The 72,089-nt window shown below is 37.6% G+C and overlaps 1 protein-coding gene and 1 long non-coding RNA gene across 5 annotated transcripts; one reads left to right on the plus strand and one right to left on the minus strand.

Annotated features, from left to right (window-relative positions):
• Window positions 1-21,634: 21,634 nt before the first annotated feature.
• ZNF800 (zinc finger protein 800) lies at window positions 21,635-44,333 on the minus strand. Of its 4 annotated transcripts, XM_035021046.1 has the most exons (6): window positions 43,761-44,333; window positions 43,166-43,284; window positions 37,768-37,863; window positions 28,629-28,772; window positions 24,830-26,522; window positions 21,635-23,594 (listed from the first exon to the last, which is right to left on the minus strand). In XM_035021046.1, coding segments are annotated over exons 2-6 (1,995 nt in total). In that variant the 5' UTR covers window positions 43,227-43,284; window positions 43,761-44,333; the 3' UTR covers window positions 21,635-23,593. The 4 variants fall into 4 exon arrangements, with proteins under 4 accessions (XP_034876937.1, XP_034876935.1, XP_034876936.1 ...); XM_035021044.1 differs by having other exon boundaries at window positions 21,635-26,522; XM_035021045.1 differs by lacking the exon at window positions 43,761-44,333 and adding an exon at window positions 43,401-43,418 and having other exon boundaries at window positions 21,635-26,522.
• A 174-nt stretch (window positions 44,334-44,507) lies between these two features.
• Window positions 44,508-46,207, plus strand: LOC118021048. Its single transcript, XR_004682087.1, has 2 exons — window positions 44,508-44,845; window positions 44,926-46,207. It is a non-coding gene; the product is annotated as an uncharacterized LOC118021048 (long non-coding RNA).
• The last annotated feature ends 25,882 nt before the right edge of the window (window positions 46,208-72,089 follow it).

Here is a 72,089-nt window from a genome sequence, read left to right on the forward strand (position 1 = left end):
TATCCCTGGGGTGCCTGGGTGGCTCAGTCCTTTAAGCATCTGCCTTTGGCTCAGGTCATGATCCCAGAGTCCTGGGATCGAGCCCCACGTTGGGCTCCCTGCTCAGCAGGAACCTGCTTCTCCCTCTCCTCCCTGCTTGTGCACTCTCTCGCTATCTCTGTCACTATCTGTCACTATCTGTGTTAATTAACTGCTCCTGAACAGAAAGAAGGCTGTCTGAGCTTTTTATAAATCATTCTCTCTCCAAAAACCTTATTTGCCACCAAATGAGTTCTAACATAAACAGGATTAAATACAGATAAAACAGAAGAGCATTTATTTTGGGTGCTGTAGTCCAACTTTCATTATCCACAGTGATACAATTTGATTTGACAGTTTTGAGTACCTACTGTCTCAGGCACTGTGCTTAGACACTAAGACCAAAGAAGATAACAGGGGGCTGCTACATTTGAGAAGCTCTATCTAGAAAATTACCTTCAGAGAATAACCCAGACCCTGGAGCTAATCTGAATCCCTGCATCACCCCTCAGTCCTGCCAAAGCTTTCCTTCTCACATTCTTTACATGAGCTTTCTAGTTTTCTGTCATTCCTTTGCTCAGTTTCATACATAGCATCCCATTGTCTCCACACTAGCTAAATTATTAGTTCTTAACCTTTCGGGGGAGTCAAAGACCAGTTTGAGATTCTGATTAAAGATACGGACTTCTCCCCCAGAAACATGCACACAGATACATACAACACATCTTTATTTCACTGCACTGGAAACTGTTTTCCTGAACATAAGCAATATATAAAAAAAACTATTTATAAAGGATTATGCCTCCCCCACATTGTTATTTTTCATAAAAGAAAAATGATGGCTTCCTGAAGAAACTTAATTTAAAAACTTCTAACTGCCCAGTAGTAAATCTCAACGAGATTTGGCTTATTGAGATGAAATTACAATACGGTCTTTGACATAGCAACACATACATCTTCTTCGATAATCAATTGCAACTTTTTTCTCCATGGTAACAAGTACTGAAATCTTTGACTCACAAAGGTACACAGAACCAAAGCAGAATTCCACAGAATGCTTTGTCAGGTTGAGGCAGCCTCTGTACTGGGACACTAAATTCCTCCAAGCCCTTCAAGCTAGAGTCAAGTAACATTATTTCCTCTGCTTTCACATTCAATTAAGACCTCTTGAAAGGCAGCAGACTTCTGTCTAGTAGAGAAAAACATCCTATTCTGTTCCTCTTTCTTGGTAATACCTCTTGGAAAGGTGGTGACAGCAGCTGATACAGAGGGTAATGAGACACAGTGACGTGTGGCTATCCTTCCCTCATCAAAGCAGGAAAGCCATGATGTGTACCTGACATGACGAGCACACATCTGCCCTGAGTGCTATCATTTTTTTTCTTCCATTTGAATATTAGAGAATTGTTCTGAAAATGTTGACAGCCTTTCCAATTTCCAAAAAGTATCCTAAAATGGAATTCTTCTTTGATGACATCAGGGAGCACATGAAAACGTGAAGCTTGATGCACTGAGAGGCATCAATAATCTCATCCAGTTGCATGCTGAACAACCAAGTTTTTCTAATTCTGAAGTAAGTGATATTTGACAGAAACACTGCCTCAATTCTTTCATGAACCATGGTTTAAGAAACTTTGCACCAAACTACTGGACTCTCCACTCCCCTAACATACACTATTTCTCACCTCTATGCTTTTATTCTTAGCATTTCACCCATCAAAAATGTTTTCTCCCTCATCTATTCAAACACTGCCCATCCCTCAAGGCCCAGACCAAAGCCACTCCTAACAAGCTTTCCCTGAATATCTCAGTCTGAAATGATCTCTCCATTTTCTGAACTCCCACAACAGTAAGTGTTGTTCTGAGACCACCAGCTTCAAAAATGCACCATAATCTGTATTTTTACAAATACCAGAAAGAGCTGTGGCAATGTCTCTACTCTTTTCCTAAATCTGTTTTGCCACTCTTAAAGGAATAACTGATCCCTGGATGGATGAAAAGGGAAAGGCTGACAATGCTCATTGTTGCTGGAGGGACCAACTGACTCATCTCAATTTTTCCTTTCTGTACTCATTTTCATACAAAAAGTTTTGATTTGCCAAATGTGTATTTGTCATAGCTGCAATATCAATGTTGACTGTTGAATTCACCATCATCATACCTATAACCTCTGGGGTTTTCAATCATTGCCTCCCCATTCCATGGCCATCCTGCTATTCTAAGAATCCAGATCCTGCTACCATTTTCAAAATAACTTTACATTCTATGAGAAAGATTTTAAGCAGAGCTTGAAATGAAGGTAAGCATGATTAGATGGAAAGGGCTGTAACTGACATCATCTGTTCAAATAAGATATAAACCTATATATATTCTAGAGCTGAACAGTAACTTAAAGATGATCTCTTTCAATAGATTCACATTGCAGATGGGAAACTGTGGGGAATGCAGTATTTTGGAGCAAAAAACCTGAAATTTGAAAAGAATCAGTCTCAAAAACAAAATGGTAACAAAATCATTCAGAGCCAAAAAGGACTGACCTAATTAGCTCATGGACTCAACATTAAGGATAAATGAAATTAAGGAGTTAAAAGAACTAAAGAATAAGGAATGAAAATAACTCAAAATGTAAAAGATGGAAGAGATCAGTTATCTAAAGAAATGGCCCAAAATACTGTCTGACATTACAGGTATCAAGGTGACCTGAACTCAACACCACTTATACTTATCAATATTAGTTATTTAATTATTGTATGCCAGGCACTGAGCTATTTTACAGATACGAATGCCATTTTATTAAACTCTAATGGAAAAAAATGTGCTAAAGGAGATCATCTATAGTAACTATGTAAGAAAAAAAATCAAGAAATCAAAAGCTGGCCATCTGTCTGCAGCCTAGTCTAGTAAAAAGGATACTCTGAGAATTGAGAACATCTGGTCTGAGTGGCAAATATATTCCTTGGGAAAGATGAATGCATTATACTACCAGAACTTGCTGATTTTGGTCACTGAGAGCTGATTCAATGCTCATCAAGCAACCTTCTGATTATAATTTAGTAGATTGTAGACTTGCCTATTTGGAGAAAATACACTGAGCCATAAAAATGAGAAACTAGTATGCCTGATACCTCTCACTGCAAATTTCAAAACTAGCATTGTGGAATTTACACACCAGTATCTAGGAGGTTGGTTAGTGACCCAGTTCTCTAGCACCCAGTCACCTTGCTAGATCAACCAGTAATCAAGGCCAGCCTTAGAAAGTAATGGCCATGTCAGTTACCTGTGAGGCCTGGCAGGGAGGCTAGCCTGCCTTCCCTGTCTTATTCACCATCTTCAAACTACAATGCCATGTGATTTCAAATACACATAAACACATACACATGCACATGCATGCAGCACACACACACACACACACACAAGAACCAGTTAGGAATGAAAATGATGGAAAAAGGAGGAAGAAAATACAGTGTTTCTCCAGGCTCCAGGGCACCACCTTGTGAATTTATAGCTTAGTTTTTACAGCAGAGAAGGCTCAAGATTGGGTTGTTTTTTTTTTTTTAAATGGCACCAATAAGCATTTGTTTCACTTGTTAAATTAGTCACCTACACCAAAAAAAAAAAAAAAAAAAATTCAAGTAGAAGTAGAATTGGGACATACAAACTTACACCAAAGAATAGATATCAAAACATTTCCTGTGTCTCACATAATACATGGTTACTTTAGGGTTTTGTTTTTGTTTGGGGTGCTTTGTCAGTTTTTGTTTTCTGATAACAACTCCATAGGAGAGAGACCTATAAATAGCAAGGTTCTAACATGACTTATCACAGTTTTTGACAAGACTAGTTCTCAGTCTTAAACCAAGAATCCCAGAGTCAGAATGCAATAAGAACCAGTAGAACCCTGTGTCCAAGGTTGAGGATAACACACATAAAAGCTGCACTAAAGCTATAAGCCTCAAAGATACGATCTTATTTGTTCTACTACTGAATTTTAACTATTGTGAAAGTATTATGAAAATATACTTAGTATGATTAACTTTTTTCCAATCAGTAATGGAGTGATAATTAATACTATTTTCAAACAGAATTACTCAGTAAATACTGCTGTCTTAGGGAGAACACAGGATTACTGTCCATCTAAAGTAAAATTCAAATATAAATACTTAATCTCTATAAATCCTATCGTGGACATTTGGCATGGGACATATTTTTTTAATGGATTTGCCTTTTGTGATATAGTTTGGTCCAAAAGATCTAAAATCGTGCAGTTCTTTAGGCTCCATTAATCTCTGAAAAATAAAGCCATAATTGCATTGATACATATATGTTAGCCAAAATAAACCCAGAATGATCAAAATTAAGGACACATTTTTATACAGATGATCATGAGTCATGCTCCCTTTAATCAAGAAGATTAAAACACATAGTTACAATCTGTTTTGAGAAACAAATGAAAAATTCTATCTGTTATTTGCATATGAGGTTGGAGATTTAAAAATTTAGAAAATAGGGGAGCCTAACTGACTCAGTCAGTAGAGCATGTGACTCTTGATCTTGGAGTTGTGAGTTCAAGCCCCATGTTGTGTGTAGAGATTACTTAAAAATAAAATCTTTAAAAAAAAGGTATTAAAAAGTTATAAAATAGGGGCGCCTGGGTGGCTCAGTCATTAAGTGTCTGCCTTCGGCTCAGGTCATGATCCCAGGGTCCTGGGATCGAGCCCCGCATCGGGCTCCCTGCTGGGCGGGAAGCCTGCTTTTCCCTCTCCCCCTCCCCCTGCTTGTGTTCCCTATCTTGCTGTGTCTCTCTCTGTCAAATAAATAAATGTTTAAAAAAAAGAATTTATAAAATAAACATTTGTGATTTGATATTTATAACATCATTGCTTTTGCTTTTCACTGGCACTGAGAAACTGTTTTGTACATACCAAACAGATTTTTACACAAGTCTAAAGGTAAATCACTTTCCTGAAAACTTTGCCTGTCATTTCTTTCTCAAATGGAAAAGCAAATATCCTAATCAGCTATTTTAGGTTACTAGCAATAATAATTATTATATATATTTCACTTATTTTTTTTAACTTCAACATTTATCATAAAATAAATCAATGACCATGATTCCTTTCTGAAAGTAATGTGAAATACTACATTATGGTCACATGAGGAATTCAATATATACTAGAAACAAAGAATAATTTAAGACTTGTCCATTCACATGAACAAAAACTGGTTGTTTAAATGACAGACAGTATAGTAAAATGAAAGTTCATGAACCAAAGAATACAAATATCTGGGTTCTACAGAATTCAGACATATGCTATGTGGGGGAAAAAAAAAGTAAAAAAAAAAAAGGGTACAGAAGAGTGTATACAAACATGCTACCAGTTTCATCAAGGGGAATGTATACATTTATATATTTATATATACATAGAACAGCTCTTGAAAGCCCAAGAAACTGGTAATTTGACTCTGGGGTAGAGAATAAGGGAATAGAGAGATGGGATAGGAAAAAAACTTACCTTTCACAGAACACCTCATCGTACTGTTTTATTTTTTTACATGTATGTGTTATTACCTACTAAGATAATCTTTAAGAGATAGCTGGCCTCTATTCCCGACTTCTTTATTAACTACATTGTGACCTGGTGCAATCACTTACCTCAACTTTCTCCACTTTAAAATGAGGTTCTACTAAATCTCTAGAGTCCCCATGTGCAATTCAACAGAATTATGCCTCAAAAGATGGCACATACAAAATGCCAGGTGGCTAAAAAATAATAATAATTGTAAGACCTTACTTTGCAGTGACTTATATAACACAATATTATAATTATTTACATTTCTGCCTGCTCTGTTCCCATGAGGCTATAAGGGAAAAAAAAGCACCATAGCAAGAAAGTGAGTCTGGGAATAAAATTCATGTTTGGCAACTCAACAGTGTTTCTCTTCTTTGTTTCCGGTTAATCCTCCTTTTTTATATATCTAAACTATTGCTCCTAAAATACAGACTTCCAGAATATATTTTGATAAATGAATAAATACTAAAAATAATTGTAAAAGGGTAGAATTTTTGTAGCAGAGTTTAAAAAATGGATCCTGCGATAGGAAAAAGGCTGAAAAATCACCCCCTATTCACATAAAATTAGCCCAAGAATCTCCTAAAATCATTCATAATCTTCATTAACACAAGATACTAAGAGAACCAGAGAAGTCAAGTGGAGAACAATAAAAGTTTAGGCCAAAGTAAGACATGAAGAGGACCCTGAAAAGAAAGAAACCCAAACTGACATCTGGAGAACGGAGAAGAGGAAGAGGCCTGGCGATCCATTTATTCATGATGCTGCAGAGAAAGACTGTTGGGCCTCAACGGGCTTAGAGTCTAATCTTGGGGACATTCTAGTTAAATAATAATGCAATAATAACACAAAGGATGAGAGTGCAAAATAAGTGGTAAGGTAAATGTCATGAGTTCATCCGAGGAAGAGATCACCAGGGGTTGGAGCTATCAAGAACAGATTCATAAAAGAAACAGGATTTTGAAATCTGCGTGAGAAGCAAAATGGTGGTGGTAAGCATGGGCAGAATAAAGTAAGCAAGGGAAGTCAGTGCTGGGAGCAGAATGATGGATTTAGTTTTAATCACAGTCTGACTTTAAATAGTAACTTTGCAAAACCTGTTGGAAATTAATTTCAAATACTAGGTTGCCAAACTCCCTCCACAGACTACTACAGAGGAGTGATGCCAGGCTCGTATGATGTCAAAAGTGACTGAACAGGCTCAAATATAAGATCAATATTCATCTAGATGTAACTTTTAATAGGGCAGGGCTCTGAGGTATGAGCAAATCATACTTATACAGGATGTTTGGCAAGCCTCTTCCAGTATTTTCTTGCAAGTACCTAGCATCATTTCCTATCACAACCTTCATACTCAGGAGTCAGCTCCACCCAAGATACACAAAACCAGGAAATCAAGAGCTGCCAGTTTTACTTTTCTATTGATTAAGGCTGTGAACTGGGTCTAGTTGATGTAATAGAGTGCTGTGGATTTTATTAAATGAGAAAGAATGTCAAAACAAAAAGCCACCCTCTATCTCTCAGTGATCTAGTAAAGCTAAAAGCATATTAAACCACTTAATAAATTTTGGCATAATACAGAATATAAATTCAAGGTATTGTCTTATGGATAAAAAATCTGTGGGTATTATTGTAACATGATAAATTTTGTAAGAAATTCCTAAATAAAATTTCTAAGATGTTGGCATAGGGCAAGAAAGAATATCAACAAATAGAAAGAAGGTTATTAAACAAATGAAGTCCTCAATGCAGAAAATATATATTCTAAAATTCTATTCCACTCTTCATTTTTGTTACAATCCTACAAGTGCCTAAATACATAAATTACCTTTATTCAATAATCTCTTAGTGATTTACTGAGGTGAGAATGGGTATATAGAGGCTTGCCAGGAAAGAAAATATGTTTAAAAACAAATTTATTTAGAAAAGAAGATTTGAAACAAGTATTAGTTAAAAGTTTATGATTTAAAATAATTCTGTGCTACAGCAATGTGCCTTGTGTTATTTTGACATGGATATTAGGTTTATGCTAATGCCTATTATTAATTTAAAGTTCAAATAACAAGAAAAAGAAATTGTTTTTAAAGCATTAGAACAGAAAACTTTGAAAGTTTCTTTTCTCATTTAACTACAGATTATAAGACTATAATATAGCTGTCCTCTTCTAGTTCAAGTCTGTCAGCATTTCTATTACTGAATTCAGTTTTGTTTTTTTTTTAAAGATTTTATTTATTTATTTGACAGAGAGAGAGACAGCGAGAGAGGGAACACAAGTAGGGGGAGTGGGAGAGGGAGAAGCAGGCTTCCCGCGGAGCAGGGAGCCCGATGCGGGGCTCGATCCCAGGACCCTGGGATCATGACCTGAGCCGAAGGCAGACGCTTAACCGACTGAGCCACCCAGGCACCCCACTGAATTCAGTTTTTAAGGGTCATAACTCATCCATAAAATTCACTCTATTAAAACTTGATACAGATAGTCTCCCAGGAATTCTTCCCTTTAAAGGCAGATTTTAAAAGTTAATCAACAGCTGGATAGCTCAAATGGTATACAGACCTGTGCTTTCAGTATTAAATCACTGACTTCAAGCCCAAGCAGGGCTGACTTCTTAAAACTCATTCTGCATACCCTCCTCAGTATCCACTGGCCTGGGCAGGGTAAACAGGCTGCTTCACGTCAGTTTTGAGGGCACAAAAACCACCTGTGGAGAGCTCTAGTGGCTATATAGATGGCAAGGTCTAAACCTTCATTCAGAAAGGAAGGAAAAGAAATTGGGAGAAACCAGTGAGGGCCAGAGGAACATATATGACAATGCAGGACCTAATTTTTAACTGTTATCTTAAATATTCACCTATCCAAAAAGTGCAGCTTGGAAAAGTAAAATTAATATACTTCAATCATCTGTTCAGGGTTTAACAGCACATTTTCCCCCTTAGATTCTGGCTGTGGATACTAAGTTAAGTTTATCCTATGGATTATGTCAGATCCTATTAGTTTAGTGAGATGGCTTCCTCCTAGTTTTCAGAAATAGTTTCTGCCTTGATCAGAAGCATAGGGACTAGGGACACCTGGGTGGCAGTCAGTAAAGCATCCAACTCTTGATTTTGGCTCAGGTCATGATATCAGGGTTGTGAGATCGAGCCCCACATTGCGCTTTGCACTGGACATGGAACCTGCTTAAGATTCTCTCTTTCTCTTTCTCCTTCTGCCCCTCCCTGAGCCCCTTTTCTAGGAAGGAAGGAAGGAAGGAAGGGAGGGAGGGAGGGAGGGAGGAAGGGAGGAAGGGAGGAAGGGAGGAAGGGAGGAAGGGAGGAAGGGAGGAAGGAAGGAAGGAAGGAAGGAAGGAAGGAAGGAAGGAAGGAAGGAAAAGGGACTAAATCACAAACAAATCCTGGACATATCCAAGGTATAGGACTCAACAAGCAGTTCTTGTTCTAGTAACACTAGTAGTTTTATTTTTAAAAATAAGGTATTTCCTTTCTAAGGTTAATCTTTCAAAATAGGTCTTACAGATTTCTGTAAAGCTCTCTAAACAAAACACAGGTTAGTTCACATTGCCTCACAGTATTACAATTTAATTATCCAGCACTTCTTAGAGTATTATCAAATACATGTTACATTATAGACTGTTCACATGGCAGCAGAAAGTAGCAGTGGGTGGGGCAGCCGGACAATCAGTGCTAGCCAAACATCATTTCCCAAATGCAAAACTGAAATAGAAAGGCACTGACCTAAATTACACAATAAACCAGAAGAATGTGAGTAGTATGATATGCTGACTCTATTTATTCTTCTTTGTAACCTCTTCAAAACCTAGGGCTTAAAATACACATACACTAATGACTCATAAATCTCAGGCCTCTGGACAATCTCTCTCTTGCCCTCTAGTCTGGATCTACTGGTCCTACTAAGCATCTCCAATGAGATGTTCCATCAGCACCTCAAATTCAACACATCTAAACTTTAATTCAACATTTCCCCCCAGAAAAGTGTTCCTCCTCCTGTGTGCTCTACCTTGAAGAATGGTGTAACCCACCTGCCCAACCAAAATTTTCAAACCTGGCAATCATATTCAATTCCTTATTCATCTCCACCGCCTGGAAAATTCCACTTCCAAAATAATTATAATATCCATACCTGTGTCCCCAGTTTCATTGCCTTACCTAAATGTAGGCCCTTATCACTTCCTACTTAGATTTCTGAAACTGGCTTCTATTTGACTTCCCCACCACAAATCTTACTCCCCACCCCAATTCAATCTCCTCAATGCTATCATATACCCCTGCTTCAAATCTTTCAACAGCTACCCCTAATCTTCAAAATATGATTCAAACTACTTAGTTGGTACAAAAGATCTTTCGTTCTTGATTTGGCCATCACTTTGTCTCATATTCCTTCCCTTGGTCTACACATGGTCTCAGGTTTCTGTACCCACTTGGAAGTTTTTCTAACCTAACTCTTTCAAAACTGAATTCAAGAACAAATTTAAGAATTATGAAAAGCCTTCCCCAACCCTCAGTGTGCTTTAATATTCCACTTCTGTGTATCCTTATAATATGTTCTTCTTCTATGATACTTGAGAAAAGGAACTGTTTCTTATCTCTGTAACCCTAGCACCTAACTCAGTGCCTCACACAAGGCAGGAGCTCAATATGCCTACTGAATGGATGAAACCAGTCAACCTACAAAACGCATCAAGTTCTTTGACTTTTGATACCAGAGCAGGCTTCACAGGGGCAAACAAAGTTTAATTTGCTTATTATCACTGATCTATACCTAGATAATATTTTTAAACCATTTATTTCAGCTTCTATTCAATAAAAGTTTGTTAAATTGAAATCTTCAATCTTTAAAAGGCAAATAAATAGCTCATTTCAAATACAACTAGTCCTACAGGTAATAAACACTTTAATTAATATGTGTTATAAAGGCTTGCATCACTCAAGAAGCTAAAAAGGAATCTGGGTTAACTTGACCTAGCAAATACCTGTTTGCCTGCATGCTAGGGCACCACCTATCAATAATAGGTAAACAAATCTAGCTGCCACCACCCAATGGCCCCCAAATCAACTGCAGTCACATCAGCATTAGTGTGAGTGTGGGGTAATGTAACTGTTGACTCCCATCCTCGTAGAAATAAATGCAAAAGACAGAAGGGAGAAGCCCATTACTATTATAGAAAAGCCAGAACTACAGACCAAGGTCTCTGAGAATGTAGGAAGAGTCTAGGACCCTGTAACTTCTCTGCCTTTGCTATCTCCTGTTTGCCTATACTGGTAAGCTACCATCCATCCACTCATTCAACATCTATTTTCAAAGCATAACTATGTCCCAAGCACTGTGCTAGGCACAGGGTCTACATAACTCTCCTCGTCTCTTACATAAATCTCTCCAGTGGGAAGCCAGGCATTAAACAAATCAATGGACAAATACAAGCATAATTACAAATTGTATTAGATGACAAGAAGGAATATGAAACAGAACTACAAGGAAGACATACTTTAGGTTGTCTTTTTTAAAGATTTTATTTATTTATTTGAGATAGAGAGAGCCAAGAAAGAGAGGGAGAGGGAGAAGCAGGCTCCCCACTGAGCAGGGAGCCTGACGCAGGACTCGATCCCAGGAGCTTGGTACCATGTCCTGGGATCATGACCTGAGCCGAAGGCAGATGCTTAACCGACTGAGCCACTCAGGTGACCCTAGGTTGTCTTTATTCAGAAGTGACAATTAAGCCAAGACATGAGAATAAGTCGGTCAAGTGATGAACAGACAGTAACAGCAGATCTGTGTTTTAGGAAGATAGTTCTGACAGCAGCATGGAAGGCAGATTAGAGAGGAGGTCAGTTACAAGACTAATGCAACAGTGTAGGTACAAGATAAGAGTCCAAATTAAACTACTAAACATGGAGATGGCAAGAGCCAAATGTAAAAAACATTCAAAGGCAGGATGGACAGGCATTGATCACTGATTAGACGAAGAGTGTAAGAGAGAAAAAAAGAAGTCAAGGTATTTCCTAGGATTCTAATTAGTCTAGGCAACTGGGAGGGCAGGAGTATGAATAACTGAGACAGGGAACACATAAAGAAGGAACAAGTTTAAAGTGAAGATAATATGTTTAGTTTACTGAGTTTTTGTCGCCTTTAAGATCCTAGAGAAACATCCATCCAGAGATGTATGACATGCAACTTTGAAAACAAATGATCTTATAATCAGGAGAATAGCCAGGCTAGAAAATAGGTCTGGGGTCATCTTCACTGAAGTGATAACTGATACTTTGGAAGTGAAGGATCACTGAGACAGTATAAAAAAAAAAGAAAAAAAGACTAAGGAAACTTCGATCCATATTTAAAGGCCTAGTAACAGTGGCAAGAGAGAAAGAATCAGAGTTCACAGGAGCATCCGTTCAGTAAATATTTATCAACATCCACCATGTTCCAGGTGCTATGATAGATGCTGGGGGCATAAAGAAAAGATAGAAGCCCTACCCTGAAGATGCTTATAGCCGAAGGAAGAGGCACAAATAGGTCACTTCAATATAGTTATTGATGGGGCACTATAGAAACATACAAGGGGGAAACCTAGCCAAACCTAGGAAGTCAGGAAATACTCACTGAAGGACATAGTGTCTGATCTAAAGCTTCAAGATTTGGTAAAATCATGCAAAGAGAGTTGGTAAGGGCAAACCGATGAAATCAAGAGACTGTTCTAGACTTTTGGAATGCTAAGCAAGATAATGGATATAGAAAAGAACTGGAAGAAGCTGAGAGGCTAAAGTGATTTAAACTGGAAAACATTATTCTTGGAAGAAAGTAAGATGGGAAAGTGAACAAGGGATTTTTGGTAAAAACTTTACAAAAGGTTTGGGGGGAAATGTTACAGAAGAGACTGGAGGAAGCTGCCAGGTTATATGAGGATGTGGGAAGAGAGATGGGTAAAGTAACTTGTATGAAGTTTACTAAACTTTATGTAATTGTACCTTTTTATCTCCTTTAAAAATTTCTGTAAAATAGGAAATACATGCATTATTTTCCAAAGAATCTTGGGCCCAATTTTTTTTGGATGCAATACCATGCTGAGACTAGCCCAAGGTGACCCAGTTATAAGTGACCATAAAAGTCTGGGAAAAGTAAATTTGTAAGCACTATTGGCCATGAAGAGGTCAAGAAGCCACAAGACTTAGCATTTATGTGGCCATTGATGCCCTTCAAGTGAACTTTTAATAGAAATGTAGGGGTAGAAAAAAATTGCCAATGGTTCACAAGTGAAGGGTATAGGAATGACACCAAATTGTTCGTTCATTCAACAAGTGTTTATTGAATGCCTACTATGTAGCAGGAAACATCCTAGGCCCTGAGCAATCAATGGTGATCAAGACACAGATCTAAGAGCTTTACAGTCTAAAGGAGAAAGAAGACAAGGAAATAGACAGTTACAGTGAAATTAGTGCTAAAACAGAGCAGTAAGAAAGCACATGGAAGCTTGACAGTGAAAGGAAGGAGGAACAGATGGCAGTAACTAGATAGACGATAGTATGGAGGCAAAATTTACTTTCTGGCTGAAAGGAATTTGAGCATGTTTGTGAGCTGAGGGGGAGAAGCTTGTGGAAAGGAAGAAGATGGGGAGGGGGAAACAGAGGAAGGTTGTTGGAGGAAGGTCTTGGGGAAAAAGATCGGTGAGGGTGTAAGTGTTGGACTTGGAAAAGAAGAACAGTTCTTTCTGTAAAGAACCAAAGCAGGAAGAGAAGACAAAAAATAATTGTGATGCAGAAGGGGAACATAAAGAAATGTCCTCTACCTTTTGCCATGATACAGGCTACGGCGCTTATTAAGGAACCAAAAACACAGTTGGGGGTTTTAAGGATGGTGCAAAAGTTCTGAAGTAGGCAATGTGAGAATCAGACAAATGAACTAATTAATCAATTCCAATTCCTACGATTACACAAATGACAGAAGAAGCAATCAACAATTAGTTGCTGGCTTTTTGTTTGGATCTGGGAGTTGGAACAGGAAGTGAAATGTGAGCTGCACTTCAAAGAATTCGATAGGTATGAATTAAACTAAAGTAAACCTTTAAAGGAATTATCCAAAAAAATCAATAAATGTACACCCATACAGTGTGCAATTGATTATAGATTACTTACAGTGTATACAGCCAATACAGCACTCCCATGAGTTTGAATCTGTCACCATTCCTGAGCAGCAATGACAGAAGCTAAGAGGCTCACACACAGAAGGCCGACAACAGAAGCCAACAGAAACAAAGAAGAACTCACAGGTAGAGAAATTATATAGATCAGAAGATGAGGTAATGGTTAAGAAAAATCTAAAAGCTGAGATATAGTGTGGACTAATGATAAGCCTGAAGATAACTGATGTAATGTTCCTGCCTCCCCGTTTTCCTTCCCTCAACATTCTCTTAGCACCTGCTTTATGCCAGGTACACTGTGAGGCACAAAGAGAAGATACGATTCTTGCTTATAAAATCAAGAGTATGTTCATGTACCCACAGCCAATGTTTACAACAAAAGAATAAAACCGAAAGCTGCTTTGAGTTTTGCTACTCAAACTATACATGCTTCTGTAAGACATTAACCACAAAGCAAAATTATATGAAAAGTTCAACAAATTCTTCAACAATCAGCAAAAGGTGCTATCAGAAATGGCAGATTAAAGACCCATGAAATAGTATGTTCTAACTTAATAAACTGCTGTGTATCTTGGCTTTATCACAGATGTTACATCTGACTTTTCATTAAACGGTTGGATTAATGCCAACAAAAAGGCAACGAACTGCAAATGACAAAGCAAGATAACCAGAAACTAAGTGCTAGAAAGTATTTCAGCAGCAAATTGATAACAATTTTAGTGATTACTACAACAGTAATAATGCATATTTATTGAGCTCTTACTTGAGCGAGGCATTGTGCTAACTATATTATATACAATATATCACTAAATTTGTATAACTTCCCACAAAAAAACTACCTATAAGGTAGTCTCTAATATTATCATTTTACAGACAAGAAAGCTGAAATTTAGAAAGATTAAGTAACTAGTGAATTAAGGAGCCAGACTTGAACTCAGGTTTGCATGATTCTTAAAAATCCATGCTTTAATCACTGTATGATTCTGTTTCCCCAAAGAATGGAATAGTGCCAGGCACATGATGGACACTCAGTAGTATGTGTCATTGAAGGACTGAACGAAAGGATATAAAGCAGCTATTGCAAAGTGAACCCAAATATGGAAAATACAAGTGGAAAAGCAGAAGCAATACATTAAGGATTCACTAAATCACCAACTCAAACTGTGCAGCATAACTGGAGGTGGAGGTGTCTGGAAAGCGGCCGCAACTGACAGAATGGCCTAATGTGCTGTTACAGGAGATGTAATGGTTCTTTCTGAGTGAAAACTTCAGGCTATATCAATCTGCAAAGCCAAAGATGAAAACACCACCAGTCAGTTCAGAAAAGGAACTGCAGATGCTGATCAGAAAACTCTTTCCCACATTTTCCCAGTATGGAAAGGACTGGTGCTGTATGACATACAAGTTAAACCCCCAGGTTACCTTTAATTCTATCACCTTTTTGGGGTTTGGGGTGGGTTTTTTTTTTTTCCCCCCCAGAGCAAAATAGATTCACACCATGAATCTGGTACCTACCAACTCTTTTTTTTCTTAATTGTAGTATAATTAACATACAGTGTTCTATGTAGTTTCAGATGTACAATATGACTCAATTCTATATATTATGCAGCACTCATCACAGTAAGTGTACTCTTAATCCCCTTTATCTAATTATATCACCATTAAAATGGAAGAAAATCATGTGTACTAGAAAGATGATTACATTCTAGGACTATCCAGATCCCTCTCTTTTTTTTTTTTTTTAAAGATTTTATTTATTTATTTGAGAGAATGAGATAGAGCATGAGAGGGGGGAGGGTCAGAGGGAGAAGCAGACTCCCTGCTGAGCAGGGAGCCCGATGCGGGACTCAATCCCGGGACTCCAGGATCATGACCTGAGCCGAAGGCAGTCACTTAACCAACTGAGCCACCCAGGCGCCCTAGGATCCAGATCCCTCTTCTAAAAGATTCCCACCAAGATGCCTTTTATTGAGTCCACGGGCATGTTTTATGTCACTGACTTCCACCAAGATCACCAATGACAGGAGTAACGGACAGCACATATCCCAAGAGCAGCCAATCTATGAAGAGCAACTTATGGCCAACAACCTATAGGGGCCCGGCATGGGAGATCTGCCCAAGAAGAAATGTATCTAACTCAACCAATCAGATTTTCTTACAGGAGTCTGAACTCAGGCTATACAGAGGGAAAGTTAGCTGAAGAACAGAGAAGGCAGGCAGCAGAAGTAATGAGGCAATTATAGCCATATAGAGAAGATACAGAATGAGGTGATTATTTTAAAAATAAAAAGTAAAAGCAGAATCTGCAAAGGGCCAATAGCAGCACAGAAGTAATACTTCTGCTGCTAAGAGGGCCACACCCAGTCACTAGAGTTGCATTCATTTTTTTTCCAGTTTCTATTAAGACCTAGTTGAAATCTATATGGTGAAGCCAGTTTGTACATAAGGTCTGGCCACTTCAATCTCCCTTATTTCCCCACATAAAGCTATCTAATAAACTTCTCATTACTAGCTACAGACCAAGTAAAACTCTGTCTTGCCTGCAACCAAAAAAAAAAAAAGTGTTGTACAATATTTTTACATATGAGTGCACATGCACTCACACACCTGCAGTTAGATGACAAGGCAAACTCGGTGGTGGGTAGTAATTCAAGCATTGTGGGTCTTATTTCCATCTTGTAGCATCTGTGATTTGAAGACACGGTTACTTAGCTCTAGTTAACTGTCTTAGAAAAAAGGGCCTTCAAAGAAACATCTTCAACCCTAAAATTTAACAATTCCTATCATTACAATTGTGCACTTAGAGATTAAGAAGCGATCCAGGGAAGTTACAGAAAACAAAACCATCTCTTCCTCTTGTGTGTGCAATGTTCTGTTTGTGTCCGAATTTTATGGCAAATAAGTGATTTTGTTCTCTCATATCACAAGAAACAACAGTTGGTTAGTCAAGATGGCCAAGCAAAGAAAGGACAAATTGGAAAAACATGAGAATGTTTTGAAAAAAGTTTAACTTGAGGACATACTGAAAATTACTCATAAATTTCACTATGTGTGTTCTTGCCTATCTTTAATGATAATCCCATTAGCGTATCTTATCACCTTGAAGCCTGTTCACTCAAAGGAAAGGAGAATGAAGCTCAGAAAGTCTCAACCATCTACAAATGCCCAACACATTTAATTCCAAGGAATTCTAAAAATACCTAATGATCAAAAGGCTTGAAAGTGACAAAGCCACTCTCCTAGAGAAACATACAAAACGCCCCTAACAACTTATATGTCAAAAACTCAAGAAAACTACATAAAAATCATTTCCCTAAAAGTATAATTTTTTTCATATAATCCAATCACTTGTGCACACAGTATTTTCCTAGTCTTCACTATTTTTTTCTTAGAAGAAAAGTATTCCTGGCTTTTCCTTTCTATCCAAAATAAGTGCTACCAGTCACAACTAACAGGTATTTTGGGGTTCAGGTCTACCAAAGCAGCAATCTATGCAAGAGTCTCAGCTACTTTAAAAAATACTTTTGCACAGCTTAGAAAGAAAGTCTGACTAAAAGCCACAGTTCCATTTCTCAGAGCTAATTTATTTTCAGGATAATCCCACAGATAGAAGAGATTAAAAACCAATATTCAAAACCTGAGTTGTAAAAACAGTTCCATGCACTTGGGGTTCATTTTGGTGTAATAACTTTTCCTCTGGACATAACATCATTACACACTCTTGTATTGAAAATGTTATGAGATTATATAAAGCAGGGACACCCAGACAGGTTGCAAGTTATTACTGCTCAAGCATTCAGGGTGAGGGTTGTTTTGGTTTATTTTGGTTTGGCTGTTTTTTCAAGCACATCATTCTATTCCTTAAACATTATAGTGTTTCGTGAGACAGGAATATGCTCCAGATACCCGGCGCAAGTATTTGAGTATCAAAATCACTAAAAAGCCACACAACACGGGTGTTGGAAGCCCAGCACTTGATCTGAAGTTCAGAATAGGAAGGTTCATCCAAACCTAGGGACAAAGGTTTTCTGATGTTGCAAATTATACAAGTCCCTAAATACTAAAATTTTTATTACCTAATTGTTAAAAAAGCAAAATCAAGAACAGTCAGGTGTGTGGGTAAAACCTCTCAGCAGAGAAGCTAACAGTATTTGGGCCTCAGCTGAAATCCGGAATACTGCCACTAATGACTACCAGTGGCAAGACTCTTGAAAAAGCACCACTTCTTATCTCTTCATGACACATTTACCAACGAAATTCCTGACCTGGCCCAAATCGTGCTTCCCCTAAGAATCCACTAGTTCCGTAACTGAAGCTTTCTTTGAACTAGTACTGCACATACACTTTTGTTTTATAGAAACATTTCAGCTATGTTACTCAGTTTATATTTGTTCCATGTCAATATTCTGCACATGACCAAAAATAAAATATTCATGTGATAGGGAAGATACTAATGAGAATTTTAAGACAGAGGGGTTGTTCTGGGAAGTAACCATAAAAATAAAGCCTAACTCAAAATGAATGTGCTTACAACTACCTAATACCTTTTTCAAGATAAATGAAAAGTGTGAGTAAGAATGGTAAACTAGTAGTACCTGATCAGGAGAAAATTGACAGCAAATAATAAAACAGTTAAGTGTCTTCATTACCCCAATTAAATACACAGCAGCAGTTAAAATCTGATGTGTAACAATAAAGTTCTCTCTTCTAATGCGCCCCTTCAATCTAAACTTTAAGTGGTAATAAAAAAAATTACACATTTTAAAATGCCATGAAAATCACTTACAGTAACCATATCTAACATTTATTGTAACATGCCGAACACTACTCTAAATATTTTACATGTACTTTTCATTTTATCCTCAGAACCCTATGAGGTAAATATTATCCCCTTTCATAGGTGAGGTAACTAGGGCACAGAATGTTTAAGTAACTTGTAGTCACACAGGAAATAATGTGTGGGTCAAAAATTTCACCAACTAATCTAGCTCCAGATCATTACACCAAGCTGCCAATAAGGTAATAGAGCAAATGTGCTTTGCAAATGGTAAAATGTGCAAAAAAAAAAAAAAAAAAAGTAATGCCCACTGATTAAGAGCACATGCTTTGTAGTCAGATCTAGTGTCAAGTCTCAATTCTGTAATTTACTAGCTAAGTGATCTTAAGTAAATCACTGAACTTCTCTAAGCTTCAACTTCCTATTCTATAAAACAGAGATAATGAAGTAACAGTTCTTACTGGCAGATTTTACTGGTGGATCTTCTTGGTAGATGAGGGGCATTATGCATGGAAAGGATTAGCAGAGAGCTTGGCATACAGTAAGCACTCCATGAATGTTCATTATTACTATCTAATACTAAGAGTTCTGTTTATTATGACAAACTCTCATTTTGGTACTGATAGCATTTTCTAAAGTAAGTAAAATCAACATGGAGGTAATAAAAGTTTATGAAATTAAGACCCAAAGTCTCAAAATATATGACAGCACAATTTTAAGATGGAAAAGGCTATCACTTACTTTAATATCATTATCAAGTTTTTATTTGAAGTGCCTGGGTATACATGAAAATGTGCTAGGCACTAAACAAAATTATCAAGACACAGTCCCTGACTTCAAATATACACAATCAAGCAAATTAACTCTGCTGAGTGGACACAAACAGCAAAACCTCCAACTTTGGGCATTTTCCCAACCAGACACAACTATGGTCGTCATTATGTTCCCCTCTGCTTGTGGTGTGGTAGTAGTGAATACATGCAGAAGCAGCAGTTCAAAAATAAATAATAAACCCACAAACAGAATTTAAGAGTGATAAAGATTCAGGAAGAAATGAGCTGACTTTCTACCCTCTTACCTTCTCAAAAAACATTTTGGCTATCTTGGTACTAATGATCTCTGTTAATTAACCAGAAGAGAAAAAAGGAAAGAGCCAGAAATTCAAAAGAGAACTCAGGGTAAAATGGTACAGAAAAATTCTAAGAGAGAGGAGGAATGAAGTTCAAAGTTAGAAAAGCCAAAATAACTGCAGGTGAGCAGCATTCTATCATGCGCCTAATGTCTTAGAAACCAAACAAGTAATAGCCATTCTTAAGATTGCTGATCTGGGCGCCTGGGTGGCTCAGATGGTTAAGCGTCTGCCTTCGGCTCAGGTCATGATCCCAGGGTCCTGGGATCGAGTCCCGCATCGGGCTCTCTGCTCCTTGGGAGCCTGCTTCTCCCTCTGCCTCTCTCTCTGTCTCTCATGAATAAATAAATAAAAATCTTAGAAAAAAAAAAGGATCACTGATCCTTACTCCTTTCCAATCCTGAGGTTTCTGTTAGCTTTTTAAAGTCAGAGAAGGTAGGCAGGGAGTCTGCTTCTCTCTCTGACCTTCCCCCTCTCATGCTCTCTCTCTCTCATTCTCTCTCTCAAATAAATAAATAAAATCTTTAAAAAAAAAAAAAAAAAAAGGGGCGCCTGGGTGGCTCAGTTGGTTAAAGTCAGAGAAGGAAAAAATAGCACAGGGTACAGAAGGATTTTGTCCAACAGAAGAGCCAACATCATACTGCCCATATCTTGGAGCTCGGCTTCTGACTGACTATGAGAGCCACAGCTAAATCAGAATCCTGGTAATCTTCAGATTCCATTAAAAAGGTAGCTTCTAAAACTCCTAAGGATGTAGAATATTTCCAGGAAACCTGGAAATCTAATTTCTAAAGTTTAAGAAGCATTTTTCAGTGGTCATGTTATCTGAAAAGATCTTTTGCAACTTCACAACAGGAAATGATACCCACTCATGCCTCTCTCTACCTCCACACCTTCTTGCCATAACACCTTTTGAGAAACTCCTCTGTCCATACCCACAGTCTAAAACCATAGCAAAACCACAAAACTCCCTGCTACTGCATCCATAGGCTCTTTAAAGCAAACTGAGTAGAACAGCCTATAGATCATAAAGCAGTATTACATATTCCTAAAAAAAAGGGGGGGGGGACTTTTCAATAATACCAGCAATCTGTGTCGACCAAAAACTTAGCTATCTACAAAAGTAGGCCAAAAATTAAGGATGGGTAATTTATATATTCTGCAAGAATATATATATTCTTCAAGAAGAAACTTTTCTTCCTGAAGTAGGGAGGAAAGAGGGGAAAAAAGAGAGACATGAACAAAACAACAGCAAAAAAGGTTATTATGCATTGAAGGTATATCTCTAAGTTATACTGAACACTTGCCCAGTGTCAGCCATGCAGCTCTCCCTTGCACTATCCAAACTTATGAAGTTGAAATGCAAGCCATACTTTTTATTGTTTCTCCTCTTCCACTGCACTTAGGTGTGGAAGGTATCTCAGGAAACAAGATGAGTTGTATTCTATAGGAAAACTTAATTGATCAAATAACAAAGGTAGATATAATTTGTAGCTCGAAATAGGTTTTAATATAAAACCTTAAGAGCCTCAGGCCTAAGCCCTCTGAGAAGACAGAGCTCATGAAGTCAAAATAAAACCAAAAAGTAAGGATGAAGACCAGAAAGAAATAGGAAGAACAAAGAATTTCTAGTAACTTCTTACTTGTTCATCCTACCTTTCTAAACTTGTCCTGGTTTAGCCTCTAACTCGTCTGCCATAATCCATTAATTTGTCTACTATGATAACATATTCCTACTCTCTCCAGGCAATTCTAAATTAGACAGACACATCCTGACATAGTGCTATTTTTTCCTCTATGACCCAGATGAAACCTTTTGACAGTCCTTGGAATCCTCAATACTGCCTTCTAAATTCCCACTCTATGGCCCTGGAGTTATGACAGAGGAGACAAACTGTGAATGGTACTGTGGAAATACGTGAGCTGCAGTAAAGGAACTCTAGCAATTGGGCTCCCCTCCACCCACATCAGGCTATTTTTCTTTTTTTCCCTACAGTATTTAAAAAGTAAAGTAGAGAGCAAGAGGCTGACATGCAGATGAGAGGCTACAGCAAAGAGCCACCCCAGCTTTTTAGGAATACTCGTATCTTTTCACTGGTTGTAGGCACTTAAGTCTGGAAAATATCTTTGGAATATGTCTTGTGTGTAAGAATGCATAAAAGATAACACCTTGCAAAAGTCAAACATACAGATTTAATAATGTGCAACTAATGAAGATGGTTTATAAATGAAATACCACCTACACATTTAGTTCCCTAAATATATTATGCTATTAATCATTAAAGTTAGATCTATAAGTACAAGTTTTCCATATGTGGAAAAGTAAATCTGTTTTTAAATTAAAGAGAAATTATCACTCTAATTCTTAAAAATAAAACTATCAGGGTAAAATTCAAGTGTAGCTGCTCATAGTCACTGAATAAACTTAAATTTGATAAAACATTTACGTTTCAACCAATGCACCTTTGTTGAAGCACATTTAGCTGAAATAACTTTGAGTCTGGTTTATTTCCATCACATATAGTACATTTTTCCAACAAGAGCATGTACATTCAATATAGAACATTTCCAGCAACAGTTACAGTCTTTCTACTTTCCTTTCACAGTATATTTTAGTGCAAAGCACTGGGAAGGGTAAATGTTTTTCTAGCTATAGAAGCATTTTATTATGACCTTGTGGATCTTCAACATTTTAAAATTTTATACAAAAAGTATATAGATGGACAGGGTCCCTCCTAAGTACAGGTGTGAACCTATATAAAAACATGGTATATTCTCTGCTGTACCTTTTAAAATTATAATTTGACAAAAATTACTAAAAAATAAAATATTCCCTAAAAAGTACAAAATATTGATACACAAAAACCTGCCCAATATTTCATAAAGATAGATGTACTTCTGTTTTTCCTAAAATCTTGATTACAAAAATGGACAAGAATTCATTATTTTCCAAATTTTACAGTAGGAATCAAATATCATCTAAAGTAGTCAAAGATTTTACTTGGGAGACAAAATTCAGGGTTTCACTCCCATTTTCCTTTTTTAGCAATATTTAAAGAAACAAACTAATATCATAAGAAGTCGTTGTGCATGGATTGTCTGCATCCATAAAATATCAGTAAGCTATTTACTACCTTCATATTAACATTAGTAAACGTGTAGTCTTAAAAAAAAAAAGAAACTGAAAAATTAAGTTGCATCTATTATTAAAGTGCTTTGTATAAAATTTAAAGAAAAAAAGGGGAATGCTTAATTTTCATAAAAACCTCAGATGTTTACAAATAAAAAGGGTAATGATCCATGGATGAAAATGAACTGGAACTTTCCTGTAGTATATATTTTAGAATGAAACTTTCAAACATTTAAGTGCTGGAGAACAAGTGAGAAATAAATGAATGTAAGAATAATTACAAATATTTAGTAGGCTAAATATTTATAATATGTTGATACTAATTTCTCTTTTGGTCCTAACATACACTCACTAGGAAATATATCTGTACAATCCAGATGAAAATTTTGCCAAATAAAGTGAAACAAAACTAAAATCACTAAGATATAGTCTTTTTGTCAATTAAAAATCACCAGTGGTGATATATATTCTTCAGGTTGTTGATCGCTTTAATCAACAAATTGTTTGGAAAACAAACTTTGCAACGTTTTTGTAGAAACTGTAGACCAAATGCACAAGGTCAAGGGTGGTTAGCTGATGGACTGTGATGACAATAGGTAATGTCACAGCTACTTGAAAGTGCTGGGAGAGGCAGTGCCTTAGAAACAAGTGGTTAGATGGTTATTATTTTAGTCAGAAAACAGCAGTTACAGTCGAATATTTATGAAATTGTTTTTCCTTTTTTTTCTCATAGTACCATTTGAAGACGTTTAGTGGTTCTAACACCAATTTAAAGTCTTTCCACAAAAATGAACTCCAAACCTTTTCGTACATCACTTGAAGTTATCTGAGGAGAAATGGGAATAAATGAACACTTTTGAGTTTACCAATAAAACCTTGTTTTTAAAATTACACAATAGTAAATGACTTCTAAAGGATGGTTTCATCTCAAGTTTCCACACAAATAAAAAATGTGGGATACTCAAACCACAACATTTAACCTACTCAGCACTCAAACTAAGTATACTGCTTTAAAACCTGAATCCAAAACTAATTTAATACTAATTAAATATATTAAATGCCTTAATGCAGGGAAACAGGTACTGAAGGTAAACTTTTAAAAATATAGAGACTTGCAAAAACAAGTATAGGAAGTCTATCCTTATTTTATATTGCATTTTAAAAATCTACATTCCAAAACCTTCTAAAAAAGTAAAATTTTTTTCTTTCTTCCCAATAGGGATTTTCCTTTTCTTACAACGCACAACCACAAAAAACCAAAACAAAACAAAAACAAAAAAAAAGCCCTACTTAATAATATTAACTATGTTGAAATGATCACAAAAAGTCTATTTAAAACAAAATGGAAAAGTAAGATTTGAAACCTATATATTCACTTTTTCCACAGATCAAAACTAAAAACAGTAACTAACGCATACTCCCAAGGAGAAGGAAAAAAAAAAAATCCAAACTTTTGTCTATAAAGTTTCCCCTTTGACTGGAAGCACTATGTTAAATGTAAATAATAAATGCTAATTGTTCTAAATTCAATTTGGGGATTTTTTTTTCTGAGTGCAGCACTTTATTTAGCCATCACAGATTAATTTTTACAATAATTACAGTGCCTCAAAAGACTTTCTTCCTCTAATTATAGCCTTCACAAATTCATTCTAATATATTCCACTTTTTCTACAATGTATTAATTAGTAGACTAGGTCACTAAACCGAATTAAACCTGTGCAAAGTTAGTTAAACAGAAGACTTCTACTGTAAACATAAGCCAATATAAATGTATATATTTTACAACACTGGGAGGAAAGCACTGACCCTGTGCCATCTACCTACAACTATATTGCATTGTCCTGTGAAAGATAAGTTCTGAAGTTAACTTTTGTTCCCAAGCCACTGGAATAAAGGTCACTGAAGAGGTAAATGCAATATGCACATTACTCTTGCAGTTCCCATTGCCATAAGATATATGGAAGCAAACGTGTTAAAAATGGAACCAGCTATAAATTATGGTCAAATGATTTTTTTAGTTCGATGGGGGGAAAAAAGCAAAACTCTGTAACTGTTCCTCACCAGACAAGAGCCTTAGATCTTGTACTTCGGCCTTTGGTTTTGTTTCCTTCAGGTGAATTGGAAGCATTTGCCTTATGAGTTTTCTTATGATGTTCAAGATAAGTCTTTTTGGCAAATGCCTTTCCACATTTATTGCATCTGTGAAGAGAAAAGTTTTTTGTGACTTTTACTTCAATACCAACGTCAGCTACTTCATACTTTTTACTAGGAGAGTTAGAAGTGCCATCATGTTTTGAATCACTATGTTTTGCCTCATCCCTCGAAGGGCCTCTTTTTGCCACTTTATTTAGAACAAAATCAATGGGCTTCTTTATAGCTCTGATCTCTAAACTGGCTGTTATTTTCCCAAGATAGCGGGATGACTTTTTATGAACCACAGTTATATGTCGTATCACATCACGCTTCCGACGAGTTTCATAAGTGCAAAGAGGACACTTGTAGAATTTAACATAAATGTTATTCCCATCTGTGTGCAACTCAATGTGTTTAGTCAAGTTCTGTTTGGAAGTAAACTGACGTTTACAAAGTTTACAGTAAAGTTGCTTAAAGTCAAAGCCAGCTGAAAGTTTTGGTTTCCTGGTTTTTTGCTGGCCACCTGCAGCAGAAGGACTAGTTGATTTAGGGCTTTCAGAGTCTTGTTTAACTTTATTTTTCTGTGCTGCCGGTGTGTTCTTTTTTTCATTTGAATGATTTGTTCCCTTTAATTCATTCTGTGGAGAATGGGTAATGGAAGGGGGTGAAGATTCTACAGAATCTGCTGGTTCAACTTTAACTTTTATTTCTGAACTGCTGGCAGTATTATTAGGGCCTTTCTCTCTTTTAGAGTTTGTTCCAGAAAGAGTTATCTTGTGGACAATTTGCATATGTCTTTTAAGCATTATTTGTGAACTATATTTCCTCTTGCAAAGAAGGCATTTGCATGCAGTTAAATTGTATTCAGCCTTTGAAGACGACTTTTGTTTTCGAGTCTTAAAAGATTTTTTAGGAGAAACAGAATCCAGGAACAAAGGTTGCCCAGGCTTTGTTGCTATATCAGGAGTAATTGAATCCCTCCTTAGTCCTCTATGAACTTCATCAAAATGCCTCCTTACATTCGCTTTTGTAGCAAATGATTTACAACATACTGGACAACTCCTACTTATTGGAACTAGAACATTCTTACTGCGTCCTTTAGAGGACTGGTTTGGATTCTTTCGCGTTTCAATGTACTTTTTTAGTTCTTCCATCTTTTTCTTGTGTACTTTTCGAATGTGACGACGAACACCTCGTCTGGAATTGAATTCTTTTCTACAAAGACAACATATCAACTGGTGACCAAAATCAGAATTGTCAGAAGTTTCCAAGTCAGGCTGTGATTCCTGAGGTTGCTCATCAGATGTAGGTGCAACTTCATCTGCAACAATCTCAACAGGAGGGGGCTCTACAGTTTCCACCTCTGTATCTGTAACTGGTACTGTTTTAGACTGTTCAGTGCTGGTTTCCTGTATTTGAACTTCGGTCTGTTCAGGAGTACTGCTTGACTCTGTGACTTCAGTAGGATTATCAGTCCTTGAAATATACTGAAACACTGCATTTTGATTAGTTTCTATGGGTTCTAGCTTAATAATATATTCTCGCTTGTCCACACTTGGATATATGGCTTCTAGGAGATCGTTTATGGCTTGGCTTTGTTTATCATTTACATCAGGAAGGTCTGTTAAGGAAAAAACAACATTTTAATCTGAAATAATGTGCCTGCTCTAGCTCTCTAAAATTTAAAAATGTATTATGAACCTCTACTTTAAAATTTATTACTGGTTTATATTTATTTTTAGAAGAGCATTATCTACTTTTCCGTATTTTAAAACTAGAATTAATTAAACTAAAATTAATTTAAAATCTCATCAATGTACACAAATGTTAAGGAATAAATGCAATCTGAAGAGCTACTTCCACTCCTAAGTGCCCTTAATACCAAATATATAAGCACATGAGTGTCCTAAACAATTAAAAACAATATTTCAAATTTTTAGTCTAAAATTTTCAGCCTAGCAAAGGCATATCAAAGTTCTCATAACTGAAGATGGATAAAACATCATGAAGAATGTACTATTATATATAAAAAGGATTCTTTTTTTAGAAAATATAACAGCATTCGTATTAACTTAATCCATAATAACCTAATCTACTTGTAGAGAGGGACACTTAAAGATCTTATGGAAATGAAAAAGATCTGTAGGATATAAATATGAATGACATGTAGACAAGTGTTTGCTATTACAGGGCTTCTCAACATGATACCATCCCATTCAAACAAGTGATTAAAAACTATAGATTTATTCCAAAAACAGAGCTAGTTTTATTTACTTGTGCAATAATTCATCCCCTATAGGCAACCAAATATTCCTACTATACCAGATTTACCTAACACTAGTTATGCTTCCACATACAATTCTAAAATCTAGCTACAAACACAGCATCAAATCTGATATTTAGAAAACAAGATTAATGATTCATTATTGCTCTTCTAGTAATCTTCCCATGTAAAAGGGATAAAGTAGTGTTTATAAGGATAACACTTTCACAGAAGTATTTCTAGAATGAGTATTGCCAAGAAAGGTATACAATAATCCAACAAATCCATTTATTTATATTTCTAAAAGTCAACTCTACACTAAAAACAAGAATAACTACCAGAAATATAACGAGTTTTCTACTAGTACTTTATTAAAAGATCAGATTTGAAACTAATCCCTACAGACTGCCTTTTCATTTATATCTCAATGATAAAAACAAGTATAATAAGATCTAACAGTACCAGGAAAGATTTCCAAAAATGAAATTTTTATTTCAACTATGTCCTATAGTATACTTTAAATCAGCTTCATGCTAGTAATTAAGTAGTACTTTTGATATTTGGAGTTTTCATTTCATTTCCATCCCAAAAAAGTTAAGTTGAAAAGTGCACAAACTCCACAATGCAACTATAGTATCAAACTGACAAAATAAGTTCTGTAATTTTTAAGTCCACAAAGAGTTAAACCCCTGAACAAGAAATAATGAAAGTAACCTATTACTTATTAAAATATTTTAAGGAATTTATATCAGTTCTTTAAAGCAAGAAAGTAATACCATTACATATACTGCTAACTTAATCATACAGAGGCAATATACTTAAGCCAACATACGGTTCCACGAAGACTTTATTAGCCTACAACCTGCCTTCATCACATAAAGCTACTTCAGATCTCAAGCCGGCCTATAACACAGTCTCATTTCTGATAAAATGATTGAGTTATAAATAAATTTCACTGCGAACAAAACTGATCTTCAAATCAAGACCCAGAAAAAAATAGAAAGGTTAATATTTTTTAATGCTCTTCACCATCCCCAAGAAATCAACTCATTTACTCATTCTTTGCTCTAACCTTCTCACTTAAGGATAATCTTAGTAAATTATCAGTCATATGTAACAAGTTGTTAAAAGAAGTAAAAATGAAAAATACCAATACCCCCTTTAAAGCACTCATATTTTAACTTAGACAAATCCTGAATATAAACTATATGGTCCATATAAACATTCAAAAACAATAGCCAATATCTTAATATAAATAAATATACTCATAAATCGAACCTCATATATCTTTAGAAAAACCCAAGTAAAAAATATGAAAGTACCTAAGAAAATGAACATTAAGTCTAATATTTAATTTTATTCCCCATCATTAAATTATTGATACCATTTTAACACAAACGTCCAGCTGCAGTATAAGAATACTTAACTATAAAATGTATAACTGAACATATGAATAAAACTTACTGTCATCCATCTGGAGACTTGGTGGGCAGTAGAATTTTTTATGGGTAATTAAATTTGGTAATCCTCTGAAGAGACTGCGGCATAATTTACATTCAAAAATAGTGTCCACGTCTTTTAATAAAATGTGCTTAAGTTGTTTAGTTCCTAAAGGAAAAAAGAAAATAAAACTTAACACAAAAGGTAACTTTAACGTACATTTTTAAACTGGGCAACCACTGTTGACAATCCAAAGTGCAATTACACTTTGCAAACAAAATACAGGCATTGCCAATTTCCACCATTTGTATTCAGAACTAAGTTATAAACTAAATTCTAAGTAAAATTCTATCATCATCTGGATATTATGACAGCTAAAATTGATATTCTTTTTCTAATTCAGCAGCCAATCAATTCTTAGAATATCCCAACAGTGGTTCCAACACCTGGCTGATCATCACAATAAACTGGGAATAAAGATGTACATGACCCACCTCTAGAGATTCTGATTCAATAGATCTGGAAGGGGAAAGAAGAATTAAACATGCCCCTCCCCCCCAACCCCTTACTCCTTGCCAAAGTTTCTGGCTGGTTCCTATAGCTCCCTTCTGCATTAAGACATGAACATGGAGTTCTGTAATATGTTTTCCCCTGATTCCTTAAAAAAAGTCAAAACTGTGTCACAAGATTGCCTGTGACTTTTCTTTAAACTCAGCTCAAATTACTTCAGGTTCTGGGCCAACATGGAATTATGGTCATTGAGTGTCAGAGTAGAGAATCCTTATCCATAATTTGAATTTTGCTTAGGCCTCTTGATACCACTATAAATTTATTCAAAGCCTTTCTCCCTCAAAAACTCACTCCAAGTGCAATTAATTAAATATTGATAGTTTACAGTTTAAACTAATTTAAAGCCTGTCTTCCCCACTAGATTATAAACTCCAAAGCAGCCAAGACCAAACCTGTCTTATTTATAACTACAAAGTATTCAGCTCTAGCAATGCTCAATAAAGATTAGTTGAAGAAATGCCACTGATATAGGGAATCTAAGCATTATGACAGAAGATCAAAAGGCAGGAAAAAAAATAAATGGCATTGAGCATCCAATCTTTAAAATAAAAACATCCACCAGGAATAAAACACAAATAGAAGATCTTTTATCATTATTTCCTACAGGTTTTTGCCACAGATAAATAGACAAAATTGATCTGCCATGCTTTACTAATTAATTAGCCTTTAATTTCCTCAAATAAAAAAGATGCTAATAATATTGACTTCAAGAGGAAAAAACAAATGTGTCCTGAAAAAAACTTTAAAACTATCTATCTTCCATCATGCCACAGGTACTTGACACTCTGTTAAGCTCTGGGACTACTAAAGAGTAAACACACTATACTATCCATCTTGTAAAATGAACAAACCAAACCAAACCTATCTTAGAGAATCATGAAAGAAAATACGAACCTAAATCCCAGAAAAATTAAATTACACATCTGGATTTCTACTGGGAAAAAATATAATGAAATCATCTCCACCATTTCTCAAATCCAAATCAATGGTTTACTGCACTAAACCATATTACCACAAAATCAGAAAACATAAACTTAAAAAGATTCAAAGGACAGCCTGAGTATTATTCTTTATATAAAAGTAAATTCATACACACAAACACACACACACACGCACTTTCTTAGTCCACTTCACGTAACAAAATATACTGGCAACAGACTGCTAACATGTTTAGTTCATAGTTCATCTCCTAAGTGACTGACAAACTATGAGAGGTAGACTGATGACAAAAATATTTTATTTTTTAAAATAAATAAAAATCTTTATTCAACGTCAAAGACAGCTTTAGAAAAATTCAGTATTACTTTACTCGCCATAACCTCCAACTTTTATAACCAACGTGAAAGGGAATAGATTCTGATAAGGTTTTGATCCATAAAGTGAGTATATAGGGAAAATCAATTTTAAGATAGAAAAAAAAAATGCTTAAATGTGAAATATATTAGATAACCTCTCTAACATATCTACATATAATTCCCGAGTATAGTTAAGTGTAGCACCAGTAAGAAGAAAACATAGAAAATTTTGCACACTTTAATTCTAAATTGAAATACCTGCCAGACCCATACTAAAGATTCAATTCTGCCTTTAAAGATAGTCAAAAAAGATTGAAGAGGAATGCAAAAACAAGCTGAACTACATTTAACTTAAGAACTCAACTGAAGATTTATTTTTTTTTTAAAGATTTTATTTATTTATTTGAGAGAGAGAGAATGAGAGACAAAGAGCATGAGAGGGAGGAGGGTCAGAGGGAGAAGCAGACTCCCTGCCGAGCAGGAAGCCCGATGCGGGACTCGATCCCGGGACTCCAGGATCATGACCTGAGCTGAAGGCAGTCGCTAACCAACTGAGCCACCCAGGCGCCCTCAATTGAATATTTAAATAGAAAGTATGAGGTTATACATAAAAAACAGTTACTGCTAAAAATGTAAGACTGCATCCCTAAATCAGAGATCTCACTTTGTCCACCAGGTTCTCTCAACCATAAAAATTAATTAAAAATTTAAAAATCTATACAGAGAGATACTCTTTAGTCCTAGTTATAGAACTAGTTATACTCAGCAGAGTGTATATTCGTTTCCAATAGCATCCCCCTAAAAAAATCTCTGGCTCTAACCTTAACTCATCAATCTTATCATTCACAAATGCTTCCCCCACCGCACCCCACCTACACATACACATACACACATACAAGCACAGTTGTGCTGATGCAGGTACATCAAATTTCTTTCAGAGCCACGGGTTCACCAAATTGTTTCTCTCTCTCTCTCTCACTTTCCAGGCCTTCACCTATGTTTTTTTTTTCCTGTCTATAACAATCTCCCACTTCCCTGGTCTGGCTCACTTCTAGTAATCCTTCAAACTCCGGGGCACCTGGGTGGTTCAGTTGGTTAAGCGACTGCCTTTGGCTCAGGTCACAATCCCGGAGTCCCAGGATCAAGTCCCAGGATCAAGTCCCAGGATGGTGAGTCCCAGGATCGAGTCCTGCGTCTTGCTCCCTGCTCAGTGAGAAGTCCGCTTCTCCCTCTGACTCCCCCCCCCCCCCCCCCCCCTCCCCCCCCTCCCTCCCCCCCTCTCTCAAATAAAAAAAATCTTTAAAAAAAAAAAAAAAAAATCCAGGTTAGAAGTCGCATCCCCCAGGAAGCCTTCTGATTCCTGTTTTTTGTTACGAATTCTTCACCCCTACTCCCACAGCACCCTATACATCCATACTATATTATCCCACTATCTTGTAATTAATTATTTTTCTGTAATCCCATTAAACTGGAAGCTCTAAAAGGACAGAGAAGATACCTTTAATGCTCACCCACTATATTCCCAGCCCTCAGGACTATGCCTGATTGAAGTTTGCTAAATGACATACTAGACAGCTTTATGTTTAAGGAAACGTTCTCTATAAATTAGATTTTTTTTTTAGTCTATATAAAGTTGCCTGGTAAGTCAAAAAAGAGACCTCAAAGATTTTCTAATTCAACTTATACAATTTACAAATGAGAAAAATAAGATGTTGCCCATTCCATAAATACGGACAATAGAAGTTTTTCCCTAAGTTAGTTTTAGTTACCATTTAAGGTGTTGTTGTTTTTCCCATGTGGTCATAATGGTCTCGTCAGCTACCATTTTGTGACTGCTTTGCTTACGAACAATTAGACACAGCCAATCAACAGCGCCTCTGTCAATAGCTAAAACTTTCATCACCTGAGACAACAGACATGGTCATCTAGACAGCAACATTAAGTTCTTCCACTGCCCTGGATCCTGAAAGAGACCCATGCAATCTTACTACTAATTATTCCTTTTCCTATATTAGTAACTTTTTCTTGCCCTGGGTTTTAAAACTATCTTAGAAATCACTGTTTACTGATTACATAGATCATTAATCAGTATCTTTCAAAAAAAAAAACACAGCCCACTAAGGGTAAGGCTTTTGATGCCTAGAAATTAACTAATTAGTGAATATTTCAGATTCTCATAATAGGTGCTCAGTAAAAATTACCTAAACCTCATCAAGGGTTTAGTCATGTGCTATTCCTTAATATCAAATACATTGTATGTACTGAGAAAAATGTTTACAAGATTTTTTTTTAAAGGAATCAGTATTCAGTTTTACATTAGGATGGATGGCAATCACTTTACATGATGTGATATTAATTCTAACTCTTCTGTGCCAAAGATAAGCTTTCATTTTTTCCTTAATATATGGATATGTTGGTCAATGACCATTTTAAGTTGTAGCAATAATGATTTTTAAATGGTATACTGCTTGCTTTATGATGATTCACACATGAGCTCAATCATTTTTAGCATGACTGTTTAAACACAGTATCATCTCAACACTGCAAGCAAATCTGTAACTCCTGTCAAAACTGATTTCCAAGGCCAGTATATGAAGGAAATTTCTAACTGATCACCCCTTAACAAAAGTTCTTAAAGGTTAAAAAATAGGGAAAACTTAAGAAAATTTAAATTGCTTTCTTAAAACCACCTGCAAGAGTTGGTTTAAAAAATTACTAAGTTAGGGGCACCTGGGTGGCTCAGATGGTTAAGTGTCTGCCTTCGGCTCAGGTCATGATCTCAGGGTTCTGGGATTGAGTCCTGCATCGGGCTCCCTGCTCAGCGGGAGTCTGCTTCTCCCTCTCCCTCTGCCTCTCCCCCTGCTTGTGCGCTCTCTCTCTCTCTCAAATGAATAAATAAAATCCTTTAAAAAAATTACTAGGTTAATTATGGAACACTGCCACATACTACAATAAATTTAGAAGCAGAATAAAATTATTCTAGTGCCTACTTGGTGAATCTTTAAGTTTAGTCTCACAAACATTTATTGAACACCTATTAAATATGAGGTTGCAATGCTATTCACTGGAAACATGGGAGTGAAGGATCTGATCTGTGCCCTTAAGAAGTTCCCAGACTAATATAAATGTCTGCTCTTCTAGGAACATAGCCTCAGATGACATTCTTTGAGAAGAATGTAAGAACAACAAATCAAACAAATCTACATCTGTCTTATTCATCCAAAAAATATCTAGTCTGATTTTAAACTTCCTACTATTGTTGTGTAATAACCAAAAACAAAACCCATATCATATAACACTCTCTTATCTTATGTATCTCTGATAAATCACATTTCCATCCTAAGTTTTTGTCTACCGAGTCAGGACTGAGGCATCGCCATCCAGGAACAGCTTACACTAAATGCAGGTAATGTTGTTTTAAACAGTACAAAACCAAAACGAAACAAACAACTCTTCTAAGATGTTAAATGACCAAGCCCAAGATGATAATGACAAGAGCAAATACAACACAAAGCTAATTCTCATTTTTCACTACCATTTACTCCTCCCTAAGAGTCAGAAAAGATGCCCTTCCTTGCACATAGCAGTATTTTATAGACAGATAATTATATATTATCTTTTTACAATATATTTCAAGGTTTCAAAAAAACGATGTCAACTTCACATGAAAGACCAGTTTTGAATACCAGACTAAATAATTATCCTTCTCTTTTCTCCCCATTTTTCTGTTTCTAATCTTAGGGCATTCAATAGCTCCTTTGCCTCCACCAGAAGATTAAGAGACTAAGAAAGAATATTAAGCTCAATTAAATCGATTTTAATAAATGTCTCGTGGAAGTACACCTTTTTTGTTGTTGTTACTTACAATTCTGTTTCAGTTCAGGGAGAGAAGTCAGGAAGAAAGGAAGCTAAAATAAAAGTGTCAATAAAAAGGAGAGAAATTTGAAGACACCAAATCACAGATGTGATCCTAGAAGGATTAACAGAGCTAAGGCAGCGCTCTAGCAAAAGGCAGGGCCCAGTCAAGATAGTATCAGAAGCCAGGGATACAGAGCAAACAGCATGTCTCAAAGTCATCCAACCATCAGGGATGTCAAGAGTACAAAATCTGTAGGTTGGAGCAAAATAGGCAGCCTTCTAAAAAAAAAATGAGGTATTTCTCTATGGACAAATGTCAAACAACAGTGAAATGTACTGTTAATAAAGCAAAAATACGTAACAGTGTGCAGACTCAGCTACCGTTCATACTGGGGAAAAAAGTGAGGGATATATGCTTGTATATGTACATAGGGTCTCTGGAAGAAGACCCACAAATCATGTAGCAGTGGCTGCCTGAGCAAAGAGACTTATTTTTGTATTTTTATATATCCTTTTATACTTCCTTTTTATTTTTAAACCACAGGCACTTATGACTTAATTCAATAATATTACTTATTCCAATATAGGAATATTACTTAATTCCAAAAAGAAAAATCTATTCAAATTAATTTACAAATGAAGCAGCCAGAAATAAAAAGATTATCAGAGGTCAAGAAAGAGTTATCATTTAAAAACAGAAAAACAGTCCAAAGCAAAAACTGAAATGTGAAGCAAAGAGAACAAGTCAAACTGATCAAGCAGTTAGTACAGCACATGTGGGGCTGGTAGACCTAAAAAAATGAGTTAACTCCTTCCTCAGCCTTTTAGGAACTTCCAGCTTGGGCAGGAATTAATACCAGGTCATAGACAGCCCAGTGTAGACAGGAGGTGAGTCACTTAGAAATGATACAGTAGCTGAAGACAACTATCTGAGCTTAAAGATTAAGCTAGATATCCTAACACATTACTAATGTCCCACCTGACTTGGCCTCTATAGGTTAACAAGAGCAAAAGCATAGACTTCAAAGAGTTCTTTAAATGCAATGTGTGTGACCCAGCTATAATGGAAAGAGTCTAGAAAGGAATGAGTCATTGAAGGTGTGGTTGGGAGTAGAATGGGACCAGGAAGAACTTAGGGGTAAGAATGGATCTTCGTCCCTAAGTCATGTGGCCAAAACTTCCATTCTATCCTCCCAAAGTTTCAGTCAGCCAGGGCTTGGATACTTCAGTGCTAAAGAACTACCTTAGCAAACTTTAGATTACACAGATATATAAGAGATTATAATCTTGAGGAAATTAAAATTGCTTAGTTCTGAGACACATTAACAAAGTAAAAGAATTCCTTTTTTTAAATCCAAAGTAAGTTCTTTGTCCTGCTAAGCATATTTCTAAATCACTTCTAATTTAAATTATTGGGTACTCAGAGTTAAATTTATAGTATTTTCAGAATTTACCTAAATAAAACATAACTCAGAAGGCAAATTTGAATTTGAAAGGTCAGAAGGGGACATTTAAAAAAGAACATTTTACCCATTTCACAGACCCTTTTCTTTAGATTGTAAGGAAATAGGAAATACAGAAAACAGACATGAGCACAGTGCAAAAGGAAAACAATTAATATCATTTCTAAATATTCATCTTCCAAAGTTAAACACGGATTTTGAGAACAGGATCTTCTTGAAAAAGTATATTTTACAAGACAAAGCATTTATGATGAACCAATTCTAACTTCTTAATCAAATAACACTATAATAAAGTGAAGTAGTATAAAATAATCTTATTCATTCCAAATTTTGGATTTTAAAAAAGAAACCTATAGGGGTGCCTGGGTGGTTCAGTCAGTTAAGCTTTGACTCTTGATTTCAGCTCACGTCATGATCTCAAGGTCGTGAGATTGAGCCCCGCATCCGCCTCCACACTGGGTGTGAAGCCTGCTTAAGATTCTCTCCCCCTCCCGCCCCTCTCTCTCCCTCTCTTAAAAAAAAAAAGAAAAGAAAAAAATAACTAAAGCAAAGAACATAACTAAATGTGAAAAGCTACTACCTTCATTTCCATGAGAAAGAACAAAAAGAATTATCTACTAAAAGTAGCTAAAAAAACTCTTACTATGACCAGAAACTAACCATTCTTCCATTATGCCAGAAATATATTATAAATACTGCCCCTAGTAAGTAAAATTTTAATTGTATTTATCATAGGAAAACCTGACCTATCAGTTACTTCTGTTAATGAAGGGCAACTATCAAAAATAAAAACAACAAAAAACATCCTAAAATAGGTTATACCACCATTCAACATGAGCAAGGCATGGGTATACACTCAATACTTACTGAATTAAATATACATAAAAGCAATGCCATGAGGACTATAGATTAAAAATCCAAGAAACAGATCTCAAAAAGTCAGAAATAAAAACAATTTTTATTTCAGATTAAGGAGCAATCTATTTCTTAGATCCTAAAATAAAGCAAATATATACTATTTCTCTTTACAATGACTTAAAAACAAGCACCTCAAAGCATTTATCAATACAAAACAAGTGGTTACATATAAATACCTTTTCCTTTTAATCTCAGAAATTTTTCATTAAAATAGTAAGCTTTAGAATAATAACAAAAGATATTCTAATCATTTAAGTTTCCATCAGTTAGGTGTCCCATCAATCATGTGTGTTTGCTTATTTATATCTGACTCAACAGTCTGCAATGTCAGAGAAGACAAATCTACAAAAGGTGGATAAGTGGATCATAAGAATCACAGCAACCTAAGATTTTACTGAGAAAGGAGTTCCAGCAGTTCTCAGTCATATATATGTAGTAAGCAACACCTATTTTAAAGCACTGGACTGCAACTGCACATTATTATACATGCAATTGTTATAATAATCTAATAGAAAGTAAAGCTAAACAAATGTATCCAAAGAGACCAGGGACTGGAGTATTTTTCCTGTCTTGTGCTCTATCAAAGATGTTGAAACTCCAGGGTTAGGCAGGAGAAGGTGAGTCACATAAACAGAGACGATAAAGTAATTAATCTAGAACAAGTGACATCTCAGACATTCTGAATAAATAATCTACTCTGCCAATGCTTATAAAGACCCAGTATAAGATACTAGTGCCCATTGAGGGTTTACAAAGATATGCCAAAAAATAACAATAAATTGTTAAGAAGAGGCACATTACTAATAAAGATACCACATATATTTCTGTAAATCATACTAAATAATTTTATTTCTATATTAATATATAATATATAGTACTGACAAAGAATCTAGATCAAGTCAATATTTATTCATCACTTTTTAAAAATATGACAATTAAAAGTATTCTATAAAACCAATGTATACATTTTAATATTTTTTAACAATTAATTCTAAGGATTTCTAGGTAGTTTTTAACTATTATGTGAAGATTGAAAAATACATCCTAAAACATTCATACCTGATCGAAAGCACTCAATTATTTGTTGAATACCAGATTTGGATGTCTGTAGTGGTTGCTGTAACAAAGGAGCATCTCCAGGTTCCAGGATATAAACTACATGGAAGACAAACACCCACCCCAATCCCCACAAAAAAAGGGTTATTTAAATCATTTACTATTGAAGTAAAACAATGGTTTGCTACAATCATGTTAATGATAATCACACTTGTTCGTATATACTTCACCATCATCTTTGTAAGGCAAAATGAAATAATGGGAACAAAAATAACTAAAATTATTCTCAATTCAAGGCTAAATTAAAGCTACTTAAGGCTTCAAATGCAAAAATTTACTATTTTGGTATTATTTACTACATATTCGTCATGTTTGCCTTTTTATTCCCCTTGAAGAGGACCCTCTATATTTAATCAAAATTCTAGGGCAATGATGTCCTAGCCACATCTCATAAACCATTCCAGAACCCTCTGGACAATCTAGTACAGCTCTCTGGGCAATTATGAGAGCAAAACTCAAAAACCACTCACTGCCTAAGGAAAGAACTAGTGAAGTGCCGAATGACAGATGTTCAAGAATGTTCACTGCAGCACTCTGCAGCACTGTAAATAAGAAAGAAAAAATTTCAAACAACTTAAAAATCTCTCAATAGGAACCAGACTAAATAAACTATGAAATATCCCTACAACAGAATCCTTCACGGCTGTTAGAAAGCATGAGCTAGATCTACATGATCTAGATCTACATGTACCAACAACAAAGGATGTCAATAATAGATTGTTGAGCAACAAAAACAGGTTAAAGAATATGATTTCACTTATATTAATATATATTTCAATAGGTACAGAAAGAAAGAAATTTAATGTTTATGTGTGTGTATGTACAGACACTAATATAAACACAAAAGTCTGGTGGAATACCAACAAAACAAGGGTTCTGTCAGGGTGGACTTTACGGGGTGATTTTAATTTTCAGTCTCATACTTCGCTAGTGCTTCAGAGCCTGGGCTTTTAGAAGTGTGCATGTTAAAATACACACACACACACTTTTATAATAAGTAAAAATAATATTCCACTTTAAAAATAAAAATTTTCATTTTCATATAGAGAGGTTTGCTTTCCAAAATTCTCAGATTCGGGGAGCCTGGGTGGCTCAGTCGTTAAGTATCTGCCTTCGGCTCAGGTCATGATCCCAGGGTCCTGGGATCGAGTCCCACATCGGGCTCCCTGCTCTGCGGGGAGCCTGCTTCTCCCTCTCCCACTCCCCCTGTTTGTGTTCCCTCTCTCGCTGTCTCTCTCCCTGTCAAATAAATAAAAATTTAAAAAAAAAAAATTCTCAGATTCACAGTATAATTATATAATAAATTAGATTATGATGATATGAAACAAGGTAACTGAAAAGGAGAAGTTTTTCCATCAGATACCAAATAAAGAAATGGTTTTTGGTAGAGAAAAACCAGTCACTTTAATTCACTTTTTTCAATATGTTATAATGTTCTACTCAACTATTACTATCTTAACCCAGGATCATCCACTCTGTGGGAAAATAAGGAGGATTACATCAATAAATGTGTGCTGCTACTGCTTCAGGACCTGGTCTTGGGCAGCATTTAGCTTTCTGATAAGGAAGCTAAAGCTGCTCTCCTATGTGTATAGACACAGCCTTAGATTCTCTGTTAAGGCTTCAAGTCTTGTGCTCAGTGTACACAAGTGGGAGGAACTGTCTCAGGACCAAGTCATCTTATTAAGTACAACGTTCCCAATTTTAAGACATACGTTAGAGGAGAATTTTAAATGAATTAAGAACATGCACACACCCACAACTCATTTTGAGAACATCTGACATTGGCACTACCTGCAGCGATTAAAAATATAAAGACTCCAGACCTGGACTTACTACACTGAATTTTTTTTCTGACATTTACTAGATACAACTAAGGCAAATCAAACTCTCTGATCTCTTTCTCATCTCTAAAATGGGGATAATAAAAGTATCTAAATCATAGGGTTGTATGAGGATTAAATGAGCTAATGCAGGTAAACTGGTTAAACAGAGCCTGGGATATATGTTCAATAAATGTTCTATCACCACCACCACCACCACCACTGCCACCACCATCATCATGTACAAATCAATTGCTTTCTGACACCAAAAACTGAAAAACTGTTTCCAAAATCAAAGAGAAGTAGAATTCAATCCTTTAAAGATGCAATAGCAGAAGTTTGTAAATAGACTGATGATACCATTTATTTGGATTAGATGGATCTCTTTTCACTATTTGTACAAAACAACTGATGACTGTTTATAAAAAAAATAAGAGAGGGTAGAAAATGTACAATTGTAAAGAACTAAAAGCAACAAGGTTTGGCTCTATAAGTAGCAAGAATTCTAGAAAGGGAAAATTAAAAAAAAAAAAAGTAATGACTAAGGGAGGGATATGGAGAAAAATGGAAACTTGTCCTTAGAGTCCCCTTTCCTCATTTAAAAATGCTCCAGAAAACTTTCTTTAATACGCCAGCTTCCATTTCCACATGAGAACATCCGATTTCAAAGCTGCAGCAAAATTTTGTTACCTAATCACCTTCAGAACACTGCTACCACTAGACACATCAACAGCCTGAGACACCATTCAAAATAACCCCAGAGTTAGCTTAGTTATCCATGGACACATCCACTTAGCATAGAGATCTGTGTAGTTACCACTGTAAAAAAAAAAAAAAAAAATGATTCTTCATTTGAAAACATACTCTCAACCCTAAAAAACTTTATATATTAGTATTTTATAAAAGTTTCCTCTCATATACCCTATCATCCCTCCCAAGATCAGTTTACACGACCATTAGGAAAAAAGCCATCATCGTCCTCCAATCAAAACACCCAAACCCTCAGAAGTTAACATCTGTCTTTACATCCTTCCAAGAACACACATCCCAGAATCAAATACCTACTTTTGTTAATAGTCTCTCCTACCGTAAAAAAAAGCCCCTTAAAATAAATTTCTGCTTATGATGTCTGGGATTTACTTACAAATAATAGAGGGTAGGGAAGTAGTAGGAGGGTGGACAACAGAACTGTGCAGAAGGGAGAATAGAGACGAAAAGAGATTGTCCATGTATTGACGTGTTGAGTTGTGTGATGCTTACAACAGGTTCCTTACACCATTCTCTCTACTTTTGAATGTTTGAAAGGTTCTGTAAGAAACAGTCTTCAAACATAACTAAGAAAGTACTTTACATACACCGACAGGCTTCTATCACCACCCTTCACTACAAATTGACCCATCCTATCAAGGCCTCCTCAGGAACACACTGCTCAGGGACCAGCCCCACTATTCATGATTCAAAAGGGGCTAGACCTCTGATGATTGCCCATTAAAAGAATTTCTCAAACAGCATGCCATCTTCTTCCCTCCATCTAAAGACATCCTCTTTTAAAAACTAACCTAACATATTCCTCGCAGTACTGAAAATATCCTCCCACACAGGACTAACCTTCCTCTGAAATAATGACAATTAACTATTCTATAAGTTAACAAACTTCTAGCTTTCCACCGAACTAATCTTCAGAAAGTGTTTAATTCTAGCTAAGAAGCAAAGAAACATGAACTACTTATGATCTGGTAGTCTGAAAAATAAACTGCACTGAAGAAGTTTCTGGTAAAAGAAAGTTTAATTTTTAAAATTAATGCAACTTATAGGATTTCTTGTTAATGAGGGAGAAAAAAAGCAAAGAAGTTCCAATACATATTAAAAAGTTCAACTCTGAAAAACATCCTTAAAAAGACATTAAAGTCTCTAGAAAACTTTAATTATCAGAATACACTAAGCTATGGTCACAAATTATTTATTTACTTGTCTATTTCTTCCCACTCAAAAGTTTTATGAGGGAATGACCTCATCAGTTTTGTTCACAACTTACATGCCCATTGCCTTGGACAGTGCCTAGCACCTAATAGGTGCTCAATAATAATTTGCCAAAGAAATAAAGAAATAAATGAACACATTAACTTCTTCCTAAGTAAGTAGTTTTATTTAAAATGATTTCATTAACTAATTCAATTTAAATGACTTGAAATGTTCTCAAATAAAAAACTAGAATAAAAGGTCAGTGGAACACAAGTATAAAAGGCATTCACAGCCTTCTACTTCAAAACTAACTCCATTCAATATTTGATAAAGTATAAATGACACACAAAATACACAAAATATGCAGTATGCAGGGGTGCTGAAAATAGGTCATGGGCAGTTGAACAGAAACTGGATCCATCCTGGGACTATATTATTAGCAGAGGTAAGTTATGACTGATTTCCAGTAAACCAGTGGGGAGATAGGGCCATAGTACAAATTTTTTCTCATGTGTATCAAAGTTTTCTGAAAATGGGAGTTCTTCTTCTTTACCACTGCCATTTTTTCTCATTAGTCTAAAAAGTTCTCTACTTGAACTCTACTGTGACAAAACCAAGTACATTAGAGCAGTTAACATACTCCCAACAAAAAAAAAAAAAAAAAAAGCAAAAACATAAAGAGTCCTAATAACTTTTAGGTCAAAAATAATGATAAACACCTGCCTTTAAACTAGAATAGAATAGCCTTTGTTTGGTTTAGTGACATATGTATTCAATGTTTCCAAGTTGTACCTCTAAATGTTTGTGACAAAACTCATCAAGCTTCTGATAACTAGAAAAACTCAAGTTTATATACCACATTTATCAGATTAAAGTTTTCTAATATTCAAGAGACTCGAAAAAGGAACTTTTTCATTCCATAAATCCAAATAAAAACAGTTCTACTGAATAAACTATCCTAAAAATACTTATGTATTCTACCTGAATAACCAGATTTTTTATTTTGCAATACAATATATTCTGTGCAAGAAAATTTTTAAAGGTTGCAGTCAGCAAAACCTGATTGTTCCAACAAGCTGCGTTTAACAAACTTTTTTAGCCCAACTAAACTCATTTTTAGGCTTTAACCACTATTCCCTAATAAACATGCGTAAGAAACTTAATTTTTAAAAGTTTAAATGAATCCACTTTCACGAAGACATACTAGCATTCAGCTACCTATTTTCTTCCCTGTCTTCAGTTTTAAACATTCAAAGGACACGGGGGTATACTACTAACTGCAGGCTACCTCGAAAGAAGGAAAAGGGACTGAGTGATTGATCTTGTGGAAAAGACTGAAGGTGACACTTGCAGTACTTTTTTTAAGGGATCAAGCAGGGGAGACCTCTTGTTTGTACAAGCTTTTAGCTTCATAACTAGTTTTATGCTGGGGAAAATTACAGGCTGCTTACTTAGAAATGACTTCTTGGGCAGGAGGAAAAGAAAACTGGGAGGAAAACACAAGGCAGAGTGGCTCTGACGGAGGGCAAAGTAAACTGGAGGAGAAAGGAGTATACCTGGTTCACAGCATCCGTGATGATGGTGGTCAGTCTGACAGTATTTGTCCCTTAAAGGCATTTTCAGTGGGCGAGACCGACTTTCCTTTCACTGTAAGAAGCTCTTCATTGCGGCTTGGCTGTTGAAAGAAGCACAAACCCGTCACTCACCCTGAACTTCCTGGGGGGGCTCTGGCTCTGTTTTCCAGATACGTTCCCTCCACCCGCCCTCCGTTTTCCCTCCACGGACCCGTACCTTCCTCTAGAACCTAAAAAAGAAAAACGCACGGAGGCTTCTGCAGCCCAAACTCCCGCACAGGTTCATCGCCCGACCCGGAAACGCAGCCTGGGGCGCGCAGCGCAAGGCGAGGGCCTGGCCGGCTGCGCGGGCGGCAGCGGCCTCGCCGGCCCGGGCGGGCGCGCGCGGAGACGGAGGCGCGGAGCGCGGCGGGCACGGCCGGCGCCGGGGCCCGCGGAGCGGCGGGCGCGGCGACAGGGGCGGTCGAGGTGCGGCTCCCGCCGGCGGCCGGCCCTCGCCGCGCCCTCCCGCCACGCACGTGCGTTGGGGTCTCCGCGGCGGAGCCCCCGTACCCATAACCAAGTGCGCCCAACTTACTTAACTCCTAGGGCGGGCAGGCGGAAGGAAGGCAGGCAGGCCGGGCAGCCGCAGGGACAGCCTGGCGTGGGAGGCGGCTTCGGGCCCCACCTGGCGCAGGCTCGGCACACCACGCGAAGGGAACCGGGGTTCGGGCCCGACGCGCTCCCAAAGAGTCCCCGCCGCCGCTGACGCGGAAGCGCCACAGCTCACCACGTCCCTCCGCGGCCCGAGGCGACGGCGACGGCGGCGGCGGCTCACGGCGTCCCTCCGCGCTGTGGAGCTGGGCGGGCGGGCGGCGCGCGGGCGCAGGCAGTTGACAGGAGGAACCGCCCCGCAGAAGCCGCCGCCGCCACCGAAGGAGCCGGAACCGGAGCGGGCAGGACCTGGGCGCCCCTCGCCGGGGCAACGGCTGCCCGCCGGAGCCCGGCTCCCCCCGAAGCGCCGCTCCACCTGCAACGGTCCCTCAGGCTTTTGGAGAGGGGCGGGGAAGAATGGGGGTTCCCCCCCACCTTGGGCCTTTTTTGGTAGTAGTTGTTGTTTCAGGAAACTTTATTAAGTCAGTCTCTCTCTTTCTCTGTCTCCCCCTCCCCGAAGAGCCTGAGCTACCGCCGCGGAGCGGGTAGGAAGGGGGAAGCAGAGACTCTCCCGCAGCGACAGGGAGCGACTGACTGACCCCGGACGGAGATGGGGCGAGGGCAGGAAGTGACAAGCTCTCGGAGTGGGTGGGGGGAGTGTGGCCGGCACGCCCGGGAGCGCCGCGCGCATGCGCCCGGCCGGGCGCCCGGGCCTGTGGCGAGGCGACGCGCTACGGCCCGGCAAAGGGAGGGAACCTGGGCCGGTGGCGCTGGGTCCGCGACCGGGGGTCTCGGGCCGGCTACTCGTCCGCGCGTGCTCTCGCGGGCGGGCGGACGGACAGCCGGAGCCCGGGGCTGTTTGTGCCCGAGAGGCGGGCTGATGGGCAAGCAAACTGTTGCTTTTCTCCTTCCACTGGAACCGAAACGGGGAGGGTTGGAAAAGCACGGGAAGGAACTGTAGGAGGCGGCTCGACAAATGGGTGAGCCGTAAGGAGTGGTGATTCCGAAAAGGTTGTCAGCACACTAATGGTAGAAGTCTTTTCTTTCTTTTTTTTTTTAACCTAAGAATTTTCGAAGTGTGCCTCTCAGCACTTTGGGGTTTTCATCAGGTCCTTGGGAGGAAACTATCGAGTGGCGGGCGATCGGGATTGATTGCCGCGGCGCTCCTCTTCTGGAACCTGAAGGCGAAGAAGGTGGGTCACGTGCGCAGGACGCGCTTTCCCTCCTCGTCGGTGCCCGCGTCCGGCTTGGAAAATCCCCGAAGATCGCGGTCGTCTGTCACATTCCGAAAACCCGTGTGGTCGCCTCTTGGGGCAGGAGAGCCGCCTCCTCAACTCCCAGAACGGAGTTCTTGTTCTACAAGCAAATACGTGTCCACTGTCGGTCAGGAAATATTAAGGGAGACAAAGCTTTGTTTTATCTTCTCGCGCCGACAGAGCCACTGAAAATCTCCGCAGTTGTGTAGCTTGAATTGTCCGTTTGCGGGGTCCTGAAAGAGCGGTTTAATAGTCGGTAGGTTCTGTGTGTATTTTGGAAGAGCAAACGAGTGACTGAAATCTGTTTTAAAAATTAATAGGAAAATTTGTGGTAGGTCCAGTAATTAATTGATAAACTCGTTATTGTGAAAATACTGAACGGAGCATTTGCATAGGTCTTGGGGGATTGTAGCAGCTTGATTATAGGGGTGACAGGAAAAGGAAGAAGAGTGGTCCAAGTGATCCACTTTTTTAAGGGAATTCCAGCTACCGTACATTCTACACGCCAGTCACATATACGCAGTATGTTTGATCATTTTTTTCTGTCCCATTTTCAAGAGGCGTCATACAACATCAAACTAAAATGTAATGCCACAACCTACATGTAAGGTAAAAGAAATTATGTCCACATGATGGTGTTTGTTAGGCAGCCAATAAAAATCATTTTGTGTAACATGGTGTGCAGTATGCTTAAGCATATCGAAAAAAAATTAATGTGACCCCTTAACAGTGGAGTTACAGGTAATTTTTATTTAACATTGGAGCTCTTTGGTAAAATTTGAGGTGAAATATTTTCTTCATTTCCAGAGGAGCTTTTCCTACTTTTATAAGCACATTTATTTAGCACAGGTTAAAAAATGAATATACAATTTTAAGTTTCCATAAACCTGAAAAGGCATTGCTTCAAATATGTGAGTTATAAATGTTTGCTGGCCACATATGAGTAAAAAATGGTTAGCTTCCGGAGTAAATGCAGCACTCTTTATACTTTAGAGTGGTTGGTACTAGAAGGTCCCCAAAATTGCTTGCTAATAGAATGGATTTTAAACAGTTTTTGAGAAATTATAAGTATAGATAAGATTGGAACGTCTGTGTGGGTAAAACAGATACTGGAATACTGAATCAGAATTTTAAAGATGAAAAGAAACCATGGAAATTATCTAGTAAACCTTACTTTATAAATGGGAAAACTGAAATTCAGAGAGGTTAACTGACTTGCTAAAGGTCACAAAGTAACAGAACTGGGTCTAATACCTAGATCAATCCCTTCTATAACAATATTAGTATCTGACATGTATTGAGTAATATGTTTTAAGCTCAAGAATAACTCATTTAGGGGCACCTGGGTGGCTCAGTCGGTTAATCATCTGCCTTCGGCTCAGGTCATGATCCCAGGGCCCTGGGATCGAGCCCCGCATTGGGCTCCCTGCTCAGCAGGGAGTCCGCTTGTCCCTCTGCTCTTCACCCGGCTTGTGTTCTCTCTCTCTCTCTCACTTTCACTCTCTCTGTCTCCCAAATAAAATCTTTTAAAAAAAATTTTTTTAAATAACTCATTTAATCCTATCAACAATTCAATCCATTCTACAGGTAGGGAAACTGAGGCAGAAATAGGTTAGATAACTCCTCAAGGTTACCTGATACACACAGCTGATAGGCAACTGAGCCAGCATTTGAACCCAAGTAGTATGGCTCTGAGACTCATGACCTCAGCCATTATGCTATACTGCCTATACCATGTCGCCTACACTATACCATAACCATTTGGATCACACCATATGTGAAAGATGAGCCAGCAGATCCTGTCATTTGTGAAAGGCATTAAAATGCTATGTCCAAGTTTATGGAGTTGCTAAATCACAAGAATTTAATTGAAATTCCACAGGGCTCTAGAGCTTAGACTTTGGACATCATCTAGAATTATCATCCTACCTCTAAAAACACTGCACAAATCATCCCACTGCACAAATCATCCCGGAAAAATTATGTCTTCATTGTTCACTGCAGCAACCTAGGTGACACATTATTACGCTTTAAGGAACTCTGTGATCCTTAAAGTCTGGAAATATGTCCTTATGATTAACCTAAGACCATTTTATGGTTTAAAATTATTCTCTCATCTTCAAGGCAGGAAAATTCTACACACACATACACATTTATTATTGCTGCATAAGAAACCACCCTAGAAATAGTGCTTTAAAACCATTTTATATACTCTCAATTCTATAGATCAGTGATTCAGATCAGCCTTGTCTGGGATCATGCAGGTAATCATTTGGCATCTTAACTGAGCACACTCATGACTGGTTGTTGGTGTTGACTATGGGCTGGACCTATCTCCTAGCCTTTATTCCTGGGCTTCATATGTAGGCAGCATGCCAGGCAGGTAGAAACAGGAAGCCGTAAGACCTCTTGAAGCAGAAGTTACACGACATCACTTCTATCACATTCTGTTAGTCAAAGTAGGTCAAAAGGCCAGCATAGATTCAGGAATTGGGAAAACAGATTCCCCTTATGGATGGGAAGAACAGCAAAGTCCCATTTCAAAGGGACATGCATAATAGGAATGGGAAGGATTATTGTGATGGTCTTTGCATATACTCTTTCACAATAGATAATTATTTCAAGAATGGTACTAGCTAATTAAAGCTGTTGAATTTTTTTAATGCTATATGATTCATACGATTCCTTTAAGAACAGCAAAACAAGAAGATACTAATCAAACCTATTCTTTAAATAATTGGGCCAATTTGGTGGCCTTGTGTAGATAAACTGATGATTACTTAACTTTTCCAAGTAGACTTGCTTTTTGAAAGGTTTTCCCATCTGTTTTTAAACACATCCCACTAAAACACAGCATAAAAACCTAACACCAAATAGAAGTAATTATGGTTTCTATAGAACTTTTACTCTGGTCCAGATTTTGCTAGCTTTGATAATGAGGTGGCATTTTATAACACAAATAATTAAATTCATAATTAGGTACAAATCAAATTATGGGCCAAAGTAGAGGCTGAGAGTTTAGAAAGAGTCATGGAAAAATTGATTTACAGGGACAAATATTAAACTGTTGCTCTTTTATCAACTATATAGAATTACAAGCAACATAATATGAAAAAAGAAGATAATGCTTTCCCTAAGGTGTTTATTTTAAGGAGAGTAAGGAGTAGGTTGTACCTGTGTTGCTATCCGGGAGATAAGTTGCCTACCAGGAAACCCTGACATGAACTTATATCTTTCATTCCTGGTGCTAAGGCACACTTAGGTCTTGCTGGCCAGGTGACACAATGCATGCACCATGCTGTCGTATGGGCACCAAACCATCCTTGACAAGTCTTCCATTCAAATGCATTTCAGATAGCATTTAAGTGAATTTCATTTCTTAAAAATGTTTTTTGGTTATAAAGGAGTTTGTTCATAAGTCTGTATTATAATCTAATAATACCTAATGATAATTTTGTCACTTTTGAACTCAATGTGCTAAGTGCTTTTCTAGTTTTTCACTGAAACCTTACAAAGATCCTGGGTTAGATATTACCCCATTTTATGTAAAGAGAAACAGATAATTAGTGTCCGAGCCAAGATTTAAATATAGGTCTGAGTCCAGGTCCTATGCCTCAAGTTACATATATTCTAATGATTACTAAAACTTTATCTCCAGGTCAGACCTGTCCCTGGAGCCTCTAAACTCTTAACTACCCATGAGACAGACCATCTGAATTTCCCCAGGCATCTCAAAGTTAGCAGGACCAAAACTGAACTTCTTACCAAAATGTTCTTTCTCTTTCAAATTTTAACCAACAGTGTTCCTATCCAAAAGGCTCTCAAGACAGAAGCCTTGGAGTCAAAGGAAGAGCATTGGCACAGATGCAAAGTAACGGAGGTTACTTGTATACAGGTTTCTCATCTCACTTATCCCCAACATCTAACCTACCACCATAAACAATTTGTTATACCTCAGAAAGCTCGAGAAAATAGTTTCCTCTCTCCATATGCACCATCAATCTTCTAGTCTAAAACCCTATCTCTGAACCATTGCCATAACCACCTCCATGGTCTCCCTACCACCCATCTCTCCCTCCCTCAATTACTCCACACTATCAACAGAATGATATCCAAACCGATCCAATATTACTCCCCAACTGAAAATCTCTGTTGACTGCCAATTTTTTACATGAAGAAATAAAATCTTAACAAGAAGCATATAATCAGCGTACATTTTGAGGTCAGAAAAATCTGGATGTTAGTCCTATCTCCATCAATCATGGGTTTATATTATATTCCAAACATCCTGCCAAACTGAGAACATACAGTAAGACAAGTTTTCTTCCCTTTAGTCAACAAAAATTTACTTACTCCCTTATATACCAGGTCCTAGGAAGACATCCATGGATAATTTAGGAAGTTCTTATCCTCTTGGAGTCTCTAGTCTAATTATTGAGGTGTTCCCAATCTAATAATGATGACATGTAAAAAAAAAAGTATATTATTTCATAATAATCACATAAGACAGGCACAGTAGAGATGAGTGAAACCATGGAATTATAAGGTCCCATACACAACAGGAGCAGGGGGACAGGGAAAGGGAGCATTTGCTGCAAAGGGTTTTTCAACTCACTTGAATTAGAGAAGAGAACATTATAGAGGATGAATAAATAAGGTGTTGGTTTTTTCCAAGTAAATATTATAATGTTTCCAAGACCTATTCCTTAAGGATAGCTGGCTAATAGATTATCTATTGTTATGTATTAACAGGGTAATGCATTCTAAATTCTAAATTGTAAATGTTTTGTGATTCTATTTAGACAGGTAGTCATTGAAGAGTTTTGTATTTGGTATTATATCATTAAAAAAGCATTCTAGGGGTGCCTGGGTGGCTCAGTCAGTTAAGAGTCCGACTCTTGATTTCGGCTCAGGTCATGATCTCAGGGTCTGAGATTGAGCCGGGCATCGGGCTCAGCGCTGCGCTTGGAGCCTGCGTAAGATTCTCTCTCTCCTTCTCCCTCTCCCCCTCCCTGCTCATTCTCTCTCTCTCTCTAAAATAATAAACAAAATAAAATAAAATGCATTCTGAGTTTTTCATTCTCTCAACTGCTCCTCCTTATGGCCAAAGGAGTTTATTTTCAAGACTGATTTAATAAGGCTGTGGAACAGAATGAAGTTAACTCGTTTATGTAACTCTAACTTCCTTAGCGTATTGATCTGAACTACCAAATCCAAAATCTTCTCTAATGATAAAGTATCAGAAAAAAATGTACACTTTTGGCTTATGGAAACTGAGTCAAAAGCTAAAAATCCATACATATGCCTCAGGTCTTAATTCCAACTGAACACATAGACTGCTACGTATCAAACCATAACCTCCAACAAAGTATTATTTTAATGAAACATTTAAAGTAAGTAACTGGTTTCTGAACTTATATTTGTCCAAGATTTTAAATAATTTCTAAAATAATTTCTACAAAATGATCACTTTTTTATCTTAAATCAACAGTTATTTTCCCATTCAAACTTTCTTAATTTTTTTCAAATGAGAGTTGTCTATCGTGAATATAAGAGATCTCTAAAATTACAGCATATGGAAGGAGATGGTATTTTATATAGTCAGGAAGCTCGCTGGGTGTTTCTTCTACTCTCAAGTCATCAGAGAGCGACAACAGACTGTTTATAAAGCAATTCCAGTGTTGTCATTGTCATATATAGAGTAAGAAAAAGTTAGATTGGTAAGAATTTTGAAAAAGAGCATCAGGAAGTTACTCCCTCCATTCAGGCAGAGTAGCTTTTATTTAGGATAAAAGCACCATAGGATCCAGAATGTCAAGATTCTTGGTAAGACCTGTGTTGCTAGGCAGTCCTAAATCATCCAATGTCACCTACGTGCTGGAGTTAATCACTGTTTTCAATACCATAGAATGACACTTTCTTCTTGGAACTTTTTGGGGGAATATCTAAATCTGTCACTCTCTTCTCATATAAATGCTTTTGGAAAAAAAAAGTGAGTCCGTTCAGTGTCTTTCTAAACATCTTATTTCTAGAAGAGACAGTATGCCAACTCAGTGAGGAATGACCGTTTCATTTATGGGAATAAACTTGCTTTACATTTCTCAGAAATTTTATTTTAAAAAGGAACAATTGCTATAGAATATTCAAAAATTCCCCCATTAATGTTAGTTCTCTTTTCTTAATCACTTGTGAAACTGAGAACAGTTATACAGTAAGGTGAGCAAAGATCTCATTGCAATCCCTCCTTTTCTAAATTGTGGTCTTTCTGGTCATAAGAAGGTCATTTTAAACCTGGAACCCAGCCAGATGAATGAAGATGCAAAATAATGCACACGTCAACTAGATTAATAAAATGAATGTCCAGGGTGCCTGGGTGGCTCAGTTGGTTAAGCGACTGCCTTCGGCTCAGGTCATGATCCTGGAGTCCCGGGATCGAGTCCCGCATCGGGCTCCCTGCTCAGTGGAGAGCCTGCTTCTGCCTCTCTCTCTGCCTGCCTCTCTGCCTACTTGTGCTTTCTCTCTGTGTGTCAAATAAATAAATAAAATCTTTAAAAAAAAAAATGAATGTCCAAAGACTGTTCAACTTAAGTGCTGCATTTTATTTGGAAAACATTGAGATATTTGTATCTCATCTAACTGTCCCTTGGAATTTCACTTATAGATAACAAAGACCTCATGTTTTCTGGGAATTAAAAAAGAGTCTACAGAAGATATTTTGCAGTCTACTTGTTCATCCTTACATCATCCTTGTATTAGAAAGAGGGGAAAGAATTCCAAGAAAAAATATAAAGAGGTGGTGAGGAGAAAGGAAAGTGTAATTGGCATTAATAGGTCAACTGTTGGTTTGTGTCTGTTTATGAAAGAAACCAGTGAGTAAAATACATATTCTAACTTTGAATTAGGAGGGGCAAGAAAATATAACTCTTGATTTCTTACTGCATGATTCACATGAGAAAAGTGTGTTCAAATTTACCATATTTTGAACTACATGAGTTTAAAGGCATGAAGATTTGGCTCAATTACCAATCATTTTTGCACAATGTCAGGGTTGGAAAAAACTTCAAAGTCATCTTTTAAACTCCAACCTTCCATCTAAAGCTTGCATCTCCTTTACAATATTCCTGCCAAGGGCCGAGCTAAAGTTTGAATGTTTCTAAGTATTAGGGAATTTACCACCTCCCAAGACAATCCATTCCACTTTATTCTATTGTGTTCAAATTGGCCTTCCTGAGCTTCTCACACCCAGCAAGTATGAGTATATAGAACATATGTAATTCCATATAATTCCTCTTCCATCCAACACCTCCATATGTATTTGAAGTCTTTGCTGAGTAGGCGAAATTTCATTAGTTTATCCTCTAAAAATATCAATTATCGAATTAGTGTATTTTGATTCATTCATGTAACAGGTATTTAGTGAGCACCTGCGTTATTCCAGTAACTGTACCAAGGATTGGGAGATGTAATGATGAGCAAAAACAAAAACCAAAACCATGATCTGCACCTTCATGGAATTTACAGCTGTCTGATTGCTGTCCCCCCACAGGTTATATGAAATCTATTGTTTTCATGCACGTGCTTTCATTAATTTACTTTCTGATTAAAAATGCCAAAACAACTTTAAAAAGAAAAAGCTTTCCTTCTATTAAACATTCAGCAGAAAAATCATGATTATCAACAGAAACACTCAATTTACATAATTTGAGAAACCATACCTCTGCCAAAAATACACTACTGCTTATACTTATGAGTTAGTACAAATATACATAAGAATGTCTTTTGCTATGATTTATTTATATAGACAAATTAATTTGCATAAGATATGATTCATTAAGAGAATACAATTACTTGAATAATCAAAAGTCATTTATGAAAATCAATTAGCTGACTTTTTGCAGTTTTCAGATAGGACAGAAATCTTTGTGGATAGCAGGCCTAGTTCTTACATACTCCAATAGTTTGATTTGCTACAGAATTAAATTTGCAGATGAGCTCGATGTTGGTAGTAGGATTAGGTTAAGAGCAAGAAAAAAACATTCAAGGGGCGCCTGCGTGGCTCAGTCAGTTAAGCCTCTGCCTTTGGCTCAGGTCATGATCCTGGGGTCCTGGGGTCCGGGCATCAGCCCCGCATAGGGCCTGGCATCAGGCCCCATGGGCCTGCTTCTCTCTCTGACCCTCACCCTGCTCATGCTCTCTCTCTAACTCATTCTCTCTCTCTCAAATGAATACAATCTTAAAGAGGAAAACAAAAAACATTCAAGACTTAGTTATGTGATTTGGGTGACTGACATTACCAAGAATAATATTTTGAGAACTCTGAAGGAAAGAAAATTCTATGAAGCCTTCCATTGGTACCATATACACAGCCATGTTATGAGAAGATAAATCCCTGTATCTTTGAGGCCTACTCAGGATCTTTTGTAGTAAATGGACTCCTACCTTTGTAATTGTAGTTGATTAAGCCAGTCATGATTTCATTAGTCACAGGCAACCATATATAGTCTGGCACATAGTAGGCACTCGATGGGCATTTTTGACTGAATGAACACATGAGCAGAAGTGGAAGTAAACTCAGAAGTGGCATAAAAGGGACCAGAGAGAAAGGGAGTTATTAACTCATTCAGTAAATATTTATCGATCTCTATAGATCAGGCACTGTGTGTCAGATACTGCTCCAGGGTATACGGGGAGGGAAGCAAAACCAGACATGATTTACTAGCCCTCAAGGAGTTTACAGTCTGATTGAAGAGAGAGATACTAACCCAAAAAGCACTCATTACGATGTAAATATAATGTGCACAGTATAAGTGTATAATAAGACATATGGTGCCATGAGAGAGATAATAGTGAGGTTTGACCTTGTCAGGGAGGTCAGGGAAGGCTTGCCAAAGGAATTGACAAAGAATTATCCGGATGAAGTAAGGAGAAAGACGGTCTGGCAAGTATAAAGTTCTTATGGAAAAATGATGGCTAGTGTGATTTTGTACAGGGGACGTGGTATGAGATGAGGTTGGAAAGACGTTCGCAGGCCATATGTAGGGGTCCTTTATCTTAAGAGCAAAGCAAAGCAAAAGGTTAGAGAGCTAATCGTTACACTCAAAGATGCACATAAAACATGGTGTCATTATGTTGTGGTATATGTACATGTACATATACACATATATTTTGAAATTGAGATATCATTGACGTTCTATAGTTGATATAATAAAACTCAACCTTTTAAAATAAACAAGCCTGGGGCACCTGGGTGGCTCAGATGGTTGGGCGTCTGCCTTCGGCTTAGGTCAGGATCCCAGCGTCCTGGGATCGAGTCCCGCATCGGGCTCCCTGCTCCTTGGGAGTCTGCTTCTCCCTCTGCCTCTCTCTCTCTGTGTCTCTCATGAATAAATAAATAAAATCTTTAAAAAAAAAATAAAAATAAAAAAATAAAAAAATAAAAAATAAAATGAACAAGCCAGTGGCTTTCAATATACTTGTAGAGATGTGCAAGCATCACCACTATCTAATTTCAGAACATTCCACTGCCCAAAAAGAAATCTTGTACCCATTAGTAACTCTCTAATTCCCTCTCCCCACCACCTAGGGCAACCACTAATCTACTTTCTGTCTCTATGGATATGCCCATTCTGGGCATTCATATAAATGGAATCATAGAATATGTGGCCTTTTATGCCTGACTTCTTTCACCTGGCAAAATGTTTTCAAGCTTTATTCATGTAGTATGTATCAGTACTTCATTTCTTTTGGTTGCTAAATAATAATCTATTGTATGGATATGCCACATTTTATTTATCTATTCATCAGTAGATGGACATTTGGGTTGTTTCCATTTTGGGCTATCATGATTAATGTTGCCATGAACATTTGTGTGCAAGTTCTTGTGTGGGTGTGTTATTTTCCTATCTCTTGGGTATATACCATGGAGTGGAACTGCTGGGTCATCTGGATATCCTGTTAACATCTGTGGTAGCTGAACGTCTGACGCGTTCTTCCCTCTGCCTCGCCGGAGCCCAGGAGTGTCCCTCGGCCCCTGCCCAGCCTCTCCTGGGATCAGGCTGTATGTTTGCCACACGTGTCATCCAGCTCCTGGCAGACTGTCCATAACAGGCCCGCCAGCTCTAAACTCAGCATCCAGGCCACATGGGAACTGAGGGAGAATCAGGAATGCAAACAAAACCTCTCTGACCGAACACACCGCAGCACTGTTTTAACTATGGTAGGCATTCCCCCACATGGGTACAGGACTGCCCTGCACGGCAGTTTCCTCCCAGGATCCCAAACAATGTGGGGAGGAATAATCTATCCACTCCTGTTGTTCCTCCCAGCTTATCAAGCATACTTGCCCCAAATGAGTGAGGCCAGGGGAAGGCCAGCATGTCTCATCTCCTCTCCAGAGTTTCAGGAACTCAGAATAAAGAGATGAGAATTTGTCCAAACATCTTCAGACCCTTGTTTCTGCTTCACCCTTCTAGTCCACCAACATGGGTAGACTTTATTTTTACTTCTTCCTCAGTTCAATGATTCTCTCTAGGGGATGTTTGGAACTCTCCGGAGGTATTATTGGTCGTCACGATGACTGGCAGCTGCGACTATCGTTGAACAGGACGGAAGATACCCGATGTCTCACAGTGCTTAGGACCACCCTGGGCAACATTTTGCCTGACTTTTTTTTTTTTTTAAGATTTTATTTATTCATTTGAGACACAGAGATATATATATAGAGAGAGAGAGCATGAGCACGGGGAGAGGCAGAGGGAGAGGGAGAAGCAGGCTCCCTGCTAAGCCAGGAGCCTGATGCGGGGCTCGATCCCAGGACCTTGGGACCATGACCTGAGCCGAAGGCAGATGCTTAACTGACTGAGCCACCCAGGCGCTCCTTGCCTGACATTTTTTGAATAACACCTTCATTGAGATAAAACTCACATACTAGGAAATTCACCTATTAAAGGATTACTCATTTTTTTAGTATATATACAGAGTTGTGCAACTATCACCACAATCAATCTTAGAACATTTCATTATCCCCCAAAGAAATCCTGAACCCGTTAGCAATGACTCCCCATTTCACCTCAACCCCTTATCCCAAGGCAACCATAAATCTCCTTTCTGTCTGTATGGATTTGCTATTCTGAATATTTTGTGTAGCTGGTTGTATATAATATTTGATCCTTTGTGTCTGACTTCTTTCACTTAGTGTAATGGTTTTAAGGTTCATCCATGTTGTAGCATGTATCAGTACTTCAATATTTTGATTGCCAAATATATTCCTTGTATGAATATACCACATTTTATTTATCCATTCATCAGTCGATGAACATTTAGGTTGTTTCCACTTCTGACTATTATAAATAGTGCTGCTAGGGATGCCTGGATGGCTCAGTAGGTTAAGCATCTGCCTTCACCTCTGGTCATGATCCCAGGATCCTGGGATCGAGTCCCACATCAGGCTTCTTGTTCAGCGGGGAGCCTGCTTCTCCCTCTGCCTGCCACTCCCCTTTCTTGTGCACTTTGTCTCTCTCTCTCTAACAAATAAATAAAATCTTTAAAAAAAAATAGTGCTGCTAGAACATTCATGTACAAGCTTTTGTGTAGGCAGGTTTTTCATTTCTCTTGGGTATACCCCTACGAGTGTAATTGCTGGGTCATACGGTAACTCGATGTTTAAGTTTTTGCAGAAATGCAGACTATTTGTCACGGCAGCTGCACTATTTCACATTCTTGCCAGCAGTGGATGAAGGTTCCCATTTCTCCGTATCCTTGCTAATACTTGCTATTATCCGTCTTTTTAATTATAATGATTCTAGTTAATATGAAGTGCTATCTCATTGCTGTTTTCATTTACATTTCCCAAATAGCTAATGATGCTGGACATCTTTTCATGTGTTTATTGGCTATTTGTATATCTTCTCTGGAGAATTATACCTGATGTTTTAATACCCCACTAGGCTTTCCTAAAGGTGAAAAAAATGCTCATAATTATCTGAGCCTAGAATCTAATTCTAGCTTACATATACAGTTGACCCTTGAACTACACAAGGGTTGGGGTTAGGCGCCAACACTCGGCACAGTTGAAAATCCACATTTAACTTTTCATATAACATAAAACAGTCCATTAACACATATTTTGTATGTTCTATGTATTCTATTACAATAATTACAATATTACAATAAAGTAAGCTTGGGAACAAGAAATATTATTGAGAAAATATATTGACAGTACTGTACCGTATTTATAAAAAAGAATCTGCATATAAGTGGACCTACACAGTTCAAAACCACGAAGTATGTTTGCATGATTTTAATATACAGCAAATTCAAGAAATGCACCTACCATGGAAATTGAGTGTTGCTTATACCTTGTTTTGTTTGGAAGTTTAGCAAGATTTGTTCATGATTTCAGAACACATCCCCAGGGGCAGTGCCCTCACGGTGTTTGAACTGCTGGTACAACATGCTTTTCGAGATCAGTCTCCATTTGTTGCTGGGACCTGCAAATATGTATCCAAGGGAGTTGGAGACTCTTTTTAACAGACTTAGAAATACAGTGTTCTCACTGAATGTTAATGATAAGAGTTTTTTAAAAAAATATTTTACATCATTTCTCAAGTTTTTAATGTTGTAGAACACACTGTTATCTATGCTGCGAAAATTACGTGTTCAAATTACATAACTTAACAGTCTATTGTTTTTTCACCTTACTCTGATTCTGTTCCCAGAAGCCTGTCAAACAACCTTCTTTTGATATGGTATTGTTTTCCAATCTGCCTTCTTCCTCTGCCTAAATATACAGTATCCAAGGTCTTTTTATACACCAAAGATCGGATACAGTGGGATTTTAAGATAGGAGACATGTTTTGTTTGTGTGTGTAATACTTCATCACTGCCTATCCGATATCACAATAAAGGGAATTATTTTACATTGTATAACAAATAAAACCAAACTCATTTGTACAAATACCGTATTTCTCCATTTCAGCTCTCCGTAATTTGTCTCGGCTGTTATCCGCACTTCAATTGCGGTTATTTCCCTCTTTCGTTTATATACAAATAAGTCTCATCTGATATTACATATCCTAATTCTGGTTTTTATTTCCATTTCCACTTGTACTTCTGCCCTTTCATTTCCTTGTATTTCTTATACAGAAGAGTTGGGGTTTTTTTACTTCTCTTAAATTCAAACTTTCTCATTATAACAAGACTCAAGCACCTCACCCCCTCATTATGTCTTCTAGTTTAGACATGTCTAGGCTAGAAAGGCTTATTATTTTATCATAAATTACTTTCCCTTTATTTCTCCTTTATATTAGGCTTAGGTTATTATATTGATTTCTTTGGAATTCTATGTGGAGATAATTTATATTATCTATGACTTTCATTTCAGGGTAATAAAGGAAGCATTATAAAACGTAAGTTATGAAAAGGGGACATTGGATCTGAGAGGGTTGAGCACCACTTCTCTACACCATATCCTCATCCACCACAGGATGACAGCAAGCTTCATGGCCTGGCTATCATATCACAGGAGAATGGGGTATTTTCTCTACACTGTGATCTCAAATTAGTGGGCTTGGTTCTTTATACGCTACAGAAATTTAGATAATCAGCTCTAGCGCAAGCCTGGTTTCAAGATTAAAGAAGTCAGGTAACTTTCTTCTCATTCCCAGGGCAGTAAGCCTCAAGGCTCAGCTTCAAATGTGGAAGATGATAAACTCATGATTTAAAGGCCAAATTAAAATGTGGTATTTTAATGATGGCTAACTATAAATGTTTTAAGCAGGGCAGAAGGTAACATAATCATGTTTGGGTTCTATCAACTCCAGCTGCTATATGCAGATAATGGACTGTGAGAAGCTCATGTATTGACTCAAGAAAAACATAACAGCCTTTCTGGTTTTCTCTGAAATCTAGTGAAAACATGGCCAGTGTTCCCCCCATGCTCCTCCAGGGTACGAGGTATCATTATATTCACACTTTGTCACTAAGAGTCATCCGGGACCTTAAGGGATTAACAATATAATAGTATAATTTACAAAGACAAGAGACGCACAATTGGGCAGTGGCTCAATGACCTTAAGAATCTAGTTCCTTTATATTCTAATTTTATGTATTGACCATCTCCAAACAGCAGAGTTGCTCAGCTGTGGACTGGGTCTCTACAGTTTGTAACTAATAAAGACAGATCTTAGAATCGGAGTCCAGTTGCTGCTTTGTGAGCTGGAAAATATGGAGGCTTTATGCATTTGTGCTTTCTCAATCTGAATCATTCCACTTTAATTTAGTTTTAATACATGATTTAATGAAGTTGAATTAGATCCAATATCAAGACATCATCTATAATTATGGTATTACAGCAACATGACTCGCATTGGTCCCTGTGAATTGTTTAATGAACATTGTATTATTGATCCAGCCACCAATATGCTTATGACATTCCACACCAGAGAAGAGGAAAGAATCATCAACTGCCTTACATTATTTTGGGGAGGAGGTAGGTATAAGCTGCTTGGATGGAATACCTAAATCAAGATGGCCAAGAAAGAGATTCCTGAGAAGGATCACAGAACCTTTTCATGGGAAATATTCAATAAGAAAAAAATACATCTATTCCTATTGGTAATAAACAAAGAGAAGAACTGAGGATGGATTTCTTTGTCTCTTTCAGACAGAGGATTCTGTGATTCCTTAAGGATTATAACTAAGATTAAAATAAAAATTTAAGGTTTTTTGGGTCATTTGCTGGCAGACTACTTGGTTGAAATTGCTAGTTTACTCTGTGTACCTTAGTAATAAGTAATACATGCTTTCTATTTCTTTCTCCTTGTTTCCCCAGTAATTTCTTAATAAAATGGAGAATCTTTATGAGATAAGACTTCTTATCATACAGATGTAGCAAGCCTTTTGCTTACCATATTAGTTTTCTAAGGCTGCCATACAAAGGACCATTAACAGCGTGGCATAAACCACGGAAATTTAATGTCTCATTGTTCTGGAGGCTACACATACGAGATCAAGGTGTGGGCAAAAACTCGCTCCCTCTGAAGGCATGAAGAAAGGATCTGTTCCAGGCCTCGCTCCTGATGTCTGGTAGTGCTTTGTCTTGTGAAGCGTGACAATCTTCACATGATTCTCTCCCTGTGTGTGTGTGTGTCTCTGTGTCCAAATATCCCCCTTTTTCTAAGGACACCAGTTATACTAGAGTAGGGATCCACCCTACTCCAGCATGACTTCATCTTAACCAATCAACTCTGCAACAACCCTATTTCCAAATAAGGCCACATTCTGAGGCACTAGGGGTTAAGACTATAACACATAAATTTGGAGGTGGGGGGATACAATTCAACCCATAACTTTTACTGTTTTGCTTAAAGCAATAATGCTTTGTCTGTGAAATTATGGTTGTGGGAAAGGAAGTAAAATAGTGGTTTTGAAGAGTGGTATGGCAACCACGAGTTCTAGTTTCAATTTCTAGTCCTCCTGCTTATTTTTCTTCTTGATATTGAAGAAGAAAAATAACAGAAGTCCCAGACACTTGTAAGTGTCCTAAGTCATCCTGAGAGTTTTTCATGAGATATAATATAATAGCAACAGAGATACAACCACTCATCTTAGAAGAATGTGCAAAATTACCAGCCAAACTTCAAAGTGTCAAGAAATTGCTACTTTTAGATTTGAGCATATAAACACTGCTGACATACACCTCAGCTTCCTGCTGCCATTTTCCTCAAGACTAAGTCTTCAAAGCAAACCCCAGACCAAGCAAAATTATGAAGTGAAGGAGAATTGCCTTTTGGCTCTCCCTTTCTCTTCCTTCCCTTGCTTCCTCCCCTTGCACAGCCAGCCTCGCACACTTCCCCACGTCTTGCACACTTCCCCACGTCTTGTTTGCCTTTCCTGGCCCGCATCCTCTGGGGTCCTGTGGATATTCTGCCTGAGCCTGCCAACCTTGCTGTTTGGCCCATCCTGCCACTACCTCTCCAGGTTTATTATTATGGAATCTACCTGCGGAAATCTGCCAGGCCTGGATTTCCTCAGGAAAGATGCGATCTTTGGCCATAATTTGCAAAACTAATGAGCTTGATCCATGATAATGTGGGTGTGGGAGACTGATAAAGGATCCCTCCATCCCTCCTAGGTAAATCTGTGTTGGAAAACACAAAACAAAACAAAACAAAAAACTTCTGAAACAATGGCGGATGCCTCTCTTGTATAATTCAGCATGGCGGCTTTCATTGGGATCCTTACACAGGGATAGCTACATAATTTGCAGGGTCCAGTGCAAAATGAAAATGAAAGGGCCTGGAACCAGTGTCCCAAACCAAAGAGGACAGGCAACCCCCAAAAGACTGTAACTTCCATGCCAGTACACACCCAGTACCTGGATTGAGAATGTTCAAGAGGGTCCCTCTGAGTCACCTGCCAAAGGTGCAAGGGTGCTGCCACTCGAGACACCATAGGGCATGGAGCTGACTCTGCCCCACTTCCACCTGCACCAAGGCCAACCCCAGGGACAGGATGGGACAAGAGAATGCAGGTTGCCCCACCTCTGCTGAGAAGACCTGGTTGCTGTGGTCTTGGGGCAAGAGTGGGGAGGAGGAGGCAAGGGGGGCCCAAGATACCAGGGGGCAGAGAGCAGGCAGCCAAGGACCTAGGGGAGGTGGTGGCAGGTGGCACTGCATGTGAGCTGAGGCTCCAACTGAGCCACCCAGGTGCCCCAACAAAACACAAATTCAAAGATAAAATTATTGAGCTCCAAGACACTAGCCACAGAGCATTAAGCCCAAAGCACAGTGGCATCATAGAAAATGGGGCAATATTTTCATGCATGTAGATCTTTGGAGTGGTCCTTCAATCCCATGGCATCATAAGTCCACCAAGACATAGTACAAACAGTTAAGGATTTGGAACGAGAAAACCCAGATTTGTGTCCTGAGTTTCTAACTTACTAACTAAATTAGGTTATCATTAAACTTCTCAAAACCACTCTTTATCATTTATGATGTTATCATGTAAGCTGGTATCTATAAGGGTTAAATTAAATAAGGTTAGAGGGATACTTGGGTGGCTTAGTCAGTTAAGCGTCTGCTTCGGCTCAGGTCATGATCTCAGGGTCCTGGGATCGAGTCCTGCATCCGGCTCCCTGCTCAGCAGGGAACCTGCTTCTCCCTCTCCCACTCCCCTCTGCCTGTGCTCTCTCTCTCTCTCTGACAAATAAATAAATAAAATATTTAAATAAGGTTAGCATGACAGAGACTACAAGCTAGCCACCAAAATCCATCCACTTCATCTCTGGGTACACAGCTAGACTGTGTTCCCTTGTCTTTCTTACAGATAGGTGGGGTCATATGACTAAGTTCTCTACAGCAAAATGCGAGCAGATGTGACACATCCCACTGCTGGGCCAGGCCCAGAAACATCTCCCACAATGCTTCTCTATTCTTTTCCTGTTCTGTAGGCTGGTTGTAAGTGCTGAGGAGGCCCCTCAGACAGGAATTCTTAACCTGGGGTACATGGAGCCCCAAAGGATCCATGGATAGACTTCAGAGAATCTGTGCTATAAGTGAGAAAAACCTTGACATCTTTATTTTCACTCACCTCTATTTACAGTGTTGTGTTTCCTCTCATTATTAATGTAGGCAACAAAGCCCAGCAGTAGGAGCAGCATCTGACCCTTTCACCAATGAAAACCACCAATATGGTCATATTTCATTACAATCGTTGAGGACATCTCAAAATACAATGTATGCTCATCACTACTTTGATATTATGGTAGTTCCTAGACCCATGGCTAGATCTTATTATTTAATGCATTAATAAAAAGTACATATAATACTATATCACAAATCAGCTCCTTTAAAGCTTCAATGACTATATTTCAACATAATTTTCATGATGTAATTGTAAATATTTTATTTTATGCATTTGTAAACATTCCAAAAAGGAAGTTTAGAGGCTCAACCAGAATGCTGAAGTGGCCCATAACACAAAAAGCTTAAGACCCCTGGTAGGATTATGCCAAGGAGAAAAAATCTGGACGCAAAAGCCTATTTGCTATGGGATTCTTATTTGCTACATGTCTTTCTGGAAAAGGCAAATTTATAGGAGCAGAAATCAGTGAGGGAGGAAAGGAGATTGACTACAAAGGGGCACAGGGTAGTTTTTGGAGGGATAGCAATGTTCCAGATCTCAGATGTGATGATGGCTATGCAACCATATATGTTCATTAAAACTATCTGAACTGTGCACCTGAAAAGGGAGAATTTCACTATACATTAAATTAGACCTAAACAGGGGCACCTGGGTGCCTCAGTTGGTTAAGCATCTGACTTCGGCTCAGGTCATGATCCTGGAGTCCAAGGATCGAGCCCCACAGCAAAAGCAGAAAACTCATAACTCTTCATTAAACCCAGTAAAAACAAAACAAAATAAAACAAAAAAACAAAGACCCACACCGCATCCTTAGTCATTGTTATGGGCTGAATTGCGTCCCCTTAAAATGCATATGCTCAAGCCCTCACCCCCATAACCCAGAATGTGAGTGTATTTGGACACAGGGTCTTCAAAGAGGTAATTAAGTTAAACTGAGGTAATAAGGGTGGCCCCTAATTCAACATGACTGGTTTCCATATAAGAAGAGGAAATCTGGACACAAATACACACAGAGAGGAAAAAAAACACGCAATGACCTTCTCAGGAAGGAGGTGGTCCTCTACATGCCAAAGAGAGAGATCTCAGAAGAAGCCAACACCTTGGTCTTGGACTCGCAGCTTTCACAACCATAAGAAACTCAATTTCTGGTGTTGAAGGCACCCAGTCCGGTACTTCATTGTGGCAGCCATAGCAAGACAAATACAGCCGTCACTAGATTTCAACTACATATTTCGTTTAAAATCATAGCATTGTAGAGCTGAAACATGCCCCAGCATCAATTATCCAATCCAAGCCTGTCATTCCATGTATGCTAATTATTATTAGTGGCCTTCAGGGCCTACTGTATGGTCTTCAGGGCCTACTGTGTGGCAGGCACTGTGAGGGTATATATATTCTAATGTACATCCACCCCGCTCTTTGTATTTATTTATTATTATCCCCATTGTTACAGATTCCCAGAGCCAGTCAGTACCAGAAACTTGTACTCAAACCCAGGTCTTCTTGGCACCAAAGGCCTGAACACTCTACCAAAGGAGTTAAGCAATTTGCCTGAGTACAGTTAACAACCGAGTCATGGCAGGATTAGAGCTGGAATGGAGGCTACTTCACCCCCAAACCAGTGTCCTGCCTCAACGACTATAAAGACAGCTTGAAATGCAAAGTTTTCTAGAGCTTGGTTGTCTGGCAAAGGTCTGAGACCCACTGGAACTCGTTCCTGTCTTGGGCTCTGCAGAGATTGCATAAAGCATGAGAGGATTTGGGCTTTGTATGGGAAATGTATGAGTCTTCTGGACCCAGGGCATCCGTGAGAGTGGCCCGATACTAATGTCAGGGAGGGGAAGGGAAGGGAAAGAGTTCACGCTGATCCGGTTTAGGTTTGAAGAGGAAAACTCAAAGAGCTGGGGTTGAGGACATGAGAAACAGAAGTTATCACCCTACATACAGATTCATAAGCTGGCACACACCCTACATGCTTTTATAGACAATCTACACATAAGTAGGAAATTCTGGGATTCGGGAGGTCTTTCTTTTGAAGGAACTGCTTGTCTTCTCTCATACCTATCCAGTCTTAAATTGAACTCTTTTACTTTATACTTGAGTGTGTTCCTGACATCCTCATTAAAACCAGACTAAAAATTTCATTTTAAAACTCCGAAATAAAACTTACAGCTCATCCCTGTGGTGTGAAATGGAAGATGTTAATTGTAAGCATGACACTATTTTTTGCAGTGGTAAGGGAAGCTGCCTCTTCTAAGCTGCATTTATGTAAGCATGTCCTATATCAGGGGTTCTCAAACTGTGGTCCCCAGGCCAGCAGCACTAGGATCCCCAGGGATGGGGACTTGCTAGAAATGCAACATCTCCAGCCCCACCCAGACATACTGAATGAGAAACTGCAATCTGTGTTTTAGTAAGCCCTCCGGGTGATTCTGTTACATACCTATGTTTTAGCACTTCTGCTCTGTAACAAATATTTTTTAAATTTTGGAAGTCTTTAAATACTGAATCCAAAATCTTTAATAAGTAAAATGATTTAAAGGGGAAAGTTGTCAGAATTACCCAAGCCAATTATTGAATCATCTTCGGGCAAAGATTCAACACCACCTATCACAGTGATTCCTGTCCTTTGGTCTTCTGGGTACCTTTCAATAACAAGAGTCTGTGAGCCTTGAGAGAATCCAAGGAGCCTAATTAAGCAATTGGATAATTCTAAATAATTAGCACTTTAATTTTTTTCAAAGTTTCAATTTTCCATTCTGTTAAAAAAAAAAGTGCCATTTCTATTAAAATACTATTTTGAAGCATAACCTATTCCATTTAGCATTTTGAAATCAAAATAAGGAATATACCAAAAGGTTAACAGTAGTTAGTTCTGGACAGAAAAACTACAGATGTATTTTATTCTTGTCTTTATATTAATATTTTTTCTTTAAAATATTAAGGTAAAATTTGGTAAGCATATGAGGTTCCATTAAACCAAGTGAAATTCATCATTCATGACTATAGCCAGATCCACTATTCATAGGTAAAGATTTTTTTTTTAAGATTTTATTTATTAATTTATTTGAGAGAGAGAGAGCATGAGCACACGAGGGGGGCAGAGGGAGAGAGACAAGCAGACTCCCTGCTCAGTGGGGTGCCTGACACGGGGCTCAGTCCCAGGACCCTGAGATCATGACCCAAGCAGAAGTCAGATGCTTAACCAACTAAGCCACCCAGGTACCCTAAAAGATTTTTTTGGGGGGTGGGCAGAGGAACAGGAGGAGAGAATCTCAAGGAGGCTCCACGCCCAGCACACGAGCCCAAGGCGGGGCTCCATCTCTCAACCCATGAGATGCACCTGAGCTGAAATCAAGAGTCAGACGCTCAACTGACTGAGCCACCCAGGAGCCCCAGGAAAGATTTTATATATATATATAATTTGACATAGAAAGCATTTTTCAATGAACAAGATTGAACAGAGACCTTTTTTCCCCATTGTTTTTCTTGTTTTCCTACTAACACGTCACAGATGGACTGACTATACTACATAGGAATTAGGCAGGAAATATTCTAGGGAAGAAGTCCAAATAGATTTATTTTAATTGTAACAGAGTTTTTTAAAATGGCAACATGTTTTCTACACTAAATAAATAATTTGCTTTGGAATATACAGAGAAATTCTTTTTATAATACATAGAGGCATTGTACGTAACCCCTTGTCATGCTTAACAGTCTTCGGTTCCATGGGCCATTGGAGGCAGTTTGGTTGATTGGCAGTTACACTGTAACAAGAAGGGATTCATATTTTAACTGCTTACTCTTTATTGCAGCCACTGAGATTGAAGTTTTTTATTTTCCTCACTTTGATTCTTCAAGATGTGCTTTCCTTAACATAGATCTATTATTTCCATTTTTAAATGTTTTTCATTTAGATTTCCTTTAGATACTTCCTGTAAATTTTATGGGCCTCCATTCATATTAGTGCTATAGTTGTCATTTCTGAAATCAATGAAGCACAGCCTTTCACAAGGTTGACTTGTACCAATCTAGTGAGCTAGACGAAAGTTTGGCATTTTATTTCTCTACAATTTCCTACCCAAATAATGACTCTGTAATGTTGTTAGACTAACTTTTTGAAATCTTAACTATGGCTTCTTTTCTTATGTTCATTTTTGTCATTTCCCATATACTGTGCTATTTATTGTCTTCACACTGTAGTTTAGTTACCGTCAAAAGCCCTGGGTTCAGTCCAATTTCTGCCATTTACTGATTCTATGAATCACTTACCTTCTTTGAACTCCACTTTTTTCAGCTATAAAATGGAAGTAATATTAACTACATCACAGCAGTTATAAAAAAAGAAATAATGTTGTATAAAAAGAAATAATATCATAGTGAGACCATAACATTTTAGAGTCATCACTTTTATTGTTTTCTCTCCTGAAGCGAGTGCCCCAGGTAGCATGAAGTAACTAAAGAAGGGAATGGAAAAAGTGCAATTCAAAAGAATTAAAGTTTGTCTTCAGAATTGAGCCTAGAACTTGTCCCTGGCACATTCGCTCTGCCACGTACACACCCTTCCCCTGCATCCTCCTTGTCTTTTTTCAGCTCACTATCTTGTCCAGATGGTTGGGGAAGTTTTTAACCAAGCCTAGGAGGCATTTCTATACTGAAAGAGTTTCTAGGGTGAGGTTGGAGGCTGGTGGTTAAAAAAAAAAAATCCTAGAAGGAAACAAAATCTAATCTAGCACGTCAGCCATCTGTTCAACCTATATAGTTTCTCTCCAGAAATCATTGGTACATTCTTCCCTTGGGCCAGTGTGTGGACAGATAGGGACCTGAAAGAGGGATAAAAACAGCTGGATAGCTATGCAGGTGTGCATTTCAGTATGCATAGGGCCACTTAGTTTCATGGGGATAAACGGAGTATTGGAAGGGAAGGGAAGGAAGATGGGCTTTGTGACGTGGATGAAAGGCACAGTTCCAGAGCCACCTCTGGGAGTCTGACAAGTCAAACAGGAACACGTGTGTAGGGAGAGTTGAGTCTTAGAGTAACTAGAGAAGGGAAATGGAAGTCATAGTTCTAAGTCACTAAGATTTGAAATGTGACACTAACAAGGTGGTTGGTGGTAAGTACAAATACACTGGGGATTGCAGTTTAGTGGTTAATCTCTCTTATTTCACTGCATTGTTTGCTCTGCTCATTATAATCTTTGTCCAGTGGAGGATACCTCAATTACCTTCTATTCTCTTTTTTTTAAACACCTGATAGTTCCCAGAATTAAAAAAATTGTTTGTACTAACCATAATTTATAATAATAAAAAATAGCATTTCATCAAAACTATGGATGGATTCTGTACACCTAATAGAAGAACAGGAAAACCCTTACGACACTAAATGACTCAATATATTCACTGCAGACACGGTCCTTCAATTTACCCACCTATTTGCAGAAGATAGTAATATTTATTTGACAAGGATATTATGATAATGAATGGGACTGTTTATAAAGCATTGAAAATACCGCAGTTTAGTTAATTTTTACGTATTTTTCCATGATGTTTGTATGTGCTGTGAAAAAACACCTTAAAAAGAAAAATGGCAATATCTACTTTGTTGGCCCAAAAGACAGAGATTAAAGTACTTCTTCATTTTAAGGTAAAAGAAAGCATTATTACCATCTAGTCTATTTTTTTTTAACGCATCTACGTATAACTTTATTTTTTTTAGCTTTTATTTAAATTCCAGTTAGTTAACATACAGTGCACATAGTGGTTTCAGATGTATAATTCAGTGCCTCAACACCTACATGCAATACCCAGTACTCATTACAAGTGCACTCCTCAGCCCCATCACCCATCACCCATCATCTAGTCTAAGAACCACAGAGGATTTTAGGTTGTTCAGAGACTGGAAGAGCTACTTTATTTGTTGATTACATCCTACTTACAGCAACAGAGACAAATTCATTCTTTGACTCAAAATTTATTGAGCATCTACTATGCACTATATTGGGCTCTGGAGATTCCATTTTATTAATAAGACATGATTGTTGTCCTCACTATAGTCTATTTAAGAAATTCTCTCTCATTTCAAAACAATGAAAAAGGAAAATGCAATCATGCATTTCAAAACTTTGTAGTCTATGCAACAGAGAGATAGTGTGCTTATAGAGAAGAATAATTCCACCCATCTGCCAATGTTACTTTAAAAAACATATCATACTTCTGGGTCTAAACATTCCTAAACATAAAATGTTTCAAACTAAAAAAAAAAAAAAATTTAACTGTGAATTTTTTAAAAAGAGAATATATGTGAAGTACAACCAAAAAAAGATTCTTTAATGGGTTATAAGGAATAATGTTGAACTAAATATCAACTTCAATTGAACTAAAACCAAAGAATTCTGAAAGAGCGAGTTTTGCCACTGATAAGCTGTCATTTCATACACATCAGTCATTAAGAAGTAGTTGTTTGGGGGCATCATTGATTTCTAGCAATACCAAATAAATAATAACGAGGTAGGTAATAAAGGTTTTATCTCCTTTAACATGGCTGTCCAAAGATAATTGCTCACCCCTTTTATGCAGACTCATCTGTCAATGCAGTCTTCCCAGGAGAAGATACCATCACAGAGAGGGACATCCAACCACATTACTCACTAATTGGTCCACACCTATGACCTCTCAGCAGCATACCATAGAAGATGCAGTAGATTGTGTGTTAAAATGAACAATCGTCAGCACCAAGGTTACACTATATTATCCAGGACACAGGAGAAATTTACGAAACACAGTAGCGTCACCTTTGCCAATCTTCTACTCCACACACAAAACGATGAAGCCTTTCAATAGGAGGAACAGACCTAAGTGACATTAGACAGAAGCCTCCAAAATCACAGACAACTCTAGTCACTTTAAGGCTACTAAATTTGCCATGATATGGCAAAAAAAAAAAATCAAAAATCACCATCATTAACGAACATTTCTTTGGTGTCTATGGTGAGTAAAACATAATGCGTGATGCTAGGGATACACAGAGAAATAAAACACAATACCTTACCTCAGAGGGCTTATAAATCATTGAGAAAGAGAACATAAACATTACAAATGAAGCACAATACAAGGCAGCATGAGGGAAAGGAGAGCACTAGATGAGCATTAGATCTGAGAAGGGGGGAGCCAGCATTTAACAAAGGGTGGTCACACATCTGTGAGCCAGTCGCTGACCAACACGCTCTTCATAGTTACATGCTTAATTTGGTTTTATGAAAACAGGCTCTATCCTAAGGAAATAATAATCCAAAATTTAAGCAAAAATCTAGGCACACAATGTTCTAAAACATTATTGGCCACCATGAATAACTGGAAACAGTCTAAATATTTAATAGGAAAGAACTTTGATACAATTATACAGAAAAATTATATGTAGCCATTAAAGGAGATATTGACAAATCATGGTAAGTATGGGAAAATGCTAACTGCAATAAAACTAGCATACTACCCGAAAAGGATAGAAACCATAGATGCATTAGGATCTCAACTCTGTGTCTCTTAAAAAAACTATGAATTACACTAATTTTTTACTCTGAAGGTTAGTAAATAAAGGGAAATTAAGCATTTGCCCTGCCTTTTTAGAAGGGACCAAAGTTTGTGAAAGAAAGCTCTTCTTTACAAAATAATTCCAGCTAATGAATGTAGAAAGAGCAGAATCAGAAAATCACCATTTTGCAATCCCCAACAAGATAATTTATTCAGGCAAGAATCTCAGCAGATCCCCAAACCATTAGATGAAAAGATTAGACTCAAAAGAGCCAAAATTTCGTGCCATAATTACCTGCCAATCACACGGGAAAAAATGGAGGAATGTGAATCATTTATTACAAAATCCTAAGAACTGTCAAATCTAGGTAGTAGGTATGTGTATGTGTATATATATATACATATATATATATAGTCCTTGTGTTGGTTTTTCCATTTTTTTATATATTTAAATTTTTTATTATAAAAATTTGAAAAAATATATATAGGAAAAAGACTAAGAAGGAATATACCAAAATGTTGGCAGTAATTATGTCAATATAACTATAGGCAATTTCTGGGGCACCTAGGTGGCTCAGTCGGTTAAGCATCTGCATTCAGCTCAGGTCATGAAGTCCCGGGATCGAGCCCCCTGTCTGGCTCCCTGCTTGGTGTCTTCTCCCCTGCCCCTCTCCCCACTTGTGCTCACTTTAATAAATAAATAAAATCTTAAAAAAAAAAAACTATAGGCGATTTCCCTCTCAATTTAAAATTATTATTTTGTAATTTCAATTTTTTTCTTAATGACTACATATTATTTTTTACCATCAGAAAAAGTGAGTAAAAGAAATGCAGACATCAGGTAGAATTGTATGTGAAAAAATTAAAAGCCTTAAGCCTCTCCATTTAAGGCAACAGTGATGTTGGGCTATTGTTGCTTTGGTTCTGATGTTATTTAATATATTAATAGTTTCCAAAAGGAAGTTTGAGGCATATTTCAAATAGTATCTTGGCAAAGCAAGAGGGAGGACTGTAAAAACAGACCAACCCAGACACAAACTGCCCACACAGTTCATTAATAAACAGGACATTTTTTTTTCATCTTGAGAAAAAATTCAATCTAATACCTCCGGGGAAATTCTTTTCTGCATAGTTATTCAATAATAGAGAAGCCTGGAAAGCAACCCAAATGACAAGAAGGAACAGCAGAGGAGAAATGGGAGAGCTCTTGGAATGATAACGGAAAATGAATTAGAGCTTTAGTTTCCAATGACGTCCGTGAAAACCACGTCAGCGCTGATTAGGACTGGGTATCCAGGCAGAAGACTGCCTCTCCTCACCGCTCGCTGAGACCATCTAGTCTCATGTCATGTTCAAGTTGGGCACACGAGAAACCTGTGAACAGCAGGGCCAGCAAAGCATACAAACAGGAGCCTTCAGGGATCCATTCATCAAGAAGACCACAAGATTAAATATGCAGAACCTGCCATAAGATGACAGAGTGAAGAGATAAGGTTACAGAAAAATATGTAAAATACATTAATGCCAAGAAGCAAGAGGAAGCATTTAGCCTGGAGCTAAGAATAATGGCATTAAATAAAATTAAGGAAAAAAATCGTAGTAAGTAGTATTTAAATGATGTCACTGGAACATCTCTTACTACTTGACTTTACATGCTATTGCATAATTTAATAGTCTTATTTTCCACGTACAGTGACTGGCTGGGGTTAATGCTTTTCCCTTTTAGTCTGGTAGAGGTTTACACTGAGGCTTCACATCATAGTATAGTGCAGTGGTGCCCAGATTTTGCTGCACATGAGGACCATCTGGGGAATTTTTGAAATCCCAGTCATCAGGTGGCCTCC

Source organism: Mirounga leonina, unplaced genomic scaffold, assembly GCF_011800145.1.
Source record: "Mirounga leonina isolate KUSES-001 unplaced genomic scaffold, KU_Mleo_1.0 Mir_174, whole genome shotgun sequence".
Lineage (NCBI taxonomy): Eukaryota > Metazoa > Chordata > Mammalia > Carnivora > Phocidae > Mirounga > Mirounga leonina.

What these genes read in the sequence shown, in the direction of transcription:
- ZNF800 (XM_035021044.1), bottom strand. Translation starts at nt 43,226, where the DNA reads ATGCCTTTAAGGGACAAATACTGTCAGACTGACCACCATCATCACGGA. An exon ending in TCACGGATGCTGTGAACCAG is followed by an intron (nt 37,864 to 43,165) that starts GTATACTCCTTT and finishes TCTTCCATGTAG; the next exon opens with TTTATATCCTGGAACCTGGA. An exon ending in AAGTCTCCAGATGGATGACA is followed by an intron (nt 26,523 to 28,628) that starts GTAAGTTTTATT and finishes TTTCCTTAACAG; the next exon opens with ACCTTCCTGATGTAAATGAT.